The following is a 60,948-nucleotide window of genomic DNA, read 5'->3' on the forward strand; positions in this document are numbered from 1 at the left end:
CTCATTCCTGAAAAGTTAATCATGTATTTCCTTTTTTCAAGAAAAATCACTTAATTATTTTATTGTCTTGAAGTGATTGTACAAAAGGGTTTCTCAACATCTCAATCCATCTCACCACTTCCATCATTCTCCCTCCTTTCTAGCAAACCCACCAGCACTGCTTTCTTCCCCATTCTTACCTTTGAATTTTACCTTCAATTCTTTGCATGATTCCATTTAATTCTGTTATTCTTTTTCCATTCTCAAAAGTGCAAAAGTATAATGTCACCAACTAGGCATGAGCTCATAGGCATTTTTCTGAATACATTTATAATTTTTCATACTTTTCAATGTTTTTTGGAGTTTGTGACGTATTTATATGGTTATATGTAATATATGCTGTCCTTATTTAATATTACATCATTCCATATCTTACTATAGCATTAGTCTCTAAAATGTTCGTTTATTTCACCATCAGGACTTTATGATATTCAATACATTGCTAATTTGGGGAAGTAGCTGCCTTATTATAAATATGAGTGAGAATAAAATATTGGGAAATAAATTTTTGTCTATTGTCTATCTAGATATGTATCCATCCATCCACCTATCTTGTCATATTAAATTCCAAGACACAGAATTTAGCACTAAAGGCTTTGAGCTCTCTCAGATACTTTTCATACACTCTTTTCCCTAGCAGAAGTCTGTGAAGCGCCCTTCCTCACCACTCTCTCCCTAAATCAAATGTTACTTTTAAACCTTTACCAATACAAGGGGGTGGAGGAAACAGCACACAAGTGCTACTGCATTTGAATTTGCTTAAGTGCAGTAGAATATTTTTGCATTTAAATCTGAACTCCATCTGGAATTTTATTTTAGCATTGGAAGATCAGAAGAGGCTCTGACTTGATTTCTCCTCCAACAGACATGGTTGATTTAAAAGACCCCATCCACTCTCGAGTGTGCGGCTGTCACACTTACTCAGCTTGTGGGCTTCGACGGCGTGTGCCAGGCACAGGTAGATCTATGGAGATCGTGCTTCCTTCGATTGTTACATTTCTATCGCTCGCTGTCATTATTTTTGATCATGTGTTGCAGAGACTTCAGAAAGGTTACCAGTGAGTCCAAACTGATGTTCCTTAGACTCTAATTTCTTTCAAGAATTTGGGTTTATCCTTATCATTTCAAACTTGGGAGTCGTGCATGCAGCCGTTGTGTAGAATATTAGTGGTTGGACTGTGACCTTCTCTATTCCCCTAGGACCTCAGAATGTGATTGTACTTAAAGATGCGGGGGGGGTGGATTTCAGGAGATAGCTGAATAAAAACAGTCTTTGGATGACTTTACTCTTAATCCAGCATGGCTCATGTTTACATAAGAGGGACAGAGAGAAAAAGAGAGAGAAAAAGAGAGACCTAGCTTCATGCATGCCTGCGCTTGTTCCTTTAAAATTATCCTCAAGGAGTTGTACAATGGAGTTGCCATTTAACAAAGCAGTCTGTGAATGCAACTCGTCCTTCTAGAGTCGCCTTCCTTTTCACCCTTCCCATCAGCTATGGCGCCATGTGTCGTCTTAGATGGATATCTGTCCCCATGGCCACCTCCAGCATCAGCTTCATAGCCTGGCACAGGTTGATGCCAACAACAAGTCACTTAATAAGGTGCTTAGATAAATTAAAGAACCGCTGATTTTGCTGCCTGCTGTATTATTTGCACTCTAACCCAGTACCCTCTTTTTATTTTAGCTGGACTGGTTTACGTTTCCAATAAACTGAAATTTTGTTCTTCAATAGCCCTATTTTGCCCCTTAGCCTATATTTTTGAAAGTCCCTGCCAATGCCAATTACGACAGTCATGCCCACACCAAAAGAGAAAACTGGCTTGAAAGCAACAAACACCCTTTGAGAAACACTGAGTGATTTTACTATTAGCGGACAAACACAAAACCTACATGCTATGAAAATAAACATCGCCTGTTGGCACTCCAAGCCCTAAACCTATACCCAGCCACCATGGTTTGTTTAAAATAAATGAATCCCACCATAAAAGATTTAATGGGTATTTTTACCCAGATATGCAAGTTTAAATATTCTGTTTGAAAAAGAAAAAAAAATCCCCCATAACTCTCATCCTCAGATCCTGTAGATAATTAAAAGCCAAGACACCAAGCCATGGCTGCCAGTAATTTACAAGAGAGACAATAATTATTCTGACAATTCGACCTAAAGCAATACACTTCTTGTCACAGAAAGCCAACAATTCCTGTGGATGCTGCTGATTCACCTTGTAAGAGCCTGATTAATTTGCTCACTGATAAATTGTCAAAAATCACTCTGGGAACTCCTCTGTTAATAAGATGATAAATGAAATTCTGTATGTGTGGGTCATGCGTATCTGTGTGTGTGTGTGTGTGTGTGTGTTGATTCTGGGGACATTGTGTCCAGTCTTATTTGCTTGCTGAAAACCCTTTGTATTTCTTCCACAGAGATCCTTTCCCACACTACGATAGCCTATCAGTTCAACTGTCCTTATTAAGGTCAAGTCCACGTTCTTCTCCCTGACCTTGGGCCAGCCTCTTACCATTTTTGGAGCCACAAGCAGCTGTCCATCACTCTAGCCTTCGGTGGATTTTGTTTTCCATTCCAGACTAAAGCATCTCTCTTCAGAATAGGAATGTAACCAATGTGACAACACCAGGGCCTCACCAGCCACCCAGGGGGACCCAGCTTCCGTCCAGGGTCTGTCACACGGTGCCCTCCCTGCATCTCCTTACTTGGAACCTGCTCGCCTGTCAATCACAATTTCTCACAGCTGTCAGAAAGACAGATAAAAACTCTTCCTTTGGCAAGAGTTCTTTTAACCCCATGGCTCAGCAGAGCAAAACAACAGACAGGGAGAAGGGTGGGGGGTAAATAGGTTCCATCAGAAGTCAACCTAAGACAGCAGTCACATCATTCAGGCACAGCTGTGCATACCCTGTCCCACTGTATGAGTAATAGAAACAAGCTAGGGGGCTGGAGGAGGCCCGTGGAAATGAAATAAGATTCCTTCCTTCCCTCTTCTGTTCTCCTTCATTCCCCAGCTTCAACCAGCACTTCAAAATCATATGGAGATTGGGCCCTGGTAGCTCAAGCCTGTAATCCTAGTTACTCAGTTACTGAGATCTGAGGATTGTGGTTCAAAGTCATCCTGGGTAGGAAAATCTGTGAGACCTCTTCTCTCCAATGAAGCACCAGAAAGCTAGAAGTGGTGCTGTGTCTCAGAGCGGTAGAGCCCTAGCCTTGAGCAAAAGAGCCCAGGGTAACATTGTCCAGGAAAAAAGATCCTTTACTGGACCTATGTAAATGTAACCCCTCTGTATATCACCTTTATAATAACACTAAAACATATTAATCATGCTGAAATAGCAGATATGGATTCTACCCTATAAGGAAAGGACAAGGGTTATGGAAGACAGAGAAAAGAACGTTAATGAAGTGCCAGGTAAATGCCAGGCAGATTATAACACTTCCTTAAGCTTTACAAGCCCAGGAAGTGAGTCCGACTGCTCTTTACTGAATATTTGCATATGCAAATGTATATGTATATTTATACAGATACATAGTCCATCAACAGCGCCGAGTGCAGAGATTTTCAGAAAGCCATGTGCCATCCCACAGAAAGAGGGAGATTAGCCACAGTGAAACTCCTAGAGCCGGGGCTCTCACTACTCCTATCATTGCCTGCTTCCTTCCTAGCTCCTCAGAACTCCAGGGTTAGGGTACCTTGTAGACAAAGCCTCACTTGAGTGGCCCCACAGTTCTGATCAAGGCCCCAACAGGAATAAAAGATCCAAAGAGAGCTGGGGGCCTTTTGAAGCACTTTTCCTGCCATAAACGATTTCTTTTCTCTCTAGTGTTTTGTCTGAACCTGATTGATACTCGAAGCAGGAAACCAATGAGAAAGTCGCTCTCCTTCACAAAATTGAGGGCTTCCAGTGGACTCAACAAATGTGCCAAGCCCCCCTGCCCACCAGCCCGTGAATTCTCTGTGAAGAATGGCAGCAGGAGCAGGAAACAAGGCTGCCAAGTTCTGTTCGCAGCTGAATTCTCCCCAGGCAGGCTTCAGCTTCCCATGTCAATGGGAAGGCCTCTGTGCTTTCTGAAGGCAGGGCCCAGGCCTTGATGAATATGTGAGGAAAACAAACAGCTTCTCAGAGTTTGGGAAAGAAAGGGTGAGAAACTTGGAGAGAGACACCCCTCGGCAGGCCTGGGAAACCCCAAGGGTCGAATTGAAAGAGTTTAAAATAGTAAATATGAAATCCAGGCCCAGATGGTTTTCAAAGGAGGCAACCCACTCATTAAGCTGATTCTTCCTGGATGACCACCTAACAAACAAGAAGCATACCTGCCCCACACCTGGCTGCTAAACCCCAATGTGATCAGGAGCAGGGCAGGGTAGTTGAAAGGAGGGGAACTTTACCTGGTGAGGATGGTAATAGGGAAGGAAGGAAGGAAGGAAGGAAGGAAGGAAGGAAGGAAGGAAGGAAGGAAGGAAGGAAGGAAGGAAGGATAGAAGTGAGGGAGGGAGGAAGGGAAGGAGGGAGGGAGGGAGGGAAAGAAGGAAGGAAGGAAGGAAGGAAGGAAGGAAGGAAGGAAGGAAGAAAGGAAGGAAGAAAGGAGAGAGAGAGAAAAAAGAGAGAAGACTCAGTATTGTCCTGTTCCCTTTTGCCTCCCAGGTACCCGGGCAAAAGCCCCTAGGATAGCCTGACCGGCCAGGCAGAGCCAGGAACTATAGGAACAGGGAATCATTTCTGGGTATTAAAGACTTCAGGGAACAATCTCCCTCTGTTTCCATTGCAGGAGCTGGAGGGGAAGAGGAGGCCAGGGTGCTGGGTCTAGCCTTTTCCTCCCCTCACTCCCTGGTTGAAAGCTCTTCCCCTCCTCCTTCCCCACAACATCTGTGGGTGAAAACCAGCTGGGAAGAAAGGGAAAGGGAAATACCAGGGCAGGACTTGAGCAAATTTCCCTGGCAGGTTAGAAGGGCAAGTGGTTCCCGCCAGGGACCCCCTTTTCAGCTGTGAAAGGCTGTGTTTGACATTTCAATGCGACCCAGGGGAGGAAGAGAAGAAAGTAAAGACAGGCCTGGAGACTTAGATCAGGCCAGGAAGACCCCTGAACCCCCCCCCAAAGAAACTGCATCTCTTTCATTCTGCCTGTTCATCCCACTTCTCTTTCCCCCAAGAGAATGTGACATTCAGAGGTTAAAAGGGGGGAGGGGTCTTCTCATTCTTCCTTTCCCTTTCTCTTTTGTTTGACATTAAACACACACACACACACACACACACACACACACACACACACACACACACACACACACTATATCCCTGAAAGCCGGGGAGACATGGTAGGGGAGGAAGGAAAAGAAGACTGTTTCTGGAAGAATTGAGCCTCTTGCTTGGGAAGGCTGTTTTTCAGTCCTTTTGACAGTCCTGACAGCTGGATTCCTTTCCATGGCTTAGGAGAAGAAAAGTAGAAGAAATGGGATTTTGAAAACAAAAGCATGAATGCTCCTCAGCCAGCAAATGTGTTGGGGGGAGGTGGAGGAAAGCTGATTTTTTTCTTTTTTTCCTGGAAGGATCTTGGAGAGATTAGGAATAGTATTAACTCAGAAAGCAATGGTGGGAGTGTGTGGGAGGGATCTCGCGTGGAGGCTAGGGTTAAGGAAGACTCAGAACAAAGCTTGTCACCAATCCATCCCTGAGACTCAATCTGCTCTTCCCTGGGGAATGAGCACTCTCACCCCTCACCCAGAATCCTGCTGAGGCCTACAGCACCCTCCACCCTGCCCAACACTGGCTTCTAGATTCTTCTAGAATCTGAGCAACTCAGTCCCCCCTCCCATCTTCCCAGTCTGCAGATAAGAAAACTGAGATCCAGGAAGAGATTAGATACATACAGAGACCCAAATACCTGTTCTAGCAATACAAGGAGAACTGGGTCCCCTTACCATCCCCCCCTCTTTTCAAGAGAGGGAGCCACTGGTCCCCATTCAGGTCTCAGAGTCACCCAGAGGCATTGGCTTCCTTCAGCCAACACAGAACAGAAATAGCTGGGAAATTTAGAGAAGGATCCCGGGGGGGGGGGGGCGGTGTTGGAAGAGAGTGATACACTCACCCCAGGCCGGAAATGGACAAGGCCTGGAATTGGGGGGAAGGGACATTGTGTTTTCCCTCTGAATCCCCGAAAGGACATCCAGGAGGAGTGGTCTCAAGAGGTAACTGAATGGACTACCAGAATCCAGGCCCTTAGGGACCAGGCTTGAAGGTAGGTAAAGAGGCATCATGTCCAACCAGTTCTCCAGACTCAGAGTGACCTTCAGTGACTTTAACTGCTGAGCTTCAGTGTCCACAATTGTCGATGACAAGAATCCCTGTTGCTCCCCTTCTGCAGCCACGGCGAGGAGCTCTGAAATGTACCACACCAGGCCACGGGCAGTTGATGCGTTCAGAGTACGGGACAGGGTTGTCTGGTTGGTGTCACAAGTGACAGGTTCACTGGGTACCAGTTTCTGGTTAAGACAATGGTTTGACCTATGAAAGTAACACAAAGAGTTGGAAGGGGGAAAAAAATTCCTTTTGGTGGCTTCCTCAGCTTTCACCTTGCTGTAATGACACACCAGAGGCAGGTCACTTCAAAAAGAGAAGGAGATGATTCGGCTCACAGATTTGGAGATCCAGAGCTATGGAGATGGGTCGTCAGGTCTCACGGGGCGTCCTTCCTTCAGTGCACAGTTTTCTGGGTCCAGCATGGTCACTGTCCCCCTTTTCTTTTCTTTACGAAGTGGATCCGTTTTCTCTCTTTTTAAAAACAAAAGGGGGGCATAGCCATTTACGGTGATGAGTTCATTTCCTTTCAGGTGCTACCACTCCCTCCCCTCTTCCCTCTCTTCCCTCCTTGCTAAGCCCTCTTCTGTGTGATTCCTTGATTCATGTCTCCTGCCTCCCTCTCCACATCCCTCATCTGGACTTGGTCAACCCTTGAAGGTGAATGGGGGCTGACCAGGTATTCACGGCGATCCCTAAATGGTTCGTTGAGTGGATCTTCCTTCCACGACTCACAAGCAGGGAGACCTCTCATGCCAGCTTCTTGTCCTTCTACACGGAAGGTGGGTACCCTCTCCCCAATCCTCACCCCCAACGTGACAGCATTAGGAGATGGAGCCCTTGGGGGTGACTGGGTCGTATGAAATTAGACCCTCCAACCCTTGAAGACCACAGTTCCGAGGCCTCATCTATGAACCACCAGGTGACCCTCACCAGACACTAATCAGGTAAGGCTTTGATTATGGACTTCTTAGCTTCTAGGACCTTGAGCAATACCTTGCTGTGCAACCTACAGTGTTGTATTATGGCGGCCCTAGCGGATGGTGAAGACATTCTTGCCCCAGGTCTCAATGGGAGATGACCACTGCTCCTCCCTGAGAATTGAAGAGGGGAGAAAACGAGGATATGCCTGACCAAGAATGCCTGGGCCTAGAGATGGAGTCTCCCCAACTTCTATCTACCTGGGACGTGGCCTCGTGCTGCAGTCCTCCCGTTCTTTGACTCCAAAGCAGATCAGATTACAGGCTCAAGCCACAGGCTCAGGGAAGGCTTCTTTTAAAAGAAACCTTATGAAGGGCCAGTCACAGAGACTGAGGTGACAGAAGGCTAGGAAATAGATGGGGGCCAACAGTCTCTATCTGGGTCTTGAGTCAATCCGTGGGCCAGAAAATGTTGGGAAGCATGTATTTCAGGGAAACCCAACATAGTCAACGCCAAGGAAAAGGTTAAAACCTGAATAAAATCCATACAGCAAATTTCCTCTCTGTACTGTGCGCTCTTTCTCTCCCTCTCTCCCGCTCTCTCTCTCTCTCTCCCTCTCTCTCTCTCCCTCTCTCTCTCTCCCTCTCTCTCTCTCTCTCTCTCTCTCTCTCTCTCTCTCTCTCTCTCTCTCTCTCTCTCTCTCTGTCATACACACACACACACACACACACACACACACACACACACACTAGCGGAAGACTTTGAACGAGAGTGACATCATGTCGCTGTCCAAGCTTAATTCTCCCCAGAGTGACATCATGAAAGCAAGGCATTAACAAAGGATTAGGGACCAAAGGGAGACTGGGATGAATAAGGCCTCCATCTGCCCGTGACTCACGTCTAAACTTGATACCACTGCCTCCTGAAGAACCCCATGATGCAATGCTGATATCAACCCATGTGGCCGCCACGTGGGCAGCTATCCAGCCTTCCTCCTGAGGCCAACGATGCAGAGAAACTGAGACAGAGGCCCCTGGTTTAGTCACAAGCAAAGGAAGCCACAAGTGAGACTCGGACGACAGCCTCTTGAGGACCTCTCGTCCTGTGAAACTTTGAGACTGCATCCGCCCAGTATTTGTGCACCCGGGGTTTACCCGAGAGGCCAGCGTGAGCAGGCCAGTGTGCTTGTGAAAAAGGCAAAACGAGGTTTCCTTCCTGGTGGCCTTTTTGGAACCCTCAATCAGCTGGCAGCCATCAGCGTGGTCAGGTTGATGGGGTTGATTCTCAGTTTGCCATTGAGGAAAAGTGTGGCCTCGTGACTGGCACCAACAAAAAGGAACACAAATCAAAATATTTCTCAGTCATCAAGAACACAAACCACAACAAAGACTGGAAAGGGACCGCTCAGGCCCTACGGATGGCAATGCAATCAGTGAACCCCCGGCGGAGATCAGCCTCTGAACCCAGGGGGGAAATGGACAGATGCCCCGCCCAGTGGCTCCTCTGCTCCCAGCTCTGTGGCAATGGTTGCTCTTCTGAGTCTCACCCGGAGTTCTCAGGTCTGTTCTGGGAGTGGACGATGCCAGCACCCAGGCATCTGTGCCTCCGCTGGCGGCCGGCCGTGCACACACAGTGATCACCCAGAGAGGAACTTCATGAAGCATCAGGAGAGACACCAAGAGTCACAGAGGCTGCACAGCCAGGGCCCGTGGGGAAGCTCTGTCCCCGTCCTTCCTGGCACCCAACAGGTTCTCACGTTCTTGACAACAGATGTGGCTCTCCTTTGATCCCCTTTCCAAAAACACACCATGGGCCCTCTTTGTTCCCAGGCCCACTTAGGGAGGAATCTGAGGGGCTGCTATGGGAAGCTCTCAGAGATAATCCATGCTGGGAGCAGCTGGCCTTCCAGCTGTACCCAGGCGGCAAGACAAGGCCCTGGCGGGCTGTGCAGGCCATGAGCAGAGGCAGCTCCCAAGCCAGGAGAAAGACAATGGTGCTAGTTACAAGTTCCTGTGTGTACACGAATCTAAAGGGCTACCGGTCTACCCAATTGTAGGTGGCAAACTAGAAGGAATATTGAGTGTAGAAACCAGGAAAAAAAAATAGAGTGTGAGTCCACAACAGACAAAATAAAAAACAAATCTCAAACCAACAGGTTTCTGCGCTGCCATTGAAGTCAGCAATCTCATGGGAGTGGATAACAGGAATTCAGTCCAGGAAAGCAAGTCAACCTGAAGGTGAGATGGCAGAGGGTACATCCAGGAACTAAGACTGAGTAGTTGTTCACATCTCCCCTCAATTTCAGCACCCGTAATCCTACCTACTCAGGAGGCTAAGATCTGGGGCTCATAGTTCAAAACCAGCTGGGGCAGGAAAGTCCATGAGACTCTCCAATTACCCACCAAAAAAAAAAAAAAAAAAAAAAAAACCAAAGCCAGACCACACACACACATGCAGCAGAGTCACACGTACCCAGTTCATGCCTTGTATACGGGTTTTAAGGCAATCAGGAGTCTCTCTTGGGTGGGACTGTTTCCTAGCAGCTGGCTAAATTTGTAACTGGAGTTCTCTGGAAGCCAAACTCAAGGCCTGCCCAACTGTCCTGACTTCACACATGTCTGAAATACAGCGAGTTCAACCCCTCGGGGGACTTGGACTTCCGGCCCAGAGAGTCCAGCTGCATCTAAAAATGTACAGTTACTTCATGAAGACAAAGTCAACTATTTCTGAAATCTCCAGTCTCAGGAGGCAAATCTTCCAACTTGGCTTCACTGGACTTCAATCCTTGGTCTTACCACCGCCAAGACTCTACTCCGGTTACCAGTTCTATTTCTCTGTCCCACTACAGAGGAAATTGGACATCCAGTTTCCTGGGGAAAGAAAATCTGAGAAGTACACTAAGGGGATCTCCACTGAAACGTAAACTACGCTTAAAATAAGAAAACTAGTTGAACCTACCTTTTAAGCTGAACTCCTGGCTGAACATGGTGGGACACGCCCATGGTCCCAACTACTGGAGAAGCTGAGTTAGGAGAATTACAGCCTGAGGCCAGCAAATGTGTAAAACCTTATTTATCTGAAGCATGAACTCAAAAGAAAAATGGTAGAGTGCATGGCTCCCTTGGTAGAGTGCTTCTCTAGGAAGTGAAAGGGCCTGAGTCCAATCCTCAGCACCACAGATTTAACAATAAACTACTAACGCCTTGCAGTTCTGTTAAAGTCACTATTATATCACGCTGCTGGCTCACAATCACAAACATCTGATCGACCGCAAAGAGCAAAACGTCTCTTCCGACAACAATAACAAAAACAAAATCTACGCAAGACAAAAACAGCAAACACACAAAAGTACATGCAGGGGGGAAAAAATAATCCCAGTGATGCTTTTCATTCCAGGGCACAACTTTCCTGTGTGCTATAGGAAAGCAACCTAGAAAGCAGACACAGGAACAAAGTCCAAGACCCAAGGGACTGCATTTCAGGTCCACCAGCCATGTGGCTCTAGGCCGGTCATTTTGGCCATCTGAGGTTCTGGTTCCTTTTTGTTTCAGGCAGTACTGGGGATTGAACTCTGAGCCTTGAGCTCAGTAGGCTCAAGCTCTACCGCTTGAACCATGCCTCTAGTTCCCATATTATTTTCAAGACAAGGTTTCCCCTCTTGCCTGGGTCAGCCTGAGCTGTAATCCTCTTAGTGCCTCCCCAGGCGGCTAGGAACCCCAGGCAGTGTCCAGTGCATCCTCCATCCTGGGATAACAGGCCCCTCACGCTTTTGAGATACTCCCGTCTCCAGTCACCTTTCACTTCAGCATTTGAGGGTTTGGGGAATGTTTCCCACCCAGTACATCACTGATCCCTGCATACTCAACAAATATGGCTTCCGAGTCCCATGTCATGATATCGATTCTTAGAGCCATTATCCGTAATTAGGAGAAGAAACTCCATTGCTCCATTTAAAAGTCAGAGAGCTGAGCCTTTAATGATGCAAAAGAGTGTTGGAACCTAACCTATGAAATAGCCCCTCTCTATAATACCGTAATAATAATAAAATGATATTTTTTAAAGGAGCGCTAGATGTATGCTGGAGAGGGCAAGACAGATTTTTGCTGTTATTCTAAGAACTACCAAAGTGGAGAGACTCTAGTTTCCATTGAGCTCAACTTCAGCTAAGAGGTGAATTAAGACTTTAAAGGGAGAATAAGAAAGAGACATTATGCGTGAATGCGGAGAAAGAACAAGACGAGTGGGGAGAAAAGAAATGGAAAATGACAGAGGTTTGGAGGGCAGGTGCGGAAGCTGTGCGATTTTTGCCTTATGCTCTTTAGCAAAAACTCTGCACTGGGGTTAAACTTACAGACGCAGTCAGGCAGGAAGAAGCCAGAGAAGGGGCAGCAGAGCCCCCCACACACAGTGCTTAAGTTAAGTTGTGGGGTTGTGTAGGACATCATCGTTTAAGTAACTCAGACATATCCATACAGGCAACAGGGGATCAGGCCTGGATTTAAACGCAAGTGTGTCTACAGACCACAACCCAGATTCGACCCCCGCCTTAGGTATGTTGCTGCAGTGCCGATTTGGGAACAAGCCTTACAGGAGACTTGTGACAGGAAAAAGCCTCTCAACTCAGCTGGGGAGGTGACTCGCCTGTTCTTGTCCCTGAGCCCTTGCGGGGAACAGGAAATCTAGACAATTACTAGAAATTTGCCCCACTTTAAGAGTAGGCCATGTGAAAGCGTGATGAGTCTGAGGTATAAGAACGTACAAAAACTGCTTGGCTTCTTAATGAGAACGTGATCTAGTGGAGGCTGTGGGAGAGCCTTCAACATTCCCTTCACCAACTTGGGAACTCTTGGAAGTTTCTAGAAGGCCTCTCGATCGTCATCTGAGATACACGGAACTCCCAGAGTTGTGTTTGTTTATTTTTTGTTTAATTTCTGCGGTGGGGGGAGGGGTGTTGTCGGTGGTAGTGGTCGTCTTTTCTTTTTGGGTACTGGGAATCAAACCCAGGATGTGGCACTTGCTAGGCAAGCGTTTTGCCAGCACCAGCCCCAGTAAGTTTTGGCAAAGGATGTGGTTTCCTCCCCGGTAAGCCATCCAGGAGACTGTGTTGCAAGCCACCCCTTCAGTGAAAGAGCTATTAGCAGCTCTGCTGCGGTGGGGCACGTGGGCTATAAACTGAAGGTCCCCTCAAAGTCTAATTGAGATAATTATAGTTTACCTCCCAGAACTCTCTCTGAGGACTGTGAAGGGCTGTGGTTGTCAGCATTACAGCTATTCTTCTAAATTACTGGGCAGCGCTGGATTGCATGGCTGAGTCTACTGTGGGGAAAGCAAAGAGAAGGAAGGCAAACTCTCCACCGGCAAGAAACAATTTACCTGGCACAGCGAACTGGTACATCTAGATCTGGTTTGGTATAAGCACAAAAGAAGCAGAAAGCAAATGTGGTTTTTGTTTTGTAATACCTGTTTTATCTCATTGTAATCTTAGTTATTTAGGAGGTTGAAACCTGAAGGATCAAGGTTTGAAGCCAGCCCGGGGAAAAAAGGCTGAGAGACTCTATCTTCAATTAACCAGCAAAAATAGAATAAAATAAAAAGTTGGACTGGGACAGGTGCAGTGGCTCACACCTGTAATCCTAACTACTCAAGAGGCTGAGATCTGAGAATCGCAGTTCAAAGCCAGCCCAGGTGCTACAAAGCCTGTGAGACTCTTATCTCTAATTAATCACCAGAAAATTGGAAGTGGCACTGTGGCTCAAGGGGTAGGGAGGTAGCCTTGAGCTGAAGAGCTCAGGGACAGCGCCCAGGCCCAGATTTCAAGCTCCACAACTGACAAAAAGTCGGACTGGAGGCCTGGCTCAAGTGGAAGAGTACCAGTTGTGAACAAGAAAGCCAATAGTGGACCTTTTCTCCTAGGACTTTCCATCTTTCCTCTTTGGTATTTCTCACAGTTTTGAATGCTGCACTGGGTTGGTTTTCCAGGCTTCCACTTGGTACGAGATGGAGACTACTATGGTTGTAATGACACCTCGTTCTTAGCCTCTAGCTCTTTACAGCATGACTGGGTACCACTAGACCCTGTGAGCTAAATGGAATAATCCACAGGACCAAAGACTCCCTTTGTTTTTATTTCAAATATTGGAAAGTCTTGTCCATAATTATACTTATTTGACCTGAATATCCCTTGAATAAGCAGGGTTGCTTGCCACTGATCTAAAATAAGTGGTTGCCAAATGTGGCGGCATGTCACATCGACCAGAGAACTTTTACAAAGCACGACACCCCGCCAGATGCTGGAGGCTCACGCCTGTTGTCCTCGCTGCTCAGGAAGCTGAAATCTGAGAAGATCAGTTTGAAGACAGCCCGAGCAGGAAAGTCCATGAAACTCTTGCCTCCAATTAACCACCCAAAAGACAGAAGTGGAGCTATGGCTCAAGCGGTAGAGCTCCATACTGCCCTGAGTTGAAAAGCTCAGGGACAGCACCAGACCCCTGGGTTCAAGCCTCAGGTCTAGCACACGCACACACACGCACACACACACAAAGCACTGAAGCCCAACTCCCAACACCAGAGAGTTTGTTTCTAATGCTCAAATGATCTACGTGATACAGACCTTTTTACTTTATTCTTCCCCCCTTTGGACAGTCATGGGGCTTGAACTCGGGGCCTGGATGCTGTCTCCACACACACAGGGAGCCACGGTGCCACTTCTGGTTTTCTGGTGTTCGTTGCCGATGACAGTCTCAAAGACTCTTCTGCCTGGGCTGGCTTTCAGCCATGGTCCTCAGATCTCTGCCTCCTAAGCAACCGGGGTTACAGGCATGAGCCACCAGTGCCAAGTACCTTTTTACATATCTACCTGCTATCCCGCCAGGATCCAGAGTCTCCTGAGGAAAGAGGCAAAAGTTGGGTCCGTCTCTGGGTCCAGAAGCTATGGTACCTTCAATCTGAGAAGACCCTCTGATCTAGAAAAACCACGCCTATATTTGACGAAGCAGGTAGGAACTGGATTCCGCTCCTTGTATTACTAAGGAACAAATAAATGCAGCCTGCTTATCAGGGAAGCTAAGGAATTTTCCAGTGCTCCCTGCTTTGGCTCAGACCCAAAATATGTCCGACACATCAGCCTTAGTACTGAGTCTCAGGACAGCGAGATGAATGGTGGCTGGAGAAATCCCTGTCTAATTTTCAAAGCCCATGTCAAGTTTGATTCTTAGAATGTGGATTTTTCTCTGGAGAAAAAAATCTAAAGGGCCAAAGCCCCAGAGAGACAGAAATGCTACTGACGACTGCTTCTCTGCTCTCCTGTCCTCTGGGCCTCGTTTCGTCTGATTGATTTTGGAGCCAGCTGATAATTGTCTATTTGGGTTTGGGTTTTGAGTTTTAAAGGTTCTGGACTCCAAGGCCCACATAAGGTTGACAACTTGAAGAGAGAATGATACCTCCTTCTTTTCCTCCTGGGAGAATCACTATCTCCCTGGCAATCAGCCAGCTGGGCTTAATGTATTCCTTGGTGACAGAAAAGGGCTAGTGATTACAAACCTGTAGACAGTCCTGTGATAAACTCAGTTGGCACACAATCGGGGAACAGAAGCATGTACCCCAGCACCCCTCAGCAGTGGGTTGGATGCATGACAGATCCATAGGCATTTACCATTAGATATGACCACTTGGATTAAAAATGTGGGCTACAGGAGCCCAGAGCTAAGCAAAGAATCCCTAGAGACAGTGCTAGGCAGTGTCATTGCTCATTTAGGGGTGAGGGGGACAGCACCCCAGGAGTCCGAGGGCCTAATACCTCTTCCATATCAAGATGAAGACAAAGTTCAAAATGGCGGCAGGGTCAAACAAAGGCAGAGCACTGGCCAGGCTACTCTGCCCTCCATACCAGCCAAATGGACAAAGAAATGGAGGGGGGGGTGGAAATGGTCTTGGCTTACCAGAAATGACTTCCAAAGATTTACCTTGAAAGGGACACGTTCAAAATTTGATTGACAAGCCTCATTCTGCTCTGGGAGAATCCCGCTCATCTAGCGAGTCCCATGGATTTCAATCATTTGAGGGGAATAAGTGGCCATTCACGGTCCTTGTGCCCTGCAAGATGGGTGACAGCCCAGCGTGGAAGGAGGGGGGTATGTTCTCGTGGGCCAGGCTGAAGAAGAAACACCCCAGCTCTCAGCAGGCCACGGGGAGGGGGACCTGGCTTTCTCCCTCTTCCCTCATTATTCTCTGTCTGTGACTACTGAGTAGGTAGGGGTGGGGTTGATGGTGTGTGGTTCTTACTGATTGAGCTTTGTAACTTTTTTCCCCTCCTCCTTGACCTTGCCTTCTACATGTTGCCTAAACCCATTTCCCCAAAGCACCGGATGAACACAAGACCCGGAATTCGTGTCGGAACCATCCTAAACCACAGAAAGTCATATACTCGTGAGTCCACCAAGCCACGAAAGCCAAGATCACTAATGACTGCTACACCCACAACCACAGGGACCATTCTCGAGTCTCTGTCACAGATAAATGTCAAGGATTGTGCAACCCACCAGCAACCCTAGCCAATGCACTGTACAGCAATCCCACTGTGATCTTTGTATGCCTGCATATAAAAAGACACTGCTCCATTTCACCCAGTCTATTTCTTTCTCTTAATCTCCTTTCCCCCTTAAACAATCTTTGCAGGGTCTAGGTATGGTATTTTCACATCCCTGTAGGATGTGTTTTGATCATATTCACCGCCCCTTCTTTCCCCCTCTTTCCCCGTCCTGCTGAGGAAGCCACAACCCACCTTTTACAACCATGTCAGGTTGTACCTTACTTTCAGCCTAGATTGCTCAGTGAGGATGTGATATTTATCTTTCTGAGTTTTGGTTATCTCCCTCAACAGGATAATCTCCAATTTCATCCATTTTCCTGCAAATACAGACTCCTTTCCTGGAGAGTAGAATACAAATTCATACCCCAATCCACGGCACGCCGCGGTGGGGGCTGGGGTTATCAGCTGCATTTGCACACTAAGCCTGTGCCGGTGTGGCCTGGGGGGGGGGGGCAAGGACATGGGTGACTGCTGACAGTCAAGTCCCGTCCACAGTGTGGAATGTTGAAATGCTCCAACTCAGACTCTTTTTTTTTTTTTTTCTGGCAGTTGTGGGGCTTGAACTCAGGGTCCGGGTGCTATCCCTGAAGTCCTGTGCTCAAGGCTGGCACCCCATCGCTTTGAGTCACAGCAGCACCTGTTTTCTGGTGGCTCATTGTAGATAAAGAATCTCACTGACTTTCCTGCCTAGGCTGGCTTTGAACCCATGATCTTCAGATCTCAGCCTCCTGAATATCCAAGATATTCAGGTGTGACCCACAAGCATCTGGAGGTCTAATCCGAATTTCAATGCCTGGTAAAAACATCGAACACCCTCTGCAGCAGCAGAACCTTCCAGAGGGCTTGTGGATGTGTGGGTCTCACTCCAGGCCTTCCAATATTGGGGGGAGGGGGGTGAGAGGTAATACAAAGAGGGACTAGAAAATTCAGGGTTTGCATTCACAATCTTAAATGGTGATGATGCTACAGATTTGGGGCCCACACCTGAGAACCAGTGATCTCCTACACCACACACACACACACACACACACACACACACACACACACACATACACCTCTGCTAGGCATGGAAGTAGGATGCTGAAATGTAAAGAGCCTGGGTCAATTCAAATCCACTTTTAGATTTACTTTTTTAGGCAGTCCTTTCCCTCCCTCTGTCCATTCTTCACCCTCCTTCTATCTCTCTCCTCTCCTTCCCCCTTTCTTTATAGTTTTTATATAAGGTTATGTTGGTACCCTTTGAATCTGGTGTTGGCCCAGCTGTAAAAGGGGTATCCATTCTCCCCACCACCCTGCTGACAGAGAGAACCCAGCTGTGGCACCTCCCCAAGGGGCTGGCAAAGACTCAAAATGTTTTGGCAGCCCAGTAGCTTAAGGGGCCTGGCAGGAGCCCCTCCCCCATCCCCAGCTCACCTACCTGATTCATGTCCAGGAAAGAAACAAACATGAAATTCTGCCTGCACAGAGAAATGGACAGAAAACAGCCTGAGAGAGTGCTAGAAGATTCCCAGAGTTATACTTTCAGACCCCCCACAATCCACCTAAAATCTCCCTTCGTCTAATCTCCTGAGAAATTTAACAAACTGTCATGAACAAAACTGGACACTCAGGAATGAGCAAACAAATGCTGGCATAGACTTGGCCCCGTTACAGCTGGGGCCACCCAGATCATTACTGTCTTTAGCCTGTGAGGTCCCCATCCATGGACAGGACACTCATCTTCGTGTCCCTGTCAAGAACAGGGGACAAAAGAGAACGGCTCAGTTAATGGCTCATTCGAGACTGTAAGCAGCTCATGCCTCTAATTCTAGCTACTCAGAGGCTGAGATCGGAGGATCTCCATTGGAATCCAGGCAGGACAGGAGTCTCCCATGAGACTCATCTCCAATTAACAAGAAAGAGGAAAAAAAAAAGCAGAAGTGGATCTGTGTCTCAAGCTGTTGAGTGCTAGCCTTGGGGGTAAGGGGGGAAGAAGGCTAAGAGACACTAACACAAAACAAAAAGTAGAGAACATCAGAATCATTCTGAACAAAACAAAGACATCTGATGGACCAAGATTGGGGGCAAGAGTGGTTATTGGGGTGAGGGTTGGCTCAGTTCATCACTGGTCAAGCTCTGTTTGCTCCTCTGTTTTCACACAAGAGAACTCTGTAGCCATGGAGGGTTAGCAGCCCCCCCCCCCCATGACTTAGGGACAAGGCTTTGTGCCTATTGTTCTAACTGTTAATTAACTGTGTCAACAAGATTGAAGGGAAGGCGGCCTCAAAGCCTCTTAAGAGAAGGCATACTTTTAAGCATCTTTAAAGTGCTTTAGGAATAGCAGGAGATTTAAACTGACAATGATCAACAATCGCTAATTATAGTCATCCTTAACCTAACGTCACTGGGATGGCTTTATTAGATAACTCTCGTTAACCTCGGTTCAGCTGCAGTATGGTATTACGGAACGTGGTGGCTTGATTTAGTGCACTTATTTGAGTGTCTTGTGCTACGCTGGATCCTAAAACTGATTTGCCTTGAAACAGGTTGAACTTCACATCATCCCTTCCTTGCTTAGACAAAGTGAACAGATTTACCCTTGATTCCAAAAACCCTTATGTAAGCCCAAAAATACAGCTTCTTGATACTTGAGATTAGGATTTCCAGAAGGTTCCATGTCAGAAAAACCAAGGTATCATCTTTGTACATTCCAGAAGTGAGGGGATGCCCCTGCATGTCTGTTCAAGGAACGGAAGTACCGCAGAAACAACACGGTCTCCAGCCCAGATTGTTCTGCAAGGTGAGAGGAGGAGAATGAATGGCCCCTCTCTTCCATTGCTCATCTCTGAGGGGCAGACACTGTGTTGAACTCCTTGGTTGCCTTATCTTACTGAGGTCCCGGGTGATCTGTGTGAAACACTCTCTTAGGTGCCCACAACCAGTGAGTTACTAAGAGAGACAGGAAACCCAGATTGGAAGCTCCATGCCAGCCCACGGACGACAGTCTAACACTGTGTCCACACTAATAGGCCCTGGATTCATGCACCTATCTAGGAGTCCTGATTGCATCTGAAGACAGAAGTCACCAGAAAGGTAACAGTCGGCAACTGGGAGGGAAAATAAGGAATGAGGACGAACGAGGAGAGCTTTGCAGAGACACAGGCACACGTGGCCGCCTCCTTCTATTAAGTCACTCCCCATCTTGATGGTCCTGGGATCCTGATAGTATCTGCTGAGAAAGGGAAGGAGGGAAGGAGGCAGGGAAGGAAGAAGGGAAGGAATCAGAGAGGGACGGAGGGAGGGAGGGAAGAAGGGAAGGAATCAGGGAGGGACGGAGGGAGGGAGGGAAGGAGGGGAAAAAAGATATGCTTCCTTCACCTACCACCTAGGCCTATCAACAGAGCCACAATTTACAGGAGATGTGAGAGCTCCATTTGCAAATCCTTCTGAGCTGCATTGCTATAAATTCTCCTGGCTCTTATTAATAAAATATAACCGTAATTCCTAGAATGATGGCCTATTATCCAAAGTCACAGGATGACAGAGCAATCAAAATCAGGATGAATTATGGGTCTCAGGGATGTGGTTGAAGGGGGGAGAGGGGGAGAAGGCCCAAGGAAGCAGCATTAGACCCAGACTACAAATCAAAGACCTAATCTTCAGCCCATTCTTTAAACTGAGGCAAGAACCAGGATGATTGGGAGGGGTCCCAGGATGATTAGGGGGATAGCTGGGGGCATTCATCTCCTCACCATCGCACTGGCTTATCTCAGAAATCCCAGACCTGGTCTGGGAAGGTGGCCTAGTGGTAGAGGGCTCGCCTAACACACACGAAGCCCTGGGTTTGATTCCTTGGTACCACATACCCAGAAAAGGACAAGAAGTGGTGCTGTGGCTCAAGTGGTAGAGTGCTAGCTTTGAGAAAAAGAAGATCAAGGACAGCACCCAGGTCCTGAGTTCAAGCCCGAGAGAGGGAGAGAGAGGGGAGGGGGAGGGAGGGAGAGAGTGTGTGGATACTGAGTCTAACTGGAGCTATCTTGGTGATATGGTAGATGATAGGCAATAGGTCTAACTGGAAATTGAAGCCCCACCCTCACACCTTGAATTCCTAGAGGTAGGGGTGGGGACTTGGACAATAGGCTACCAGACCTACCAGACCCGGCCAGTCCCTTGCCAGGAACTCAGAGTCCCCATCTCCCTAGGGCCCTGCCCCCAGGTCATGACTATTTAGGCCCCAGGCCGCCATCTTGTGCTATGCCCTGAGTCTCCTGCCTCCCCTCAGGTCACCCTCAGTTCTTCCATGGTTGACTGACAGTAAGTCTGCTGCTTCCAGGTATGGCTGTGGAAATATTCTGCGATGGCAGTGTTTGAAGGAAGGTCTAAAGCAGGTACTCTTGGGCAAGAGAGTTCCTCAGGTATATAAGAGGAAGAACACAACTTATCCTAACACTTGATTCTAGGAGCACATTATGTCTTCCTGTAAGAACTTGTCTTAGTTCACCTTTTGATTCTCCAAGTTCTTGGGCACAGGGTTGAAAAAGCACCTCAGAGAATGTTATTCCTGAAAGTTGAGGTTGCTGGAGTTTGGGAACATGGGCTAAATGGGTGCCCACAAATATCTCCTCCCAAACCCTTTGCCAAGCAAAGGAAAGGTTTGTCACCACCAGAATTTCTAACAAAGAAGAGTCTTCAAGTGAGAGGTTCTGTGGCCCCCGGCTTTGGGGGTGAAAGCCTCCCCAGAATTAACTTGGCCTGATTTGTTATGGACAGAACATTCTGTAACTGCTGGGTTTGTGTGTATGAGTGTGTGTGTGTGTGTGTGTGTGTGTGTGTGTGTGTGTGTGTTTTCATATGTGGGGACAGTGGCAGCTGGCCCAAGATTCTGCCTCCAACTCACCTCTCATCAGACAGGCCCTTCCAGCCAGACCCTGAAAGCAAGAATCATACATTTCCATCTCCTCTGTACTGAGAATGACCTTTGTGATGCCATGGAGGTCAGAAAGATGAAGGTTTGAGGCCAGCCCACCTCCAAAGTTAGGGAGACCCCCCCATTTCAATCAATACACCAAGTGAGGTTGCACTCCTCCTCAGATAGAGCCCACGGGTAGCAGAATTACTATGGAAGGCTAACCTGAGCCAGAAACGTGACATCTTACCTGAGAAATAATGAAAGGAGTGTAGCCCAGGGCTGTGAGGTATGGCTCCAGTGACAGAGTGCCTGCCCCCAGAACTGCAAAAAAAAAAATAATAATAATAATAAATAGTGAAATAGCAAAGCATCTGAAAACAGTGATATGGTCCTTCCTTTGGTGAAGAATACTAGTTTAGACTGAACATCCACCAGAAGCATTTTGAATTTTGGATTTTTATCTTCTGGTTTGGTGTTAGCTGCATATACATAAGGAGCTATCGCATCAAGATGGGCCCCAAGTCTAAACATGACTTATAAATTCAAACCTAAATTCATTTTTATCCATGTATACTTTAGTCTGAGTGCAATTTTGTACAACCTTCTAAATACTTCTATGCGTGACAAAATTTCATAGTGTCAAATTTTCCATTTGTGGCATCATGCCAGGACTGAAAAAAAATTATTTTGGAATTTGAAGCAAGTTCAGATTTCTGATTTTTAGATTAGGGATGCCTAAGATGTAAAAATCTAATTTTAAAAGTCTGCAGCTTTGAGACATTTTTTTTAAGTCGTAGAAGTCTTCTATTCAATTTATTTCCGTCTACATCGCACAGCCTATCAGTGTGTGTATAATATCCCCACAAAATTGTCCCCAAATTCATCTTCTACTTATTACACTCATCTGAAAAGCTTAAAAAAATCATGTTAAGAATATACTCCCTGGAACTCAATTTCTGTTAATCCAATCTTTAATAGATCTTCAGATCTGAAAACCACAGATCTAATCTGTGCAATTGTACCTAAGTATTCTGTAGAATGTACGTCTCAACTAAATTCTCACCAGCAAATGTCAATCACTGCAGGCAGGTCTGTTGGATCTGATAACCGCTAACCATTCATGGCTTGTGAGCCATTGAATGACATCCAGTGTGTCTGGGAGCTGATTTTTTAAAATTTAATCTTATAAACCAGCCACCTAATTATTAGAATTGTTTAGATGTGTTTGAAAACACAGCTGAATCTGAATCTGAATCTGAGAGATTCTGAATCTACTTTCCCAACTGTGAAATTTGTAAATTCTGAACATGGGTCCCATATATCTGGTAAAAATTAAAACTCCATCCCTGAACTGCGATATGCTATAAGTATTTAATGCAATGACTTTCAAAGACAGACTACAAAGAAAAGAAAGAAAAAAGCAGACCTCTTTAATAATGCAAGGGTAATATTGTCCATATATTTGGGTCCAAATGAATCTCGCCTGTTCCTGGTTACTGTTTTAACATCGTCATTACAGAATGTAACCTTCTAGATATAACCAGCATTATATTAGCATTGCTTCGGGTTCTCTAAGAGATTCCCATACCCAAAAGAAGCTCAGCCAGGTGCCAGAGACTCACACCTGCCATACTAGCTACTCAGGAAGGTGAGACCTGAGGATCATGGTTCAAAGCCTGCCAGGATAGAAAAGTGTGAGACTCTTATCTCCAGTTAACCACCAAAAAGCTGAAGTGGAGCTGTGTCTCAAGTGGGAGAGCACCAGACTTGCTACCTCCAGCTACTCTCTAGCTGAGATCGGTGGGAAAACAGAGGGTGTTGGTGAAAGGGTATGGACTTTCAGTTACAGGATGGAAACGTCTGGAAACCCAATGAGCAGCAAGTTCACTAGAGTTCATCGTAATAATACTGTCCTATATTGTTGCTTTCTAAAGTATGCCTTTGCCAAGCTTTTGTACTTTCCAGACACTTGGGGTTTTTATAATGCCAGCCTTGAGGCTTGAACTTGTAGGGTCTCAGCGCTGTCCCTGGTGATTTGTTTTTCCTCCAAGCTGGCCCTCTTCCACTTGAGCCACAGCTCCACGTCCAGCTTTTTCTGGTGCTTCATTGGAGACAAGAGTCTCATGGGCTTTTTTGCCCAGGCTGGCTTTGAGTCGTGATCCTCGGATCTCAGCCTCCAAAACTGCCTCCATGGACTGAATGTGTGTCCATTCTCCCCCAGATTTATATGTTAAAGGGAGGGGAGAGGAGAGGAGAGGACGAGAGGAGGGAGACAAAGAAAAGGAGGAGGAGGGAGAGAACAAGGGGAGGAAGAGATGGAATGAAGGAAGAGAAAGAGGAGGAGGTGGAAGAATCTCCCCAACTTCCCTGACCATGGGTCACTGGCAGCATCTCTCCTTTCTAAGATCCTTCCAGGAGCACGGGGGGACAAAGGCCTCTGGGGGGCTAGTTTGACCAGCGCTGTAATAAGATCATGGAGCAATAGATGGTTCCTGAGGAGGGCGGGTCTCTCTGGAATGCTTTAGAAATGAACGGAATAACCCAGAGATAAAAACACTCCAGCCTTCCTCCATCCAGCTTGTTCCCTGGCTGCTGGAACCAAACTGCAAAGCGCCCCTGCCCTAAGACCAGCTGCCTGGAGAGGAGCCTGTGGGCGGGTGAGCTGGCAGCTCCTGCCCCAAGAGGAACCCACCCTCACCTCTCCCTGCAGCTGGACAGCCAATCAAGCTCACATCTGCTCCCCAGACACCTGGCCCTCTACCCCAGGGTCTCCAGGCCCACAGAGCCCTGCCAGGCTTTCACAGCGAATCCCTGCTGAGCCACAGCTTCATCTCCCTTCCAGCTCCCGTGAAGTCTGAGATCAAAGTGATGCTCTTTGTTTGCTTAGCCTTCTGCAGAACACCTTGAATTCTCAGCCTGAGCAGAGCTGAAAGAAAGCTGGAAGAACATGAGCACTGCAAGGTGTGTGACCCAAGCACTAACAGATGAACCCTCTCTGCCAACAAATCTCAGGGTTCTGTGAAGTGGAGAGTGGAGGGGGGTGCTTCTCCCCACAAGTCAAACACAAAGAACCTGATGGAAAGTCACTCAGTTGGCTCAAGATGGAAATTGGGAGATACAACCACAACCCAGATTAAAATGTGGCCTTAAATTCTCAAGTCTTTTTCACTTATTGGCCGGTGTGGGGGAAATGTTAAAGCTGGTCCTGTACCACCTAAGCCCAACCTCTAACTTTTGCTGTTTTGTTTTTGAGATAGTTTTTTGGACCTTTCTGCCCAGGTTGGCTTTGCATTTCAGTCCTCTGGGTCACATATTTCTGTGAAACGCCCTCTTCGCTATGTACTAAGTCCTCTCCTGCCATTTCTTCTGTGGTTCTCTTCAACACTCCATCCGATCCCTCCTGACCTTTGAAATTTGTACAAAGAATGCATGTTGGACTGGGGATGTGGCTCAGGCAACAAGAGAACCTACATAGCAAGTGTGATATCCTGGGTTCAAATCCCTGCACTGCCGAAAGAAAAAGACACATGTGAAGTCACCCCATCCACCTCTGGGAATACCAGACATGTGAATCCTAAAGAAAAAAAAAATGCAAGTTACGCCTGCACTGTGGGATGCTGAGAAACTGGCTCTCTTGAAGTTCTAATGGAAAATCCTTGGAGAATCCCTCCGAGACCAAGCATCAATAGGATGTTACGGTGCCGTGACCTGGTCTGTCTGTCTCTAGAATGGCAGCCAGCAGCATCCATGGCAGGAATCACGGGTGTGGCGTCTCCACAGTGAAAAGAGCCCTCAGAACGGAGGGTAGACCCTACTTCCCGCTCCCTCGCTGGGGGAGCTGGACAGGTGAGCTCATCCCAGCACTCGAGTCCCGTCGCTTGTATAAAAGGAGATAGGGGAGCTTGCACCCCCGAGTTGCCATGGGAATTAAACGAAGTAATTCGTGGCAAGCAATGAGGACAAAGCGGGGGACCACCAAGCGTGTATCCCTGGATAACAGCCATCCTTATCCCCGTCAGAATCAGCCTTAGTGGGAGCAAAATGCCTGCAATACAACAGCCACTGCGGACAGACTTGATGAGAAGGGCCAAATTTACAGGCCTTCTCATCACATCTCCCTCAAAATTACAACAAAAATGGCTATGGGTAGTCTTCTGCCATGAACCGATTTCCCCTCCCCAGACCCCTCCCCAGAATGGAAGATCTTAATAATATCAGCTATTTCTATGGTCACTGTGCTCTGAGTATTGTTTCTGGCATTCTAGGTGTGCCGTGGCTATTTCTGCTCTGTTTGCTTATTTCTCCTCCATCACTCTCCTGGGCAAAATTGATTCCCTCAGCAGCAGCTGGGAGACAACTGACTCTGACCTCCAGTCTTTGGAAGGTCAGCTCAAGAGGCAGCATTTTCCTAGCAACAGTTGCCAAGGAAGATGAAGAGGGCGGACTCAGGGGAGGTGGAGAGGGCTAGATAATTGGCATTTGTCTGAATAGGGAGGGAGATGGCACCTCTTTCTTTGGATGGTGAGCTATTCTCTCCTTTGTCGGAAGCTCTGCCTGCCGCTCAAGTTCTATTTCATTTCATTTTCCCAAAATAGAAGAGCTGCAACTTATTCAGTCCAAAGTTGCTCAGTTCCCATCAGACCCAACCTCCTACTGTATAGGAAATACTTTGTATTCTTAAATAATATTATACATGTAGGACCTAAATAATTTTCAAAATGCAGTGGCTTATACTATAAGAGAAAATCATTTATCATAAAATAAGATGAATTGACAACACGATAACACTTGCATGTATGCCTAATAGACACGGCGGATGAGTCAAATGTCTGCACGCTTGCACTTATTCTCATCTATTCTCATTTGTTCTCTCTGGTTGATATTTCGCTTTGGCCATGCCGTCTGAACTTTGACAGACAAGGGTGGAATGCGCAGGAAAACCCTTCAGTGTCAAAGGCAAAATGCCAAGGAAGGGACTGAGAAGGAGAAGGAAAAATAACCAAGTGTTGTCCAAGAAAACAGCCAACACTCAGCACAGACACACACCTGCAATCCTAGCTATCCAGGAGGCAGAAGATCATAATCGAAGTACAGCACCCAGTAAAAAGTGAGAGATTATATATGAAAAACAATCACCAAAGCAGCCCAGGCGCTGGTGGTTCACACCTGTAATCCTAGCCACTCAGGAGGCAGAGATCTAAGGAGTGCAGTTCAAAACCAGCCCCAGCAGGAAACTCCATGAGACTCTGATCTCCAGTGAATCACCGCAACAGCCAGAAGTGGGGCTGTGGCTCAAATGGTAGAGCACTAACCTGGAGAGAGAAAAAACAATCTCAGCAGCAGTACCCAGGCCATGAGTTTTTGTCCCAGGACCAGCATACCCACATAAAAATTGATGGACAGATAGATGGATGGGTAGATAAATGGATGGATGTGTGTGGATGGATAGGGTAGATGAGTGGATGGATGATGGGAGGATGAGTAGATGGATAAATAGATGGGTAGATGGATGGGGGGTGGACGACAGACAGATGTATGATTGTCAGCAGCAGAGGATTTGTTGGAAGCAGGCTGGGCGTGATTGGCACATGGGTTGAGGACAGGTTCTTTAATGAGGAGGGGTGGAAAGGGATACAAGTAAGCAGTCATTCCGACCTAGGACTGGCGCGAGCGCACGGTGCCTCTTGGAGGCACATTCTGGCCATATTCAGGAATGTCTAGGAAATTAAAATGGATGAGATACAATCAGGCCTGAAATACACTGTGAACTTGGTCTCTCTGGACATAGTTCTCTCTCAGGGTAGAGAGCTGGGCAGGGGAATGGAGAGGGCAGAACCCCCCCCCCCAAGCCTGACAGACATGCTGACAGAGGCTTTCTTCTGGGTTTGGCAGTCGTTTGGAAGATTTCTTTTCTTTTCTTTTTTAATCCTAAAGACATTTAACTCTGTACTTAATTTGGGTTTAATAGGCTGCTATTATGTTAAATAGAGAGCAGCTGACCTGATTATTTAAGACATAGTTATGGTTATTTAACAACCACTGTGGTTTGACTGCTACATCTCAATAAAGGCTCTCCCGTACCTGGCTGTTATTCAGACTTGCGTTTGGGAGCTGCCTTTCCCTAGCATGGCCTCTTAAATCCTCTTCTCCATCCCACCTCTGGGTTGGTGGGACTTTGTTTGGTTTGGTCTACCCATGTCTGAGTATTCCCAGAGACACTGAAATCAATGGAGTCTATGGGTGGCCATGGAGGAAGGATATCCCTTCAGCCACACAGGACAGGCTCCTGGCCTCTACCCCTGCACTGCCACAGGGCTTCATGGCCAGGGTCTCTCAGCTTAGCAACTCTTGCTTCAGTGCTGTGTCTCTCCTCCCATTTACATCCTCACCTGCGTGCACACTTCGAGCACACAGTAGGACTTTAAACATCTGATCTAGGCATATGACAAGGCAGGAAATAAGACCCTCTCTCAAAAATAGCACCAGTATCTCATGCCTAGCTACTCAGCAGGCTGAGATCTGAGGATCGTGGTTCAAAGCCAGGCTGGACAAGAAAGTCTGTGAGCCTCTCATCTTCAGTTAGCCATCAAAATGCCTGAAGTGGTGATATAGCTCAAGTGGTAGATTGCTATAGCTTGGAGAGGAAAAAAAGCTAAGGGACAGTTCCCAGGCCCTGATTTCAAGCCCCAGTACCTGCACCAAAAATAAAACCCAAAAAACAAAGTCAGACATTTGGAGGTGAGTTCTCTAGGAGTCTCTTTCTGGCTGTGACAATGAGCACGTGGCAGCTTTAGGCGAGAAGCCCAGCAGGCTGACTGCCTGAGAATATAGAAGGTCAACAGGAATTGTGTTCACCTGTCTGCAGGTACATAGCTTGATGATTTGGACATAAAGCCAGCCTCCTGCGTCCATCCACCCTGCCTCCACTAACCAAGGCCACATCGCTTTTTACCACGTCTGTGCCCCGACATGGCATCCTCTACCCAAAGCACTCTCCCCCACAAACTCTCCCTCTAATTCTGTCCTAAATATCCCACCACTTTGCCATGGTGTTGTTTAAGTTTGGGGGGATATTTTTTCTTTCTTTCTTTAAATCACTTTCACAGACACAATTTGTAACTGCAACTACAATTTCTAGTTTTTGTTAGAGAGTTCTTGACTCATTTGTGAGCCAAAAAGCAGGCATTAGCCAGCTCTGCCTAACTGGAACATTGTCCCCCAGCAAGTTACAGCCACAGGGTCGTTAGCTCCTCCTGGCTCACAAAATCCACCTTTTCATTATAAATTCTGAAAGGAAGAACTCACCGGGGCGTCTCCACCACCCCAGCCCGTGTCCCTAGACAACATACAGGCACCCCACTTTACATACGACTCCCCAGTGGCCAGCCCCAACGACCTGCCAGCAGCTGGCATTTGGGACACGGGATGGAGAGCAAAACCGACTCAGTATTCAGATGCGATGGCCAAGGAAGTTCTCTGGAGAGGAAGAATACAGTGCTTCTAAACCCAAAGAACCATCCGTTCAGCCTGTGGAGACTTGCAGGTGCCTAGACAAGAACAGCTCCCGGTCTCAGGGAGCTGTTCCTCTGGAGGAGACCCTCCCTGCACCCCAGGACTGTCATCCTGTCTCTTTCTAGTATCCCCCTGGACAGACAGAAGGCCGGCTCAAGGATGCCCAAGAATCCTTTCGTTGTGGGCACACATGCCAAGGGGCAAAGCCAAAGGCTGGCCAATTCCTAGGGTGAGGGACAGGTGACCGCAAAGGCAGTCTCTCTCCAGAGACCCAGCCGTCCCCAGGCAAGGCAGCTCTGGGCCACACAGCACACAGGAGGGGGTGGTGAAACTTTCTTCCCCTCTGTTCTTTAAAATGATACACTTGAGGGAAGCTAAAGGGGCAGAGCAGCCGGCAATACGAGCTTCGCATCTACCATAAAAGGGATGGGTTTGGTGAGCAAGGATCCCCCCTCCTGCCCCCCCCAGATGGCCATCCCCCCTTCCCTAAAGGAAGGGAAGAATCGTACACCGTGTTAGGAAGAATCAATCAGCAAGTGCTCAGACAAGCTAACTGCCTTATAAAGCCATGGTTAGTTAGCAGAGGGGGCAGATTCCCACGGCCCCCCAGCTCCTGCCACGGTGTCCCGAAACACTGGAGGAGCCACTGCATCATTCTTCCAGAACCTTCTTGGATTTTCTGAACCATTCCTTGCCCACTGGGTTGCACTTTGCCATTCCCCTCCCTCCCCGCCCCCCGGCCCCTCCCAGTGGGAACCGATCTGTTCCCGTACATCTATCAACCTACCATCTAGACCAGACTGTCCACAGTTTTGTGTTGTTTTGGTGCCATTCCTGGAGTTTGAACTGGGGGCTTGGGCACTTTCCCTGACCGGTTTTGTTCTACCACTTAATCCACACTTCTATGACTGACTCTGTGGCGGTAAGTTAGAGATAAGAGTCTCCTGGGCTTTGATTCTCCGGGCTGGCATGGAACGGTGCTCCTCAGATCTCATCCTCAGGAGGAACTGGCATTAAGGGCATGACTCACCAGTGCCTGACTTTATGACCATGGCTTTTGAACAGGCGCAGGAACGTCAGGGTAATATTTATTGTGCTCACAGATGACATTCCAGTTTTTGTCCACGTTCCTTTTTTATGGAGTCATAAAGACAGCGTTTTATGGCCAGTCGGGCTGACATCTTTATCCAATCTCTTCATAAGCACGTTCAACCGATCCTTGTACGAATGAGAAACATTCAACAAAGGTTTATTGAGTGCCTGCTCTGAACGGGCGCTGAGTAATGAGATTTGTCCTTTCCAAAGCGTTCCAATTTTTCTCTTTAAAAAAAAAAATACACACTTGATTTCACAAGCAGGCAGAACAAAATAAAATCAAATAAAAATATTTGGGTCCAGCCACCCCAGTCCACTGGGGCCCAATAGGTAAAAACTACACCTACAGTTGCCCAGAGAAGTCAAACCTTCCTCCATATGCCTTCCAGATCTGAAGGGCTTTGTCTCCAGCTGGCTCTGAAGAGCTTGCTCATTAAACTCAGCACACAAGTTCAGTCTCGAAGCAGCTCAGCTCTGGGGCTGCTGCAATCCATCACCCTTCAGAAGTTGGCCCAGAGATGAAGGAGGAACCAGTACAAGCCCATAGAACAGCCTCAGGGAGCCTTCCGGGCGGAGTGTCAGCCCCCTGGCTTTATCTGGAATTCATCTCACCTTTGCCTGACAGGGAAATCTGTGAAGACAGTCTGGTGAAGCTACCCAGCAAGAAAGGCTCCAGGACCTAGGTGTCCAGGAGTGGAGGACAGGGAAGGAAAGTCTAGCAGGATGGGCACACCTGAAGCCTCTCACCAAGCACAAGGGCCAGCCACCAGGCAGAACTGGGCTTCAGTGTGCTAGCAGCCCCAGAGGAGAAACGCACCTGCGGGGAGTCTCTAGGTGGCAGGTGGCTTCCATGGCAGAGGCCTGGCAACGCACAAGAGCAGATCCTGGAGGCAGAAAGATCCAGAAGCCCATGGATCACCAACGAATGTCTGGATGGGAATGATGAGCCAAGAGAAGTGAGGAGAACCCCTGAGAATATCCAGAAAAGAAGAAATGGCGTTGCCTGAAGGTATGATGCAAGAAGAGGCAGGCAGAACATCACGAGAGCCCAGGGAGCCTGAGGTGGGACATCCAGGCCCGGCTCAGGGACAGCACCCAGGCCTTGAGTTCAACCCCCGTGGCCAGACTCCCGTGCCCACTGCCTGGAGTGGCAACGCGAACACAGAATCCCCAGCGTCCTCAAGTTACTTAACAACGAGAAGAAGGCACTTGTTACAGCTGGATCATCAGGACAAGTAAGTTTCTCTCCCCTGTAGTCTGTATTCGAGGCAAACTAATGAATTGGAACTTGAGAAGCCTTCGTTTTCAAAGTGCAATTTAGCAAAAATAAATAAGATTTGTTTGTTGTTGTTTGAGGTAGCCATTTTCATCCTGGTGAATGAGCATCAGGAAAACCCACTGTCTCCTGAAGGAAACCTTGATAGAGAGCCAGGCCCACGTGGTGGGGCTGAGGGGGGGGGGGGGTCTTGTGACAACCGAGTCTTGCCATAACTGCATAACAGGATTGCTAATTCTCCTAAAAAGGTAAGAAAGCCTGCTGCCTAAGGAGAGATCAGAATGGAGACTGAGAAATACAGCCCAAAAACAGAGGAACAGGGAAACTCTCTCCTGCTCTAGTGGCTCATTCCTGCAAGCCTAACGGCTCAGGAGGCTAAGATATTTAAGAATCATGGTTCAAAGCCATCTCAGGCAGGAAAATCTATGAGACTGTGATCTCCCATGAACTTCCCAAAAATGCTAGACGTGGAGATGTGGCTCAAAGTGGCAGAGCCTTGAGCAGGAAGGCTCAGGGACAAAGCCCAGGTCCTGAGTTCAAGACTCGGGACTAGCACACTTTCCCTTTTAACTTGTGGTGGTAAATTGAAGGTAAGAGTCTTATGGAGTTTCCTGCCTGGGCTGGCTTTGAACCATGATATTCTGATTTCGACCTCCCGAGTAGCTAGGATGTGGGCCACTGGTGCCTGTTAAGAATAACTTCAAAAAGATTCCCTTCTAGGGCTCTGTACTCAGTTTTATTCCTCAAGGGAAATGCCCAAATAAAGGCTACCACAAACCTGGACCCTCCCTCGAGATAACTTTCCATCTTGAGAGAAGGCCCAGAGCAGAGGTGCACGCAGCCTGTCCTGTGCGGGGTCTCCTTCCCCTGCTCTATCCCACCTGAGAGCCACTGTCCCCAGCCCTGCCTCCCCTGCTCAGCTCCCCCCTGGCCTTCAAGGCCTCACTGCCCAGCTCAACATCAGCCATGCCCTTGGACCAGCCAGGCCCAAGCCTAGTGGTCAGAAAACCACGGAAAGGAGAAACTCCCAGCATTCCTTGTCAAGGAGACATTTCCCAGAGCAGAGCCAAGCTTTCCTTGAATAGTTCCATCCTGGGACCAGTGTGCAAACACGTGGCTGCAGTCCCATGATGGGCACTGGGTAGGGAACGAGCACCATTTGGGAGTCGGGGGGGGGGGCAGGGAGAGGAAGGCTGGGGGGAGACAAGGGAGGGTGGTGCTGAGCCCAGCCCTGAAATTCTTCTCTCGATGCAAATAGACTTCCAGTTTTAGAAAAACTTCTTCAGCTTCCCAGAAATGCCCCGATGGAACCGTCGGCTTGCATTTATTTCCTCCAGTCATCAAGACATAGAGATCATTCCAGAAGGAAAGGGCTAAATCCCAGTGTTGACTTGTGTCTTGACTCCTGCACTCAGCAGCAGCAGAAGTGGAGAGAGAGGGAGGCAGCCTGCAGGCCATCTGTGGGCAGAGGAAAGCTGGACAGGCCGGGGGGGCCAGAGATCTCACCCAGCATCCCTTACAGGAACATTCTTGGTGTGGCTGGGTAGACGCTGTTTTATCATTACAGCATCGGCCCTGCACAGGACTGTAAACAGAAGCCCCGTGTGCAGCCCGCAGGGCCACCTCGCAGGAAGCTGCTTCCTAGGGGAAAAGCTGGTCCTTCTGAGTTCCAGCCTTCCACCCTTCATCTCCACACCCAATCCTTCCTTGGGGGATTCTGGGCCTGGTCTCCCCAGAGCTGCAGTTAGCCTGTCATGAAGTATCCAAAAACATCTGAGTCCAGGCTTGCAAATGTCTTCATAAAGCCTTTGGTGATTCCTCAGTGTTGATGTGTGTGTGTGTGTGTGTGTGTGTGTGTGTGTGTGTGTGTGTGTGTGCATGCACATGTGTGTTTTGAGGGGAAAAGCCTGGGGGGGAACCCAGACCTGAAAAAGTCAGGAGCCTTCTCCGAGGAAGGAGGCTGTCAGCTCTTCTCAGGCCTGCTGGAATTTCATTAACTTCTTCACGCCGTGCAGATGGGAATTTAATAATTAATTAGAGAATAGCTCACCCCAGAGCCCAGGCAGGGAGATTATGCAAATCACCTAAGACTGTGGCAGGGGGGCTGAATATTTTATAGTGTGTTTAATTTGCAAATATTACCCACTGAGAAGGCTTAGGCAGGAAACTATCGTAATAATTATTATTATTACTCATGCAAAACCACTTGAGTTTCCATCAACCCTTCTCCCTTTCAAATGCATTCACCAAACACTCCCCCTACTCATTCACACACACACACACACACACACACACACACACACACACACGAAATGTAATATCTTTTGAAGTGAAAATCAGAAAGTAAGTGCAAGGCAAAAATCTATTAGGAACGAAATGAACCTGTTCACATCAAATAAAATTCAACTTGCAGCTCTACATTTTGCCTGCTGTACAACTCTGTTAACACTTAAATAACTTTTTTATCCTGATAGTTTTTCTGTTGCATACTCTCTGGGGCTCCAGCTCAGCTAGGAAGCAGAGTACAAACTAGAAGACATGAGTTTCTCCTCCGCAAACCCCACAATTTACAGAATGACCCCCCAATTTCCTTCTGACAAGGTCTCCTCTGCCTAAATAAGCTGAACAGTTTCCCACAGGCACCCTAACTGCTCTAGTTTATGTAAAAAGTAAGGCCTAGAGAATTCCACACCCCAGAAGTTTCTAGCATGCAATGTACCCCCTCCATCCACCTCAGTTTGAAACCTCAGTCAACCAAGTTTAGCAAACTTCTCTCTAAAGAGCCAGATGATAAATATTTCAGTCTTTCTGGGCCAAATGCTCTCTGTTGCAGTTTCTCAATTTCTCAGCTGCATGACACAAAAACAGCTCTAGGCAATATGTCAACAGATGAGCATGGCTGTGTTCCAATAAAGTTTTATTGGCAAAAACAGGGTGGTGGGCCAAGTTTGGTTGCCATTTAAACCTTCTGTCAGTTGATACTCTATTTTTTTAAGACTTTGTGCAATTTTGTTCTTTTTTTTAAGTCATCCTCTGATTTTTCTAAGCATATGTCTTTGCAAACTCAAGGGGGATTAGATTAAACTGGTAATTCTGAATGAAGGGAACTTGGTGAAGTCCTCAAGGCCATATCTCCAGACATGTAAGTTGTGCTGGTGTGAGACTGACAGAATTTCACAGACTTCTATGATGGAATCTCACAGACTTTTCTGTCCACGCTGGCTTAGAACCAAAATCCTCTTTAGAGAAGTTAATATAAAAGCTTCAGCCACCCAGGAAAACAATTCTTGCCAAACCTAGGCATTTCTGACTGCATTCTACTTACCATAATTAACCTCTCTCTCTATCCACTCCCAATTCGACACCCATGAATGAATGGATCTGCGTCCTGCTCTGTCTAGATGAATCATTTGTGCAAGTGGAGTACTCGTGTAAGATTCAGGAACATTCAGTACAAGGGAAACTCACCCATTGCTTGGCTCACCTTCTCGAATTTCTGCTCAAGTCTTGTGGCCCTTTGGCAAGCATGTCGTAAACAGGGCCCATCTCTCCGCTTCCGTTCTCTTTTCTCTCTTTTTCTCTTTCCCCCTAACAAGGTCTCCAACCATTCCAAGCCCCTCAGCTTCTGCCCCTTTGCCTCCTGGGGCAGAAGAGATGATTCCAGTTCTCTCTTTCTTTGGCAATCTGACTAAATGAAAGCTCTAGTCTATTTTCTCTTTTCTTATTTCTCTCCCTCACTGCTCTTTTGTCTCCATGTGGTATTATGGGTCTATTTAAGTGCTCTGTGGGGATTCGGCCCCTGTCAGCCATTGAGCACAATTAAAAGCTCTGATATAGACTGGGCTGCTCCCTTGTTTCTGTTCTAAGAGGAAGCGGAAAGAGAGACAGAGAGACAGCTCAATACTGGCAGTTTTAACATCTCAGCATTGATTTTATTTTATTTTATTTTTGAAGAGCAAAGACAGGGCTGCCCCTTCTGAGCATGCAACGAGGTGTGAGTGACCAAGACAGTGTTCATCCATTATTGATGCCACCTGTAAATTAACGAGAGCCAGGCTGAACACACCCCGAGAAAATGATCCATTATTTACCGGTATTTAAGCCCTGTCTTGATTCAAGGACAATATTGGACTCGAGAAAAGCAGGGTCTTGCTGGCAAAATACAGCTCGGACCCTAGTTCACAGCAGATGGGGGCTTGGTAAGATGGCAGAACTCTGATATCCTGGGGAGGGGGGGTCTTAACTTCCTTCTGTGCGAGAGGGTAATGGGCTCTGGGGTTTGAATTCACCTGTTCTGCCATCCGAGCCATCTCTTCGTGCTTTAGTGGGTTGCTTTGTTTTTAAAGTGGGACTTGGTATTTTTGACCTCCCACCTCCACCATAACTGGACTTGTAGGCGTGGATCCACATGCTTGGCTTGTTGGTTAAGATGAGAATCTTGCTAACTCTTCACTTAGGCTGGCCTTAAACCACAGTCCTCCCGTACTTCCCCTCCAGGGTCAGCCAGCTGTGAGGACTGGGCGGTGCCTTACTGACGGTCTCAGAAACCCGTGTGGGTCTGGCTTCCCCAGGCACCGTTGTTCTCACCCTCCAAGGTGGTGGTTTGATAAAGGATAGGACAAGAAACCTTCTCCACCTCTTCCTCTGGTCTGCTCCCACCTCCCAGAACTGTTCCTGTATGGTTTCCAGGCTGAGGACCAAGTCTCTCTGCACCCCTGTTTAATGAAGACACCCGGACATGGTGAGGTGTTGGAAGGCAGACGTGAGTGAGGACCAGTGGGGGCAAAAAGAACAGGAAGGCAGCCAGATCTCCATCCTGGTCTCAGGACGTTTACAGATCTCGTCCTGCCTCCTCCCCACATGATGGGCCTGTCCACCTCAACACGGCCTCGCAGACTCCTGGAGGAAATGGGTGAGTGCCCGCTTCTCCAGGGTCTTGTGCCGATATTGCTGGGAGAAACAGAACGCGTGCACAGTCCGTCTGTTGGTTCACACTCAGATTTAAAAAAAAAAAAAAAACAATCTAGACTGAATGCATTATCATTGCATTAGGAAGAGAGACCCGTCCCCCCCCCCCCCCACACACCCTTAAGGAACAGTTGACGATTCTGGATTTTTAACTCAGAAAAGAATTGGTCTTTAAGAATGTCAACTTTGGGGCTTTGCATCTGGGCTGAAGATGTGAATTTTGAAGCTCAGGAATTTCTAAAAGTAGAGGGTGGGGCCTGGCCTGGCAAACCTGCAGGTGATTGGTCCCTACCTGCAGGCCACAAAGCCCTGGACCAAGGAAGGCATCACTTACACTTCCTCCACCTGGGACACACATCTCCACCCTGAGGTTCATTTTCAGCCATCTATGGATTGAATTTATGATTTTACAAATGCATTTTAAGATTTTTTTTCCTTTTTTTTTTGGTAAATATTTAGGTTTTTCCCCTCCCCCACCCCACCCCCCGCACAATCACATTGGATCTTTCTCAATGAGATACTCCTCAAGCACTAAAACTAATGTGAAAGCATGCTAAATGTTTAAGCCGTTAGAAGCGGCCATGACTTCCGGCTGCCAGTCTGTCTTCTAGGAGACCAGGAATCTTGGCAGCTCAGCAGAGCTGGCTTTCCGGCTTTCCGTCCCCTGGGTGTTACCTGGCAGAAGGCCACCGGCCTGTTCTATTTGGGAGAACTTCCAACCTTCCTGCCCTGAGCTTCAGGCATCCCTAACTGATTCATTCCTCCTTCTGTGACAGGTGGCTGAGAGCCTTCTCTTTGAACTGGAGAAGGGCTCTCCCCAGCCCACACTCCCACAGAAAGCCAGAGATTCAAGTTTATATCCGGAGCTGTACAACTACTCGGAGACCTGGAGTTCAAACTTTTTCAGTCTTGGCCCCTTCCTGGTAGGCCAGGCTGATTGAGTGACTGATTTTTCTTTTTTCACATACTGGTATTTAAACTCAGGGCCTCTGGCAAGTTAGATAGGCCTCTACCACAGAACCATCCCCCTCCCCTATTTTATTTTTGGAGATAAGGTCTGATTAGTATGAGCATCCGAAGCTAAATATCAGCTTCCCAGTTCAGCCAGGATTTCAGGTGTGTGCCACCTGCCCCCAGCTTCCCTCGGTTGAAATGGTGTCTCTTGTCATTTTCTGCCTTGATGGATGGCCTAGAACTGTATTCATCTCAATCTCAGCCTCCTAGGTAGCTTAGAATGACAGGTGCACCTCACTGAACTGTCTGAGAGGGGGATCGCCTGGGTTTTGTTCTGCTAGGCTGGCCTGGAACTTTGATCCTCCCTTTTCTAGTAGTACCTAGGATTATAGATATGATCCACCCATGCCCAGCTAAACTTTAAGATGATTTTAATTCCATTTCCCAACACCTTTTGACCCTCAAACACTGACTCCTCAAAAGCCGCCCCACCCTGGCCTCCATTAGCATCCCTTGAAAACCTCTCTAGCACAACCACAGAGAGATCCCATCCCCACAGACCTGGGGTATCTTCATGCAGATCTAGGGCTGGGATCCCCTCAGACTAACTACGGTAGAGTGGGAGGGAGTTCAGCCCAAAGATGGGGTGAATGGGAATTTATCCCACCTTGCCTCTGACATTTCCTAAGGTTGTTACTTAAGTCTATATTGGAAGACCCTGAGGTTACTCTGAGGCGAAAGGGAGGTTAAGACCTTGGGGAAAGCCAGCCTGGCCTGTTCTATTACCTGAATGGCAGTCACCTGTGACAGAGGCCATGCGTCAAATCCAAGCTCCCTCCCGGCTGCACGCTAGGGGATTGTTCTCCCAGGAAAAGAGAGGAGATGGGCTCTTTTCCCTCCATATACCCCCCCCCCCAGCTCCTCATCCCTCGGTTATGCTCCTGCAGCCATTCTGCTGAGGACCACCCAGTGACACTCGCTCACTCAGCCTGCAGGCTCTCTGCATCCATTTAATTGATTGCATTTATTTTTCAGTTCTCTAAAAAGCTCCCCAGGCTTCATTCTCTGCTACACACACACACACCACACACACACACACGAGAAATAGAAGAGCTACTTTTTCACTTCTATTTATCTTTTTTTTTTATTTTTGTGTTTGCTAAAATTAAAAAAAAAAACCCACATACAGACCATGATAATTTCAAAACAAGCAAATTAACTTCCGCTGGGTGAACAGGCCTCTGGACATTCTCCCCCAACCCCCGGGGCCTCACAATTCCAAACTTGATCTAAAGAAGCCCACAAGTGGAGAGGAAAGAGAGAACCAGTATTTGAAGAGATGTAACCTTTGCTTTTCCTCCTTGGCTCTCCTTTGAGAATTTTCCCAGGCTTCTGGGTCACAAAGCCTCTCCACCATGGCCAAGGCCCTACCTCCCACCTGTTGTCCCCTGTCCTGCCAACCCTGGCACCCTTGTTAAGGCGATGCAAGAAAGACCTGGCTCCTCCTACAGCTGAGAGCAGGGCTGTCCCAGCATCGAGCTGGGGGTCCCCGAAAGGAGCTTGGGGCTCTGAGAACCCAGCCCCCACACAGTCTGTCATCTAAAGCACTGTCTACCGTGATGGGGAATCCTACAGACACAGGTGAATTAGAGGCAGAAGCATGCATTATGCTAGCCTTTTACTTTGCCAGGAAAAAATATTCTCAGAACCAGTCCCTGGTCGTTCACACCTGTCCTCCTAGCAACTCAGAAGTCTGAGATCTGAGGATGATAATTTGAAAGCCAGCCCAGGTGGACAAATCTGAGAAAGATGTATCTCCAACGAACCAGCAAAAAAAGCCAGAAATGGAGGCATGGTTCAAGAGGTAGAGCGTTAGCATTGAGCAAGAGTGCAACACCCTGAAGTCAAGCACAGGCCAGAAGAGAGGTCATCCAGAGACCCAGAGTGGGTCCTGTCCCCTGACCACTACAGAGAGGGGACACTTGGCGGAATCAGTCGCTGTAATCAGTACAGCAACGCAACCCGTTGAGCTCCTCCGTGGGAAATCAAGGCAGCAGACTGGAAGGTTCCATGCAGCCAGGAGCTTCCCTCAGGAGGAGATGCTGTCTGGAACATAAAAGATGAAAAAGGAAAGTGATTGGTTGGAAGCCACCCGGTGACCCAGTTTCCAGTCCAACTCTTCTATTTCTAGACAGGGAAACTGAGGCCCAGGAGCCCATCACCTTATCCGAGGTCAAGACGAATTACAGAAACCAGCCATCCACAAAATCCAGTCCTGCTAAATCACAGGGGCTCTATCTATATCTCACTTCCAGATTATCCAGATGCACTCAGCCAACCATGCACAGAATATTGAGTTTAAAAAAAAAAACCACACCCCTGAAGACCCCCAGGCATAACGAATAATTGTGTCTTTAATAGAGATCATACTTGGCCACTTGTTTAATTCCAAAAAAATTCTTATGCTATAGAGAGGTCAGAGAAGGGAGGGATGGAGGGAGGGAAGAGAAGGGGGAAAGGGGGAGAGAAGAGAGGGGAGGGGAGGGAAGAGGGGGGAGAGGGAGAGAGGGGGGCGGGAGGGGGAAACCGGGGTCACCACGCCGTCTGAAATGCCCCGGCGGGCGCTCTGGTTCCAGCGACACGGCTCCTCGGGATGTCACGGCTAGGGTCCCCCCACGCGGGGGGCTCCCAGAACCCCCGGGAGGTTTCCCCTGGGGTCACGAGGCCGTGAGTGGGGGCGCCGGCCGCAGGAGGGGCGCTGCTCGGGGAACCCTGGCGATGCGGACGCGGGGCGCGGGGGACGCGGGGGGCGCGGGGGAGGCGGGGCGCGGGGCGCGGGGGCCGCGGGGGGCGCGGGGGACGCGGGGCGCGGGGGGTGCGGGGGGCGGCGGGCTCCCCGGAGAGCCGGGCTGTGGCGCCGAGCTGCGGGCCAGCGGGCCAGGGCGCGTTCCCGCCACCGTGCCCGGTGAGCCCCGCGGGGCCCCTGCCCGGCGTCCCCCGCGCGCCGTCAGCCCTCGGCCAGCGAGGGGCGTCTCGCGGAGGTACAAACACTACCTTCTCCAGAGCCCTCACCTGCGTGTCCGCCCCCCGCCCCACCTCCGTGCGCCCACGGGGGAGAACGCCCCCCGCGCACCCCTGCAGGGGGTCCCCACCCCCGGCCCCCGCGCTGGGCGGGGCGCCCCGGGCCGGACCCCGGCTCGGCCCCGCCCCCCGCCGCCAGCCCCGCCCCTCGGCCCAGCCGGGGAGCCCGGGAGGCGGCGCGCGGGGCCGGGCGAGGCGCGGGCTGGCCCGGGCCGCCCCGTTCTGCAGTCGCCCGGGCAGCGGCGCGGCTGCACCGCCCGAGCCTCTGGGCCGGGGACGCGCTGGCCGCCGGCTGGTGGCTCCGGGGCACGGCTTCTCCAGGCGCTGGCGGACATGCAGCCCGGGAGCGGGCGCTGCGCCCCGGGCCGCCCCTGAGCCGCCCCGGGCGCCCCCGCGGGGACGAGCGGCCGCCGACCCTCCGGAACCTCGCCCCGGGGCCGCGGGACCCCGCGATCGCGCGCAGCCGGGCTGCAGGGGGCTCATGCGGCCGCCAAGGTAAGCGCGACCCCCGCCCCAGCCGGAGCCTCGTCGTGCCGGGATTCGGAGCGCGGCGTCGCCTGCGTCGCCTCCGCCGTAGGCAGGAGGAAAGTTTCCGTGGGTTTGCGTGTTTCTTCTCCTCGCGCCCCGCGGGCAGCGCGGATGCTCTCCGGGTGGACCGGGCGCGGGGCGCGGCTTCTCCCCGGGATGGGGGGACGGGGGCGGGGGACGGGGCGCCGCGCGCGCTCGGGTCCGGCCCAGGCGGCATCGGCTCCTCCGAGGGTCGCCGGCCCGGGGAGGGGACGGCGCTGGCACGGCGGTCCCGGGGCGGGGGTGGGGACACAGCGGGGAGGAGGAGGAGGAGGGGGCCGGGGCCCGGGCCGGGCGCACGGCGAAGCGCCTCGCGGCGCGCCCTCTGGCGGAGGGGCCGCGCGTCCCGAGGCCCCGGGGCCACCCCGAGGGGCTCCCCGGGGGCGGAGGGACGCGACTCGGCCTGCCCCGCCCGGGGAACCTCGTCTCGGTGGCCCAGCCGCTCTCGGGCTCACCTGGGACCCGCGGGGCCGCCGCTGCCCCCGCGGGTGGCTTTGTCTCCGAGGTCCGCGAGCCTCCGGCGGACGGAGCCCGGTGGCCCGCGCAGGCCTCGGTGTCGCCCCGCCGCCGCCCCAGGGGCGCTGGCGTTGCCGTCCTCTTGGCACGCGCAGCTCCGTGGCGCACGGCCGCCGAGCCAGGGCTGCGGTCCACCGGGTGCCTGTCCCGGGGAGGGGGCACCGCCTAGGTGACAGGCAGGGGCTGCTTCCCCCGCAGACACGCGCGATGGGGGTCGATGGCCGGCCACGCCACCCCCCCACGCCGTGTCTCAGACTCGCGGGTATTTGTTGTTTTCTCTTCCAATAAGCGGATGTGGCCCGAAGGGTCTCAGCATAGCGTAGCATCTTCATTCCACAAAGGTACCCATCTCCAGAGAAACTGGGGCCAGAGCGGAGGAGGGGCGCGCGGGCCCGGGTGTCCCGTCACCACCCCACCTTCCCACGGCAGGGGTGGCTGCACCTCCCAGCGTGCACTGTAGACGCAGAAGGAGGTGTGAGCCCCCCACCCCCTGAGAAGTCAGCCACCCAGAGAAAGGCTGGAACCAAGCAAAACAAACGCGGATTATCGGGAGAGCAGCGGGCTAACGGCCGTCTGTGGACTCCTGAAATGGAGTGGCCGCCGTCTCCTAAACTTTTCATTAAGAGGCCCTACTGGGGCTGCTTGGGAGAACGGCTCTTGTTATTCAAACAGTGTGTTTATTGTGTAGTTATTCAACAAACTTCACTAGGCAAGCAAGGCGAGAATTTGTCACCTGTCTGGGATCTAGTTCTACCAATCAACAGGTCCTGGTGTGTGTGTGTGTGTGTGTGTGTGTGTGTGTGTGTGTGTGTGTGTGTGTGTGTGTGTGAGAGAGTGTGTGTGTGAGTGTGTGTGTGAGTGTGTGTGAGAGAGAGTGTGTGAGTGTGTGTGTGAGTGTGTGTGTGTGAGTGTGTGTGAGAGTGTGTGAGTGTGAGTGTGTGTGAGAGTGTGTGTGAGTGTGTGTGTGAGAGAGTGTGAGTGTGCGTGTGTGAGTGTGTGTGTGTGAGTGAGTGTGAGTGTGTGTGTGTGAGAGAGAGTGTGTGTGAGTGTGTGTGTGTGTGTGTGTAGTGATATAGAGGTTTGAACTCGGGGCCCGGGCACTGTCCTTAGATTTTTCACTGTTGTTGTTTGTGGGTTTTTGGGGGGGTTTTTTTTGCTGGCTAATTGGAAAAAAGAATCTTATAGATTTCCTGGCTTGGGCTGGCTTCAAACCTTGATCTTCAGATCACAGCCTCCTGAGTAGCTAGAATTATACCCTCACACACAAGTACACACACACACACACACACACACACACACACACACACACACACATACACGCACCTATTTACTATCTAAAACTATTTCAACTTCCTGCGTTTCTTAGCAGACTCAGAGACACCTTGTTCCAAGAGAGAAATCGTTTGGAGAAATATCTTTTTTCTTAAAACCCTTTTCTGTTGTTTATTCTGTTGTCGTTCATGTCTGGAAAATAGGATTTCTGTGACTGTATGCCCATTTCTCATCCCTCTTACATATGGGATGTATTACTGGACAGACAGAAAAAGATAAACTCTGAGTGAAGATGAGAAGCAGCTGTGGTGGGGAGGAAAACACTCCCCTTGGCATCCTAAAGCCTGGACTTATGCCCCCGCCCTGCTGCATCTCTCATGTGACCTTGGACCAGCCACTTAGCCATACCGAGTCTCACTCGCCGCCTGCTGATGGTCGTACATGTGGCAAATTTGGGATAACTGTACAGGACATGCAGAGTGTCTGGTATGATTGCTGTTCAAGCTTTGAGCATAGGCAACTTAGAACCCAGGGCCCACGAGTCAGGTTATCTAGGCCCCCTCCTTGAAGAAAGAGTTCTAGAATCCTGCGGAGTTCGCCAGTTTCCCACCGTGCAAAGGCTCTGACTGAAACTGTGCTAAAGGAACCAATGCTGAAGCTGACACCGGTGTTTTATGCCTGTAATCCTAACTACCCAGGAGACTGTAAGCCCTGAAGGATGGCGGTTCAAAGTTACCCGGGCAGAGAAGTCTGTGGGATTCTATCTCCGGCTGGCCAACAAAAAGCCATGCTACAGGCAGAGCTGTCATGGTAGAGCATCAGATATAAGCAAGAAAGCCGATCAGAGCTACGTAATGATAACAAAAGAAAGGGGAGCAAGAGCTCGGAGCTCCAAATTCAAGCCTCAGTGCAGGCATGCCAAGAGACTAATGTCGGATCCAGCTCACCAGCACATGTCTGCAGTCTTAACTACCTGGGAGGCAGAGATTAGGAGGATCAGGATTCCAGACTGAGGGGAGAAGGTCATGAGACATCCCCCACCTCAACCCATGCAAGCTGAGCGGGTGCCACACTTCTGCCAGCCCAGCTGCGTGAGAGGTTGAAAATGGAAGGATCCTGCTCCAAGCCAGTAAAGACATAGATTTGAGCTCCTATTTGGAAAAATAATGAAAGCAACAAGAGCTGAAGCATGGCTCAAACAGTAAAGAACCTTCTTAGCAAGCTCAAGTCCTGAGTTTGAATCCCTGTAGCACGAACATACACAAAATTAATGTATATGTTCCAACCCTCACTGTGGGCCAGGCATCTGTTCTAAGTGGGTTCTGTTTGTGTAAACTAACTTCATCCTCACTGGACCTTCTGCAGCACTGCAGGTACACCTCCCCCACCCCCACCCCATTTTACAGATGAAATCACCAGAGTTCAGGATCTTAACTGGCATGGCCTATTGCCTCTAGTGCAAAAAAAAAAAAAAAAAAAAAAGATTGTCAAATCCCAAGAATGGAACCCAGGTTCCCTAAACAGGCTCAGCTCTGTGTCTTCCCTAAACACAGAGCAAATGATAGTAAGACAGAGATGCTTCAGATACAAAGTAAACCCTCTCAGTTGGTTGTCAGGGAAACCAAGTTATACAGCCATGTCTCCTGGGACCACCTCCAGGGATGAAGAAAGATGACTGTCATAAAGGATGATTGTAAAGATGACTTCATGGCCAGAATATGGCCTGTATACATGACTCTGTGCACACCTGTAGCCTTACCCGCATGAGCCCCGCCTCCTCCACAGCCACTTGGGTGAACTATGTCCCCCCAAAGTCCTATTGTTGAGCATACCTCAAAGTCTCTGTTGCTGGATGAAATCCAACACTTTCCAGAAAAGAAAACATAAAACAAGACTGTTTTACAGAAGTAGAAACAAGCCAGGAGACAGAAGAAATCCAGGGATGGATTCTGTTTTATAGATTTTAAAAATTCCTTCTGGCAAAGTTCCATCCCCAAGACATGCCAAGCCAGGCGCCAATGGCTCGTACCTGTAATCCTAGCTATTCAGGAGGCTAAGACCCCAGGATCGGAGTTCAAAACCAGTCTGGGCAGGTAAGTCCATGAGACTCGTAACTCCATCTAACCACCAAAAGAAGAGGAAAAAAAAAAAAAACAGAAATGGAAATGTGGCTCAAGTAGTGGGGTACCAGCCTTGAGTCCTTGAGTGATAAATCCAAGGGACAGTGCCCAGGCTCTAAGTTCAAGCCCCAGTACCAGCACAAAAAGTAAGTCACCTTAGAATGCAAGGGATAATTGCCAAGGATCAGAAATACCCTTAGAGAAAGGAAATAAAACAACATAAACAGGTGGCCTTCTGGATGAAGAACTCTACACAGCAGGATAGCCATATATTTCCCAGGCACCCAGACTCAGTTTAAATTTACATAGATTCTCCAAAAGGGAGAAAATTTTGAGCTTCCAGACCTGTGTGGGTAGATGAATTTAAAGGCACTGCTGAGATACAAACAAATGGCAATTAGCCTGTTTCACAGGCACAAACCTCCCTGAATGCATTTGTGATAACATAATCTAAGTTGCAAGAAAATGAACTGTGTTTCTTCTGTCCAAAGCCGCAAAATGAGATCTCAGTGGGTGGGGGCCAAAGGGGGGAGATGGGGAGATTTCTTTACAACATGTTAGTTTACCAAAGGGCCTCATAAGTCCAAAGGTTTAGAAAATGCTAAAACAGTATCAGAAATGACATTAAAAGGGCCGGGAGTTTGGCCTAGTGGTAGAATGCTTGCCTAGCATGTACGAAGACCGGGGGTTCGATTCCTTGGTACCACATACGTAGAAAAAAGCTGCAAGTGGTGCTGAGGCTCAAGTGGTAGAGCTCTAACCTTGAGAAAGTCCAAAGACAGTGCTCATGCCCTGAGCTCAAGCCCAGGACTGGCAGAGAAAGAAAGAAAGAAAGAAAGAAAGAAAGGAAGGAAGGAAGGAAGGAAGGACAGACATTAAAAATCGAAAGCCAAAAACAAGGGTTCCACTCAAACTTTTCCCCCAGACCTGGTGATTGTATTTCCTTTCCCTGTAGAAAAAATAAAATAAATAAATATGGCAGAGCTGTTAGAAGGATGAGCCATTCACCAGAGGCTGCCTTCTTCCTTCAAGGTTTGTGGTGTGGAAAGATGAAACCAGAAGGTCATCTGATCACAGTCTGTAAAATCTGGACGGTTATGAAGCGCTTAAACAAGAATCAGTTCCTCTCATCCAGCATTTCTCGGGCCCCTAGCTCGCCCTTAAAGTTCAAAAGAGGAATCTGAAGGATTCAGTCAAAAAGGATTGATTCCCACTCGGAGTTGCATAGTGAAGCAAATCAGCTCTTCGGGAAGCCATAAAAGCAAAAATGTCACAAAAGGTAGATGGAGAATGCAAGCTGCAGAGCTCTCGCTAGCTTCCTGGGTAACCCTCGTGGGCCCCAGATCTGAATTACTGGCAAACACCAGTACTGAACCATTAGCTTCCTCTCCATTAGCACCAGAGACAGATGGAAGTCAAAACCAAGTTGAGGCCAGCACTGGTGGCCCACACCTGTAATCCCAGCTCCTAAGGAGGCTGAGATCTGAGAACCATCCTGAGAAGACAAACCCAAGAGCTTCTGATGTCCAACGAACCATCGAAAGCCACAAGTGGAAATGTGGCCCAGGTGGTAAAGCACCAACTCAGAGCAGAAAAAGCGAAAAGAAGGCAAGGCCCAGTACTGGTAACAAGAGGGGGGGGAGGGAGGGAGAGGGGGGAGGGGTGCAAGTGCCCAGGTTATTCCTGCAGAGTTTCCAAATCAGCTGTTGGGGGGGGGGGCTGAGGCATGCGTAAACTCCCCTCCCCACAGAGGTGCCCCAAAGGAGAAACCTTCCCAGCTTCAGGCCTCGGGTGGGGGACGTCTTGCCCCAGTCTCTCCTGCCTCCCCTCCCGCACGCCCACTGCTGACCCTCAGGCCAGCCACACCCCGTACAGATCACACCCCCCCCTCCTCCCTGGAGTCCTTCTAGTGCTCTGATCACTCACTTTCCCTGGCACACCTCTCTCCCCTCTTCTCTACCCCAGAGGCTGGGGGGGGGCCCTCTGGTACCCATTTTTTTGTGAATTTCCCTGGGTCTGGGTGATCATCGACTGGCACTTGTTGGTCATTCCTTGGACCTCGAGCTTGCGATGCCTCTGCCTCTGGGTGGAGTGTTGGCATTACTGGCTGGCACCACCACGCCCCATTCTCAAAGCCCACCGAGGAATTTCTTGCATCTGCACTAAATCAGTTGGCTTGGCCAATACAGAATCTCCCAAGTCAATACAACCAACCCCACAGTTGCTGTCTTGGGGGCTGGATTTTCTTCTGGTATTCTAAACTAACATTTCTTATGAAGGGAGGGAGGGGAAAAGACAACAACATTGTATTATTTCCCCCAAACTTTTGCTGCCACTCTATAAGACTTGGGTCTCTTCCCTCCTATGGTCTTGGACTTCTTCCAGATTAGACACAGTTGCAGTCTTTGCACTGGCCATATACAGCCTGACCCTTTCAGATAAGGACAAGGAGGTGTTGAGCTGAAACATACTGCTAACAAAATTTGATTAGGCCTGGGTAGGAGCTCACGCCTAGCTTCCATGTTTCACAGGCTGTCTGGTCTCAGCCAGATCCTCAGCCTTGTTTGGTCTCTGACCTAGAGATGCAGAGGGAGGGCTGGGGTGGTGGTTAATTACCGTCTGGACTGCTGGGAATGCTAACACATCTCATCTCTCTCCTTATCAGAGAGTTTTTAGAACTAGCTCCTGAAAGGCAGATTCCAGCAAGTGGTGTTAATTGCTGGACTTCAGGGGAGGAAAGGCCGCCCAGACCCTCTGGGCTCTCTGGCAGCTGTGTTTGCTTGTCTCCAGTGTGCCTGGATGGTACAGGGCCTCAATGAGCTGCAGTGCTGTGTGATTCTGCACAAGAAAATGTTGGGTCCAGCCCAGGGTGGATACTAGAATGTGGAGGTGGTGAGCACCCCCCCCCCCAGACAAACATGTGTGTCCTGTTCTGCAGCCGTGCTTTTGCAAATGGTGCCTCTTGGACCCCATTGTGGAGAAAGGAACCGTGATCAGACAAACCCACTAGCCTGAGATCTACATATCTGTGGGGGAAACAGGGTCACCCCAACAATGAAGAGCCATTGGCTGTATGACAAACTCGGGGAATATTTGAGGCAAGCCCCCCCACACACCAGTCATTTCTAGGTTTAGTGATTTTTTTTCAATAGGTGTTCGCTGTTTGGGCCTTGAGTGTGACTCTCCCTGGTAGCTGGGACGACAGCCATGTACCAGGACAGACAGCGGTGGGTGGTTGACGTGGAGACCCCTGACTTGTTGCTCAGGGTGTAGCCTTGGTCTTCGACCCCTTCCCCTCGGCGGCTCCGGGGAAAGCCTGATTCAGAAGCTGGGGGAAGGGGCTCTGACCTCGGGGTCTCGGTCCTCACCGCCCTCCCCCGGCAGATCCCGCCCTGCGGAGCAAACGAGGACCCTCGGGGCCCGCGTCGGGAGAGGCGCCGCGCCCCCGGCCTCGGGGAGGGGGTCCCCGGAACACAGCGGGGAGGCTGGAGGAGACCGCGGCTGCGGCCCGCGGGCCCGGGACGCCCGAGCGAGGAGGGGGGCAGAGGAGGCTCCGGCACCCGGGCCGGCCGGAAGGGGGGCTGCGACCGCCCCAGGCGTTCTCGCCCCCCCCTCCTGTCTGTCTGCCTGTCTGTCTGTCTGTCTGTCTGTCTGTCTGTCTGGTCTAGCCCACTACAGCCCCCTCCGCTCAGATTGGGAGTTCTGGGGAGAACGAAGGGGTGCTCTGAGACCCCTGCCCCTGGGAGGACGTGGGGACACTGGGGTGGACCCTGTGTGGGCTGCTGTGGGAGGGTCGTGGAGCCCGGACGCGCCCTGTGCCCGCTGGTCCTCGGGGTCGGCGAGACCGGGTCCCGCGGGCCGGGCTGAAACCCGAGTTCCCGGGGGCGGGGCCTCGGCGGGTGGGAGGGGCCAGTCGAGGGGCGGGGCTGGTAGGGGGCGGGGCCTCAGCGGGGGGCGTGGTCAGCGGGGGGCTGGCCCAGGCCGTGCGGCCGGGCGGGCGTGGTCAGCGGGGGCGGGGCTGGCCCGGGCCGTGCAGGTCGTTCGCGGGGCGGGGTCAGATGGGGGCGGGGCCTGCCGGGGGCGGGGCCTGCCGGGGGCGGGGCCTGCCGGGGGCGGGGCGGGCGGGCGGCCCGGGAGCAGCGGCCGCGGCCCCGGTGAACGGAGCCTCGCGGCTCGCAGCTCCCGCCGGCGGCGGAGCCTGGCTGGGCGGCGAGAGCTGATTTTCTGCTTCTTCCCCCGCGACCTCTCGTCCAGGGAGAGGCTGGTGGAAGCGGACCGAGCTGGATGGACGGGCATGGGGAGAGGGGCAGGACGCTCCGCCCTGCGATTCTGGCCGACGCTCGCCGTGCTCCTCTGCAGCTTCCCCGCAGGTGAGGCCCGACCCGGGATCCCGCGTCCCGCGCGCCCTTCTTCCTCGTGGACGCCGGGGCGGGGACCTGGGGCGCCCGGGGAGGGCGCACGACGGGGGGCGCGCGGGGCCCGGGGTCCCCGCTCAGCCCCCCGGGGTCCCCGTCCAGCCTCCGGATCCGGGGGCCCGGGGTCCCCGCTCAGCCCCCCGGGGTCCCCGCTCAGCCCCCCGGGGTCCCCGCCCAGCCTCCGGATCCCGGGGTCTGGGGTCCCCGCTCAGCCCCCCGGGGTCCCCGCTCAGCCCCCCGGGGTCCCCGCTCAGCCCCCCGGGGTCCCCGCCCAGCCTCCGGATCCCGGGGTCTGGGGTCCCCGCTCAGCCCCCCGGGGTCCCCGCTCAGCCCCCCGGGGTCCCCGCTCAGCCCCCCGGGGTCCCCGCCCAGCCTCCGGATCCGGGGGCCCGGGGTCCCCGCTCAGCCCCCCGGGGTCCCCGCTCAGCCCCCCGCGGGCGCCCGGTGTCAGACAGCGGGAGGAGCTCGGGGTTGGGGCTGAGCGGGAGAAGGGAAGGCCGAGGCGCCATCTGTTTCCAATGAGCCGCGGTGTTTCCGCGGCGCTCTGGCTCTGGCCGAGGGTGGCTCGCGGGCTCCTCCGAGCCGGGCCGGGCGCCTGCTTTCCGAGGGGGAGGGGCGGCCGCGCACAGAGCCGCGTTTGTTCCTCCTCCCCCGGCGCGGGTTCCCGAGCCGCCGCCGCCGCCGCCGCCGCCGCCGCCTCCCCCTCCTCCTCCCCGTCCTCCTCCTCCTCCCCCTCCCCCTCCTCCCCCGCTCCTCCCCTTCTCCTCCTCCCCTTCTTCCTCCTCCTCCCCCTCTTCTCCTTCTCTTTCTCCTCCTCCTCCTCTTCTTCTTCTCCTCCTCCTTCTCCCTCTTCTTTCCCTTTCTCTTCTTCCCCTTCTCTTTCTCCTCCTCCTCCTCCTCCTCCCTTTCTCCTCCTCCTCTTCTTCTCCTCCTTCTCCCTTTCTCTTCTTTCCCTTTCTCTTCTTTCCCTTTCTCTTCTTCCCCTTCTCCTCCTCCTCCTCCTCCTCCTCCTCCTCCTCCTCCTCCTCCTCCTCCTCCTCCTCCTCCTCCTCCTCTTTCCTCATTCCTTCTCCTTTAAACCCTCAAGCTGTTTTCCTTATCATGTTTGGTAAAACTTGATTTTTTTCAACTTTTTGTGGCTCACATAAAGCTACAGTTCAATGCTTTGTACTAAAAAATATACAAAAACACCAATTATCACCAGCCAAATGGTCTCCCCCCCATAACGAGGCAGGCTCTGCCTGCGGGTGCCCCGCCCGCCCGTTCTGGGGTCCCAGGGGCTGCCTTTCTGCAAAATAAAATTGCAGCTTGGCCAAATTCCCTTCTGCAACACCCACCCACCCCGGACACACACCCTGATGCCCAGCCCAGATCCACAGAGAAGGTCTGGAGTTAGACTGCCTTTGGGTGGAAGCCAACCAGGCTTCAAGTAACTGGCAGTCCCGGGCACAGTCTGGCTGCAAGTTAGGACCCAACTTGCAATTCACATAAGCAGGGCAGAGTATGGAATGAGGATCAGTTTACCCTTTTGTCTCAGCCACGCTGCAGAACCCCCAGCGTCTGTCTGACTGTCGTCTGTCTGGTGGGTGCAGCTGCCAAGCCCCCCCCACAACATCTGCAACCTTATGGGGAGCCCTGGCTCCCCCCCCTGCACACCACATCCCCATATCAAAACCTCCAGGGAGGGTCTTAGCAGCCAAGTCTCTTTCCTGCAACCCTGTTTTGCCATCAACTTCATCTTTGGATAGGGAGGCTGATTTTCTCCCCCAAATTACAAAAATGATAACCTCTTTTTTTATTTTAAACAAAAAATTTAAAGGGGGGAAAAATCTCCCCGCCCCCCTTTTTGGAATAGAAGTTTTCAACTTGTGCTCCTGGCACTGCAGGTTAGGTGAAGACTCAGCCCGCTGGAAGTCGAATCAGATGGGTTGATAAATGGCTTTTGTCCCTTGACTCTAGTGGGGGGGGGCGGGGAAATGTGATTTCAGCTCCAGCTGAAATTGAGAAGCAGTCCAGGGGCCCTTGAAACAACAGCCCTCCTGCTCTTAAAGCTACAGCACTTGTTAACTGTGGGGGGCAGAAAGAGAAGAGAAGGAAGAGTAGAGGAAAGTTTCTCAGAAGTCAGAGAGCTGAGTGGGACTGTGCGTGTTTATTTCTTGGTTTATATCTCGGCCTTAATAATAATCATATTAAAAAAACTACATTCAATTATCTCTGCATAGTCTGAGGAATGCTAGTGGGTTATATAATTCACAACCCAAATTCCATTACTTTTGTTTCCAAGAAACCCATTTCTTTTTGGCTTCAAGACCGGTAACTAAGATCTGAGGGATAGAGCTGATAGTGGCGGATGTGTCCTCACGAGAGGCCTTTGCAGCCATTTGTACGAGAACTGCCCACCTTAATGAAACTCGAGCTCCCTGTTGGCCACAGCGAAATAAATGGAGGCTGGGAGCTCTCCAAGCACTCAGAATCCTAGGTCCGAAGACGGGTTTTCTAGCCAGGCACTTGTGGCTCACGCTTGTAAATCCTACCTACTGAGGAGGCTGAAATTTAAAGATCACAGTTCAAAAACAGCCCCCACAGAAGAATCTGAGAACCTCTGATCTCTAACCACCAAAAGCTAAAAGGAGAGTGCCCAGGCCCTGAGTTCAAGGCTCCAGTATTGGCATAAAACAAACAAAACATTCTGGTCGCTTCAGCCAAGTCCAAGTTGTCTGAAGCAGGATCAATTTGGAAAACCACGGCCCCAGAATTCAGCAGAAGGTTCGGGACCTTGACTCAGCTACATGTGGCCTGTGGCCTCAGAACACAAGCTCCTGCCCCCCCAGGAACCAGAGATGTGTGCCCTTTGCCCTGGCACTTGGGCTCCCTCCATGACTTGGTGTGGGACTGAGACTGATCAGATCTGCTGGGTATCTCCCATACCTGCCTGGCTGTGAACTTGACCTTCCCCCAACCTCTGCTCCCTTCCTTCTGGTTTCCCTCTTCCACGTCAACTGGGATTCTTTGAGAAGCTCCTTTTGGTAGGCTAGACCCTGGAAGAGGGCCTCTGGAAGGTTCTTGGTGGAGGATTGCAGGGGCAGGGGGCGCCTGGGGTGCTCTGGGGCTTGGCTTCTGGCTGCTGCAGGTCCAGTAAGGTGGAATTTGGCACACTTCAGGAAAGATGGCTTCAGTCTCCTGGGCATGTGGCTGTCCCCATCAGCATCCGAATACCTGGCTGTTCACTTGGGGATGCTGGAGAGAAGTGTCCACAGGCTTCCCACACCGCGGGAAACCCAGGCCAGAGCTGGGTGGATGGCCCAGAAACAGAGTGGGGAGAGCAAGCGGTCCCATGCTGTCTCCCCAGAGGGTGTTTGTGGGGGGGGGGCAGTTCTTCTCCCTGGGTAGGGCAGGAAGTGAGGAAGGGGATACGGAGGAAGAATCTTGGGCCTGATTTTGGGGGGGGGGTCCTCTTTTCTGCTTATGCAGTGATTTGAACTCAGGACCTTGTGCTTCGCTGGTGCACTACCACTTGAACCATCCCCCCACCTTGCTTTTTGCTGGTTATATTGAAGATACTTTGTTTTCCCTCTCTGCTCAGGCTGGCTTGTGAACCGTCCTCCCGATCTCAGCCTCCTGAGAAGGGAGGTGTGCAGGGGTGCCGGCATTCAGAATTCTCATGCACTAGGGTCCAGTGAGAGACAGAACCAAGCCTGGGGGATTCATTGTCAGATGGGTCCAGTTTTGCTGCTTACAGAGGAAGAAGTGGGGGGGGGATAGTCTTGCCAGGTGGTAATGGATGGAGCTGCCTCGACCCCCCCCATCCCCCGCCTTCCCACCTCCATCTACTGCCCCCTGGTGGCAGAACCCAACAAGGACCAGCATGGGGACTGGGCTCAGTCACACTGTTCCCTGTTCCTGGCACGCAGCAGCATCTAGTAAATCCCTTCATAGTTACCACGCAAGCCACAGAGCTGAACCACAGCCATCTGACCATGTGGGGCTTGGGTTTGAAATGAGCCCCACTGCTTTAAGAAGAGGAGGGTTTCCCTCCCTCACTCCTCCCTCCCCCCTCTCCCTCCCCCCCCTCCGAAACCTGATCTGACCCCCTTGCACCCCTGGAATGTGTTATTCTATTGGGCTTTTCTGAATGGCAAATTGCCTTGCCTTTATTCTGGGGCTTCATAGCAGCTCTTGAATCCCCAAGACTTCTGGGGGAGTGGGGGGTGCCAGCCTTTACACCCCTTCCCCACAGGGCACAGTAAGTTTTATTGGGTTTCTTTGTTATGCAGACAGGGTGGTAAAATTCAGACTTGTTATCCTGAAAGATTGGGCTTGATGAACAGTTCAAAGGGGACCTAAGAAAAGGAAACACAGGGAAGACAACTCCTCTCCTCTCCTCTCCTCCGGGCAGGGTTGGCTAGGGGAGAAGGCAAAGTGGGATGGAGAGGCTGAAAAGGCAGCAAATGGCTGGTGGCTCACACAGGTAATCCTAGCCACTCAGGAAGCTGAGACCCAGAGCATTGCAGTTGGAATCTAGACCTGAAAGGACAGCCTTGGGAGACTCCACCTCCCCTCCGCTGGTAAAAATCCCTGCTGAGGGGTGACTCAAGTGCCAAACACTGAGCAAGCAAACCCTCATACGGCCTCTCAACTCCTTTGTCCACTTCCGGGCAGAAGCATGGAGAACATTCTCGAGGTTTGAACTCAGGGCCTGAGAACATCTGTGCTCACGGTTAGCGCTCTGGCCATTTGAACCACACCTCCACTTCCTGCTTCTTGTTGGTTCATTGGGGACAGGAGTCTCGTGGACTTTCCTGCCCTGGCTGGCTTCAGACCGTAATCTTCCCATCTCAGCCTCCTGAGTAGCCGAGATGATAGGAGGGAAGCCACCAGTGGCTGGTCAAGTCAACAGGACTTTCAAGGAACAAATGGAGAGATTCCCCCGCCCTTTGGGGTGCTGGCTGACTATTCCTTCCACAAACCTGTCTAGCCATCCTCACAACGGGGGGAAGTCTAGATGGTGGGGTGTTTGTGATACACGTCTGGCAGATGGGGGGTGGGGGATCCCTGGATTCCATGCTGACTGTGTGTCCTCCTCCTCCTCCTCCCAGCCTCCTCCCCCTGCAAGATCCTCAAGTGTAACTCTGAGTTCTGGAGCGCCACCTCGGGGAGCCACGCCCCAGGCCCGGACGACACCCCGGAGTTCTGCGACGCCCTTCGCACCTACGCCCTGTGCACGCGCCGCACAGCCCGTACCTGCCGGGGGGACCTGGCCTACCACTCGGCCGTCCATGGCATAGAGGACCTCATGAGCCAGCACAACTGCTCCAGGGATGGCCCCACGGCCCAGCCGGGCCCGCGCACGCCGCCACCGCCCCCCGCCGGCGACAGCCAGGAGCGCGCCGACAGCCCCGACACCTGCCACTACGAGAAGACCTTCCACAGGCACCCCGCCACCCCCAACTACACGCACTGCGGCCTCTTCGGGGACCCCCACCTCAGGACGTTCACCGACCGCTTCCAGACCTGCAAGGTGCAGGGCGCCTGGCCGCTCATTGACAATAGTTACCTGAACGTGCAGGTCACCAACACGCCCGTGCTTCCCGGCTCGGCCGCCACCGCCACCAGCAAGGTAAGGGACACGGAGGCCACCCTGTGGGCTGTCCACCACGAGAGCCGTGCCCCCAGCCGGGCTTCTTGCTGGCTACGTCGGTTTTCTTTTGTGCCAGTCCTGGGCCTTGAACTCAGGACCTGGGCGCTGTCCCTGAGCCTCTCTGTACTCAAGGCTAGCGCTCTACCACTTGAGCCACGGCGCCACTTGTGGCTTTTTCGGTGTATGGGGTGCTGGGGCGTCGCGCGTGCCAGGCAAAGCAGGAGGTGGACCCTGTGTGACATTGGTCAGGCGACGTTAAATGTCAGATCCTTTCTGAAAAATAAACTAAAAGCAAAGGTAACAGGAGGTGTGACTCAAGTGGTTCAACACCTGCCTGGCAAGTTCAAGGCCCTTGAGATCAGCCCCCAACACTGCTTTCCCCCTGGAAACAAATCTGTCTTTAAAAAAAACAAAAAGCATAGCCGGGTGTTGGTGGCTCACACCTGTCATCCTGGCTGCTCAGGAGGCTGAGCTCTGAGGATCGTGGTTCAAAGCCAGCCCCGGCACAAAGTCCCACAAGACTCTTATCTCCAATGAACCACCAGAAAACTGAAAATGGCACTGTGGCTCAAGGGACAGTGCTCAGACCCAGAGTTCCAACCCCACCACCACCAGCAACAAAAAAAGCATATGTCTGCTTTAATTTTAATTCTCTCGTCTGCCTGTAGGGAACGAGTAGCACATTGCGTCAGTGGACTCCAGCCTCTGGAGGCCACATGCTGCCCAGATGTTCACCTGTGGCTGGGCCTTTGTCACCGCGGGGGGTGGTTCTGGGTCTGCCCTGTCCCCCACCCTCCTGGGAGCTGTTTCCCGCGGCCCTAGATGCGGGCTGAGTTGTTCTACTGGTAGATGCCAGTGATTCTGAAGAATGGGGCAGGGCCAGAGGTCAGGGCCGTAGGATGTAACCAACGAGCCTGGGTGGTGTCACCCTTATCTCCATACCCCACCTGAACACAGGGAGGCAGAGCCCACATCCGTGTCTTGAGATGGGGCTGAACCCCCCCCCCCCCGGGCCCTGAGCCTGGCACGTTCTCGGTACCCCGGAGGTCACTGGAGGCTGCTCTCAGGGAAGCCTTCAGGTCTGGCCACAGCTTTCAGATGGTGTTCACATAGCCACTGTCAGAGGCAGCCAGGGACATTGTCAGGGTGCAGGCCAGGGGGTCCTCACATCCAGCCTCCCCACCCCGGGGGTTCAATAACCTCATTCCCACACTTGCCAAGGTGAGACATTGGATTTGGGGGTGGGGAGTATGGCATCTGTGTGCCTTCCCTCCCCAACACACCCCAGAAGATGACCGACCAGTGACTGAGAGCCCGAGAGGGAAGTCCTCCGTCCTGCCTGCCTCCTTCTGCCCCTGTGGCCTCCTGGGCCTTTGCCAGGGGGTGCCCAGAGCCCTCAGTGCCCTGTCACGACACGTAGGGAATGACAGGTCACCGTCCCCATCCAGCCCTCTGTAGATGCAAGGGTCACCCTCCCTCCCCTCTGCTCTCCCTCTCAAGAGCCAAGAACATGGCTGACTTCCCCGGGGTGCGGGGGGTGCGGGGGGCAGAGGCCCCAGCGTCTAAATCCAACAACAAATGGGCTCCGAGGAGGAGGAGGAGATCTGAGGGTCACATTTCCAAGCCAGCCTGAGGCAAACAAGGCCAAGAGACTCTGTCTCCCAACTCACCAGCAAAAAGCTGAAGTAGAGCTGTGGCCCCGCCAGCCCACAGCAAAAAGGGACAACAACCCAGTCCCAGAGTTCAAGCCCCAGTGCCTTCAAAGAAAGAGGAAGAAGGGAAGGGAAAAGAAAGGGGAAGGGAGGAAAAAAACATGGATCCCACACCGCCCGTAGCTCTCGGCTGAGACCCCCTGGGACACCTGTATCCCACCCCCTCCATGCTGTCCTCTGCAAGTGGATTCACCATTTGTTCATTCACTCCTGTGTTTCATTCATTCACACGTCTGTAGGATTCCTGGCTTAGGGCTGGCCCCATGCTCCTCAAAACTGCCCAGGTCAGGATGGGAAGACCTCCCGCCCTCTGCCAGCATGGATGTTTCCAGAAAGGGGTGGGGGGGGGCAGTGTATATACCCAGGCTTGACCAGCCACCCACTGTGACACAGCCACCTTTGATCTCAGCAGGCCCCAAACTCCTTGTCCCCCACCCCCAGGCCCTGTCCACCCAGCTCCCCCGGAGGCCAGAGAGGGAGAGTGTCAGTGTTTGGAGCCAAGCCCAACTCAGAACTCAGGCCAGACTGGAAGCCTGCGGTCCCTGGGTGAGAAACACAGCTGGCTGGCCGGCGTCCAGGCCCGGCCTGCCCCTGCCTGCCCCATGAGGACCTGGGCTCCCCAGGTGTGGAGCCACCTACCCCCTTCCTCTCTCCAGCCTGCCAGCTCCCAGCCAGGGGAAGCTGGAGACCAGTGGGAAGTCAGCACCCAGGACCCCCAGTGCCTTGGCCCCCGGCTCTGCTCTGGGCACCAGGAAATCACAGCTAGCTCAGTGGCAGGACCAGGGCGGACCCGGGCTAAGCCACATGAGGAGTTGGCCAAGGGATTTGATTCCCAAGACAGGGGTCTCTGGGCTGAGATGACCCCTGCCCAGCCTTCCAGCCAGAGTGCAGGCTCCCTGGAACCCACCATGCCTTGTGGCAGAGGAACAGGAGACTGCTGCTCATTCCCACAGCCCCGCCACTATCCAGCCCAGCTACTCAGGAGGCTGAGATCTGAGGATTGTAGTTCAAAGCCAGCCTGGGCAGGAAAGTCCATGAGATTCTGATCTCTAACTCAACACTGAAAAGCCACAAGTAGAGGTGTGGCTCAAGTGGTAGAGTGCTAGCCTTGAGCAAAAGTAAGTTAAAAGGTGAAGCCTAGGCTCTGAGTTCAAGCTCTAGTACACACACACACACACCTCCAGTCCCCCCCACTCAGCCCCCCTCCCCTCAGGTATGCAGAAAGGGAAGGGAAACCGAGGCTGGAGTGGACAGGGAGAAAGCCCCCCACGCCTACCATGTGTCACAGGACGTGATTTCCCCACTTAGTCTGTGCTCCTCTCCCAAGGCTCCCCCGCCCCCGCCCACCCCATGTCCCCAGCCCCTGGCTTTATCTGCAGTGTGCAGCAAAGCCCGGCCCTGCCCTGTGTGTGGAGGGGGGAGGTGCTCAGGGGACGGGGCCGCCCAGCCTGTGGCGGGTTGGCAGCACGCCGCCCAGCTTTCGACAGGCCCCCTTCATGCTGTTACTTGTGGTTGCAGCCCTGGCACGGGTGCCCAGGAATCAAGCTGCCTGTCAGCTTTCCAGGAGGTGTTTGTAAGAGATGGCGGCCGTGGCGGGCAAAACCCGCCTTTCCTGTTCCAGGGGCCTGGGCCGGCAGGGCATCTCCACCCTGAGTCTGTGTGGCCCTGTGTACCCCTCACAGCCCCTTCCCCGCCCCCCAAGCAGCAGGACCACCCACTGCCCAGACCACCCTGGCAGGCCCCCAGCCACCCCCCCTCCGCACTGGCACGGTGGGCGAGCTGTGTTGGCTGCAGAGAAACAAGAGGTAAACCATGTGAAGTGGCCGTTTTCATAGGGCAGGGCCAAGACTTGGGGCCCTGGGCAGATGGGAGAAGGTGGTCTGTCTCCTCAGCTCCAGGTACCAGGCCAAGACCCCCCCCCACCCCGCCCCAGCAGAATCCAGGGATGTGGAGGTCCCAGGACCCACCTGTGGTCCATCGGGCCTGGATTCTGATTCTGGGGTTCATGAGGCAAGCAGGCCGAACCCCTAGCTTGACTCAGTCACCTCACAAGTCCAGAGTGCACGGAATCAGACCAAAAGTGAGAGGAAGTTAATATTACTGATAATATCAAGTCCAACCTGGAGACTGGTGGTTCATGCCTGTAATCCCTGCTACTCAGGAGGGGAGATCCGAGGATCACGCTCCATGGCTCTTATCTCCAATGCGCATGTACGTGTGTGGGCATATGTATATTTACATGTATATATATGTGCCTAGACTATATATATATATATGTGTGTGTGTCTTTAACCAGAGCAATGACTAATTGTCATTTTTCCCCCCTGTGGTTTATAAAAGAAGGGTTCCCCTCCCTGTCATCTTCCAGCCCTACTTTTCTACTTTTCCTTCCCTTTATTTTTCCTTGTTTGTTCAGTTGGTTGTTTTGATGTCTTTCCTGGGTCTTGAACTCAAGGCCTGGGCACTGTCCCTGAGCTTTTTCATTCAAGGCTGGCGCTCTACCACTTTGAGCCAGAGCTCCACTTCCAATTTTCTGGTGGTTCGTTGGAGATCAGAGTCTTGTGGAGTCTGAAGCCAGCCTGGGCTGGCTTTGAACTGTGATCCTCAGATCTCAGCCTCCCAAGTAGCTAGATGACAGATGTGAGCCACTACACCTGGCTCTCCTGCTCTCCTCCCTCCCTCCCTCCCTCCCTCCCTCCCTCCCTCCCTCCCTCCCTCCCTCCCTCCCTCTCTCTCTCTCTCTCCCTCGCCCTCCCCCTCCCCCTCCCCCCATCTTCTTTCTTTTGGACGGTACTGAGATTTGAACCCACACCTCACCGCCCCTCCACCTGCCTTCCCGCAGCTCACCATCATCTTTAAGAACTTCCAGGAGTGCGTGGACCAGAAAGTCTACCAGGCCGAGACGGATGAGCTTCCTGCGGCCTTCGCCGACGGCTCCAAGAATGGCGGCGACAAACACGGGGCCAACAGCCTGAAGATCACGGAGAAGGTGTCGGGCCAGCATGTGGAAATCCAGGCCAAGTACATCGGGACCACCATCGTGATCCGGCAGGTCGGCCGCTACCTGACCTTTGCCATCCGCATGCCGGAGGACGTGGTCAACGCCGTGGAGGACCAGGACAGCCCCGGCCTCTACCTCTGCCTCCGCGGCTGCCCGCTCAGCCAGCAGATCGACTTCCAGGCCTTCCACACCCACGGCGGCCAGCGTCCCGGGGCCCGCAGGCCTGCGGCCCCCGACGCCTTCCCGTACGAGGTGGCGGCGGCCAAGTGCAAGGAGAAGCTGCCGGTGGAGGACCTGTACTACGAGGCCTGCGTCTTCGACCTCCTCACCACGGGCGACGTGAACTTCACCCTGGCCGCCTTCTACGCCCTGGAGGACGTCAGGATGCTTCACTCCAACAAGGACAAGCTGCATCTGTACCAGAGGACTTGGGAGCGCCCGGGCGGGGTGGCTGCTGCCCTGGCCCCCCCGGGCCCCCAGCCCCTGCTCATCCCCCTGGTGCTCCCCACGCTGCTGCTGCTCTTGCCTGGGAGCTGGTAGCCCCCTGGGATCCCGAGGGAAGGCAGAGCCCCCCACCCCGCCGTGGCCGCACCCCTCTTCTCTAGTGCACGAGACAAAGGTTGTGATGATCGGTGCTGTGGTGTGTGTGACGGTGAAGCTATGGGAAGCCACAGCAGCTGCCCTCCCGCCCTCCCCCCTGCCGGGTCCCCCGCCCCCTCCCCCCACACCCCCCACCAGAAACACTGGGAATGTCGGCCCCCCCTCGCCATGCACTGAGACAGGCTGACTGCTGCACACTCATCTGTGGGGTCCCCTGCACCCGCGCACACACACAGACACAGACACACACACACACACACACACACACACACACACACACACACGGAGCCTGGGAGGGCAGCCCCCGTGGCACATCCTTCAAGGACGCTGCCCACGGCCTCTCTGGAGCCCAGGGGAGACCACACGTGTGCGTCCTGGGTCAAGGGCTGTGCGTGTGGTTGCACCCTCCTCACCCCCCTCCCCAGAAAGCACTAGGTTCTAAACACCCCAACAGAAGTGATCCCCCATTCTCCATCCCCCCCACCCGGCTGCAGGCCGCCTGCAGTCCACCCCATCAAGAGAGCCAGCGGGCCTTCCCATCTGCCTGCCACCCCCCCAACTGCTGGTCAGCAGACCCCCCACTCCATAAAACCCCCTGCCTCCCCACAAAGCCCCCAGCATCTCTGGCAGGATGGGAAACCCCAAAACCAGCACAGCAGGGCATCCTGCAGCCCAGCCCACCCCTGCCCAGTGTCCACCGCTGACCCCTCGCTGCTCCCCCGGGACCTCCCATACACTGGCCAAGGAGGCTGCAGAACCTGCCTCTCCCCTTCCCCCCGAGGTCCCCTCCACCCCCCCCAACACGTGAGCCCCACAGGCAGCTGGGAAAGGGCTCCGCCAGCCCCTCCCCTGCCTAGCTGGTTTTTTTTTTTTTTTAAGATGATCCCTAAGTTGGAAGTCAAAAGTTGAAGCACTTTATTTTGGTTGTGTTTGATCGCGTTCTTGCTTGCAAGCGTGGGACCTCGCACTGCGCACTGCGTCTGCGTGGCTGGGGCCCGTGTCGAGAGTCACTCTGTGTACATACTGTAAATTATTTATTAATGGCTACATGCAAGTAAAGTTTGGGGTTCTTTTGTTGTTGTTGTTGCTTTCTTTTAGACCAGATTTGGGAGGGCGGTTCTGGGCAGTCTGGCTCCTCACTGGGGATGGGGGCTTTGGCGGTGGGTGCCCCCCCAAAGGGGAAAAAGTGCCGTGCATCTGCAATAGAGGGGCTCAGCAGGGAATGACTAACAGACCACTCGGGCAGAGGCCGGGGTGGGGGGGGCGCAGGGAGCCAAGCGTGAGTGGGGTTTTTCTCCATGCCATATGGCAGAGCAGAGCCGGAGTGGGGCGGGGTGACCGGCTGACTCAGGGTAGAACTGGCTGTGCCCCTGCTAGCTGTGTGGTCTCCCGTGGCTTTTTTGAGAGTCCTGATTCACAAAGAAAAGGAATTGTGATAACCTCCCAGGGCTGTGATGGAAATCGAGTGAGCTAATGCTCATA

General features: G+C 51.6%; 1 protein-coding gene across 2 annotated transcripts; it reads left to right on the forward strand.

Moving 5' to 3' along the window:
- The first annotated feature begins 29,829 nt into the window (after positions 1 to 29,829).
- Rgma (repulsive guidance molecule BMP co-receptor a) lies at positions 29,830 to 60,542 on the forward strand. Of its 2 annotated transcripts, none has more exons than XM_090321753.1 (4): positions 29,830 to 30,581; positions 48,355 to 48,470; positions 53,612 to 54,132; positions 58,708 to 60,542. In XM_090321753.1, the coding sequence occupies exons 1-4, from the start codon at positions 30,340 to 30,342 to the stop codon at positions 59,404 to 59,406; spliced, it is 1,578 nt and encodes a 525-aa protein (XP_090177879.1). In that variant the 5' UTR covers positions 29,830 to 30,339; the 3' UTR covers positions 59,407 to 60,542. The 2 variants fall into 2 exon arrangements, with proteins under 2 accessions (XP_090177879.1, XP_090177880.1); XM_090321754.1 differs by lacking the exon at positions 29,830 to 30,581 and adding an exon at positions 39,864 to 40,120.
- Positions 60,543 to 60,948: the final 406 nt, after the last annotated feature.

This window comes from Megascapheus bottae, chromosome 30 (genome assembly GCF_031878675.1).
Source record: "Megascapheus bottae isolate mThoBot1 chromosome 30, mThoBot2.hap1, whole genome shotgun sequence".
Classification (NCBI taxonomy): Eukaryota; Metazoa; Chordata; class Mammalia; order Rodentia; family Geomyidae; genus Megascapheus; species Megascapheus bottae.

What these genes read in the sequence shown, in the direction of transcription:
- Rgma (XM_090321753.1), top strand. Translation starts at nt 30,340, where the DNA reads ATGGCGTTGCCTGAAGGTATGATGCAAGAAGAGGCAGGCAGAACATCA. An exon ending in CAGCTGGATCATCAGGACAA is followed by an intron (nt 30,582 to 48,354) that starts GTAAGTTTCTCT and finishes CCTCTCGTCCAG; the next exon opens with GGAGAGGCTGGTGGAAGCGG. An exon ending in CCTCTGCAGCTTCCCCGCAG is followed by an intron (nt 48,471 to 53,611) that starts GTGAGGCCCGAC and finishes TCCTCCTCCCAG; the next exon opens with CCTCCTCCCCCTGCAAGATC.